The sequence below is a fragment of the Lissotriton vulgaris genome, chromosome 10 (assembly GCF_964263255.1).
Source record: "Lissotriton vulgaris chromosome 10, aLisVul1.2, whole genome shotgun sequence".
In the NCBI taxonomy this organism is placed as follows: Eukaryota; Metazoa; Chordata; class Amphibia; order Caudata; family Salamandridae; genus Lissotriton; species Lissotriton vulgaris.
Window position 1 is genome coordinate 499,041,447 of NC_141698.1, and position 72,089 is coordinate 499,113,535.

General features: G+C 43.1%; 1 pseudogene; it reads right to left on the reverse strand.

Moving 5' to 3' along the window:
- Positions 1-24,982: 24,982 nt before the first annotated feature.
- Positions 24,983-40,911, reverse strand: LOC147685449 (uncharacterized; annotated as a pseudogene).
- Positions 40,912-72,089: the final 31,178 nt, after the last annotated feature.

Sequence of the window (72,089 nt, forward strand, 5' to 3'; positions counted from 1 at the left end):
AACTGAATACTATAACCAATATTATTCCTAGGAATGACAACAACTTCCATCCCCAGGCAGATACTACACTCCAGAACCAACCGGACCAAGTCCAGGAGCCTGGATTCTGGTGTATCAGGTGAGCTATTTCATGAAGCCGAGTTATGGCCTTATACACGGATGGCGCGTTATTTGGAATAAACACGCAACAACTGGATCCGATGACTCTACAAGCCCCGCCTCTATCGGCCAGGATGACGTCAAGGACAAGGCGATTTTGAAGAACAACAAGTCTCATAGCAGACTGTTCCTCGGTCAGGTTTCCTAAAGCAGATGCAGTCTCGTTCACTACTGCTTCCAAGGTTCTAGTTAACTTGCGTATCAGTTTACTATTTGAGACAGTACCTATGAATGGAAAAAATCCTTTATTGAAATCTATATATTGTTCTAATGTAGTTTCAGTTTGATCGACAAGTGGGATCTTGATCTCCCTTCTATGTCTTACATGTACAAGATGTGGATTTCTGTGATAATCAGGCAGGGCTAGAAAAACAGGTGGCAATAGGAACGCAATATAGCACGTCCCATCCCAATCCAAAGGCAGACGTACATAGGCTGTCTGACCACATATGAAATAAGAATGGCGGGAAGCTTTGAAAGTAGACTTTCCTTTATCACTGAATTCGTCAACAGTATTATAATCACTGTGTCCTAGATGTACTGAACCATTCTTTCTGACACATAATTCACCTCTTACTGGTAAAACTGTAATAGACGGCAAATCCGAATTAGTCTCAGACTGCACGTTCAAGATCATGAGGTTAAGCGTAAAATTACCTAATCCATACACTTCATTTTCTAGATCGGTCCCTGTCCTTTGGGGAAGACCTTCTTGGTCTGGGAAACATATTTTATTCATGACTGTATTCAGGTTCCCCCATATCCAATTACCTTGGGAAACCTTGGACTTACTAACTAGGGAAGACATGAAAGTAAACCATGCACCACACGAACCATTATGTGTAAACGGATAAGGAAAGAGGGGCAGAACTCCCTTGTATTTCTGATAGGGAGGGAGTCGGCCACATACCCAGCAATTTGTGACATTGCTGGTCTGGTGTGAATGATGTAACATACGGATGAATGTATTGTTGCGCATGGCTAAACGATAGGATAACTCATGTGGGGGCAGGTCACTAAAAGTGTGCTCCACAGTGTCATTAGAAGAAGCATGTGCAAGTGAATCAAGAGGAAAGAAAATGTGTAACATTAGACTAATGCATATAATCGTAAGACTCAGAAGAAACATTGAGATCAAGGCAATTATGCATCTACTGTGCAAGACTTTACAGTACTGTTGTCTTTTCTTGATAAGCCTATCTCTCTGACTACTGGGGTCTATTCTATACATGTCAGAATCTGTCTAACCGCTTCACCCGAGGGGGACTTAAACAATTAAACTGTCTGACTTACTAGACCTCAACCTCAACTTTAATTTATACTCCTCTTGCGGAGTTTTCTCTAACAGGGGGAGTTTAGTATCAGTGTCTGGAATGCGGCAGTCCTGGGAAACAGTTTTTGGCGGAAGTCCATAAAATTTCTTCACGTGGCTCGAATGGAGCCAGCCCTTCCTTCCTTCGACTTTTATAGCGGTCCTTGTGGTCATCAGAACGATTTTGGGCTCCTTCCAGCGGGGCTCCAAAGGGCTTGATCTGTCGAAATTGCGGACCACGACGATGTCACCGGGAACAAGTTCATGCGGTTTCACCTCGGTGTTGTCTGGGAAGGCTGCCGCGACCTGTGAACGACAAGATTGTAGTGCAGACATCAATGCGGCCAAGTAATCTGTCAGCATAGAACTGTCAATATCTGTGATTTTACGGGGCATAGGCGTCCCCCACATACTAGGAGGCCTACCGAAGACTACCTTATACGGGGATAGCCCTGTCCTAGAATGAGCTACCATTCGCATGTAAAAGAGGGCAACTGGCAAAGCTACCATCCAATCTACACCTTTATCTGCACACACTTTAGCAAGACGGGTTTTCAGAGTCTGATTGTGTCTCTCCACGAGACCAGCTGCCTCGGGATGTCGGACACAGTGGAACTTCCATTGGTAACCTAACAGGAGTGATACCTGCTTCATGAGCTCGGACGAGAATGGCTGGCCATTATCGGAGTACACGACACGGGGCAAACCGTACCGCGGGAAAAACTCACGTACCAGCTGTTTGGCAGTGGTTACAGCAGTGTAATCGGGAACTGGATATGCTTCTGTCCATCGGGAAAGAGCACATACGACTACGAGGACATACTTAAATCCTCGGCATCTGTCCATCTGAATATAATACATCTGGAGGACTTCAAAAGGATGGTCAGGAGGATGAAATCCACCCTGTTCCACGGGGACACCTTTTCCTGGATTGAACTGACAACAGATCATGCAAGTACGCACTTTCTGTTTTGCGGCTGCTCGTAAATGTTTGTTATACCAGAGATTCTGTAAACTGTCTAACATAGCTTTCTCTCCTAAGTGTGCTGGACTATGTGCTGTGTTAATAATGACTTGAACCATAGAGTCGGGGAGGAACCATGTGGCTCGTCCCTTCGTCATCCATCCCTGATCTGTCTGGATCCCTCCTTGTTCAGTCCATTTCTTGATTTCGTCTGGTGTTGCATGTGTCTGTATGTCGAGTACATCTAGAATGGGATCCTTAACTGTCAGGCAATGTGTCGGTGTAGGTGTGTCAACCTTTGTAATGTCAGTCGGAATGTCTGTCTGAGCTGTGAATTTGGCTGTACGATCTGCCAGGTCGTTACCCTGGGAAATACTGTCAGTGACTTTGGTATGTGCTTTGCACTTCATGATGGCTATGGCTGTAGGCAAGTGTATTGCTTCTAACAGGGCTTGAATAAGGGGGCCATGCTGGATCTTGGTACCGTGAGAAGTTAAGAAACATAAGCACAAGGCTTATGGTGTCCTGCTTGATCTTGTGTGAGAACAGATAATGCTGTGCCATCACATTCTGTGACGAAAAGTGTAAAAGATTTGCTGTAACATGGTGTCGCTAAAACTGGTGCTTGACATAATGCTTTCTTCAAGTCATTAAAAGCCTGTGTATGTTCCTGAGTCCAAGGGAGGACAGTCGAAGTCGCTGCCTCCTGTGTTGTTAACTGTATGAGTGGCTTGGCTAGAAATGCATACTGGGGAATTCATTGTCTGCAGTACGAAGTGAGGCCAATGAAGGCCCGTACTTCCTTTTGTGTCTTGGGTTGTGGCAGATGAGCAATTAACTGGATACGATCTGGTGTCAACTGTCTACCCCTCTTGGACAGCAAGTGCCCAAGGTATACCACTTGCTGGGCACAGAATTGGAGCTTCGAAGGGGACACTTTGTGCCCTTTCTCGGCTAGGAAATACAAGACTGTCAGTGACGCGCGCTCGCAGTCACGTTCGGTCCGTGCTGTGATTAGTAGATCATCAACATACTGGAGCAGAGCAGTGTCAGTAGGCATGTGAATACTGTCTAGTTGTCTTTTCAGTGCTTGGCTGTAAATACTAGGACTTTCCGTGAACCCTTGAGGTGCACGTGCAAATTTGAAGCTTCGGCCATTTAAACAGAAACCGAAAAGGTATTGGCTATCAGGATGAATGGGGACGCTAAAGAAGGCGTTCTTAAGATCAATTACAGTAAAGAACGCAGCTTCGGAATCAATGGCAGTCAATAGGGATGAAATGTCTGGGACCACTGGGTACTGTGGTACAATGCATTTGTTCAGCTCTCGAAGATCGATCACCAAACGATAAACTGGAGGGACATTTGGGTCAGTTCGTTTAAGAATTGGAATGATAGGAGAATTACATACATTGGAGTCAGTTTCTACAACCACTCCCTGGGCAATGAGTTCGTCAATAATTTTCAGTAAGGCTGCTACAGCCTCGGGGGGCAATTTGTATTGTCGGATTCGGGGTAGTACAACACCTTGCTTGAGTGTGACACGATAGGGAGTAATGTGCATACAACCTACATCAGTTGGACCTTGCGCCCATAAATGCTGTGGAACATTTTTCAATCTGACATCAAAATCTCTCAACACATAATGACCCTTAAAGTCACGAAGGAATAATCTCACTCCTTCAGGAGAACAACATATAACAGCTCCTAGAGCTTTCAGTGTTTTGATACCAAGCAAGTTTTCAGGACATGATTTCGTAAGCAATAAATCTGTAGTACGGGATAATGGACCAACTGCAAGGGGAACTGGCTTTGATACTTCGTTAACAATAGGCTTTCCTGAAAATCCAAGGGAAACATTCTGTGAGCCTGAGAGGGGTGCCCCTGGGACCTCGTCATGACTAATGGTAGTTCTGCTCGCCCCCGTGTCAATCAAAAATTTTCTGTCTTTCCCTAATACCTGACTATGTACATAGGGACCATCTTGATCTACAGGAACCTCGATAAGGGGCAAGCCAACCTCCCTCTCTAGGCTGTTTCATGTGTACTGCTGATAATCGGAATAATCAGACTGTGCATACTGGTACATTTGCTGAGTAACGTGTTGTGTTGCGGCAATGGGTTGGGGTTGGGGTACAGCTACTGTCTGTTGCTGTGCATGCTGTGGAGGAGGTTGCGGATTCTGTGGAATATTCTGTTGAACATGTTCTGGCCTAGGCGGACGTGGTCTTTCTTTCGTTTTGCCTGTAGCAATATTGTGTCTGAGAACGGCACATTCATTTATAAAGTGACCTGGCTGCTTGCAGTAATTGCAATTCCCTTTAACAGGAGCTGCAGAATGACTAGTCTGTGATTTCTGTGTGTTACCCTCTTCTGACCATCTGCTGGAACAGACTGGGCAACTAGTACTTTCATTTTTGTGTCTTTCATACGTCTCTGTTCATGATCGTGTTCCTCTCTAATTCTGTTCTGGTGGTACTGTAACATCTGTAACATTTGGGAAGGCGTATTAGCTTGCCATGTACTTTCGACTTTCAATACTCTATTCTTAACCTGTGGTAAGGAATTCTCAACTAATTTAGTCACAAAAAGATGTGGGTATGATTCACTACTTGTTTTCAGGCCACTATTAATTATAAAACATTTCTCAAATCGGGAATAAAAATCACTAGTGTCTTCGTCTTGTTTCTGTTTGCAGGCTGAGATTGCATCCCAGTCTTCCTTTTTAACTGTCAATAATCTGGGCAAAACCTGTACTAATAATCCTGGTAATGCTTTAGTTTTCTCCCCAAGACCTATACCTGGGGTACGTCTATTTTCCTCGTCTTCTAATTCAGTCCAAATAATCTTTTTATCTCCCACCTCCCATTCTTTTTCTTTCAGTTTTTCGTAAATCCCTGCTGGCAACATTACTTTTAGCATTTTAAGAATGTCTGAATACGTGTAATCGCCCATGAGTAACATGTCTTTTAATTCACGGTGGAACCCTGCAGGATCTTTATCGTGACAAGGTACAATTTTCTTCATTTCCAATAATTCCATTTTAGTCAAAGAAGTGTATACGAATACGCGTTCAAGCGTACCTCCTGTACCCATAACTGGGTGAACTTCTCGTAAGGGATTCTGTCTGTCTAGGTGATATGGCTGTCTCACTGGGGGTGGAACGGAAACAAGATGTGGAGTTAGGAAGGTTCTGTATTTGTGACGTTGTTCCAGAATGATGTCAATTAAGTCGGTACCTAGGCCTCTCCATCTTCTCAGGAGTAAGTCTTGCAATAAATTATACAATGGACCTGGATCGGATTGCTGGTTTTCATATAATGTAATGAGATGTTGGGTCATGTATATACCAGCTAGTCGCTGTTCTTCTGGAGTAAGGCTCAAAAATGTTTGCACTACTAAATCATCTTTATATATATTGTCATCCCCGGCCCATTGGACTGCTGACCGGGCTAGTTCTTGATCACGTAAGGTATTAAGTTCATGATAACCTATTCTTTCTTTCAGTATTTTATCAGTGACTTGGAATATATGTTCAAGAGAACATAACTCTGGTATCGGGGAAAGGAAACGTTTCTTGTTTTCCAGACGAATGGGTCTGTCAAAAGGTCTATCAAGAGAATACTGTTTAGGGAGTTTCACTCTTCCTACGTACGCTATTTTATCCTCTGGCTCGGCTGAAGTTTCTACTTCTTCCTCCTCCTCCGAGGAGTCATTCTTGTCTGACTCTGCTTCTTTTTCGGCTTTCCGTCTGTTATGTATCGCTACTATTTCTTTACGGATCTTTCTGGACATGGCATCTATACAATTCTGTTTATCATGTTTGCCATCTGCAATATTTTGACCCCATTTGATCAGGACATCCATCTCCTCTTGAACAACACCTGGCTGATCTTGTTCCCTTATCAAACAATTAATTAAGAATCGTAATAGTAGACCCTGTGTCTCCACTTTCTGATATGCCATGGCTTCACGAACACATTCAGGTTTTTCCCCTGTCATAACAAAATGATATATTCTGTCTAGATAGTCTGTCATTCCTGGTAACATCACCAAATAATCTGTAACACGTCGTAGACGTAACGAGGCTAACATCATGTCTCCTCTCTTACCGGGTACTGGATCATATCTACAATCTGTAAGATACTGTTTAAGCGTTTCATATGTCATTGCTTTCGGAGTACGCTGTGTTGCTAATTCTCTCATTGTCACTCTATGTAACTGTGGCGGGGTGTGAAAGTGACCTCCTGAAGCACCTCCTGAAGCGGAAGCTTGGGCTTGACCTGACGTCATGGCGGGTGGGAAAGGTGCATGTAACGGGGACTGACTCTGGGTTGTAACTGACGCAAAAGGATTGTGAGGACCAATAATAGGGGGACCAGTAGCAGCATCAGTAGGGGAAGTGACAACAGGTGCGGGAAGCGAGTCTTGGCGTGGAGGGGTCGTGGCTTGATCAGCCGGAACATGCTGTGGTACATTATTAACGGGTACTACGGGTACATTGGTGTATGCTGGAGCTACGTCATCTAAATAGGAAGAAAGGAAAATGTCTGCTGCGGTCTGTTTGTGACGGAGTTTAGTCGGAACCAATGGTGGTGGCAAGTTACGGGGTACTTCCGGGGTCGCTTTGGGCAGGCCCTCGGCAAGAACAGGATACATGCCTGTAATGAGTGCATTTCTTTGACGGTCTAATTGTTCTAATCTGACCTGTTCTCCTTCTTCTAGTAACTCTTTTTCTTTAGCTTTTTCGGATTCTTCTCTACTCTTCTCTGCTTTTCTGATTGCTTTTTCTGTTCTTCTATGCGATTCTTTACGCCACAATTCTATGGCATCTTTCTGAGATTGTCTGGCTTTCTTTTTCCATAACGCTTCTTCTACTCTCATGATGCATTCTGCATCCCATGTCCCTGAGACAGGCCATCTAAACTTCTCTTCCAGATTCTTAGTGTAATCCACCCATAAATCTAAATACAACACAGCATCTAAGCCATGTTTGTGGTACATAAAATATCCTGGAGTGTCCCTAGGCGGGACAGGAACTGCTTCTTCGAGTATCCCTTTCCTAGTACCTATCTGACGTAATTTTGAAAACAGCGGCATGACTAGAGTGATTCGGACGTGGACACAATAAACACAGTAATAAACAGTAAACAATCATTCACCCCACAACATTGAAACACATTAAAACATGTCGGACTGTAATTACCAGGAACATAAAAAACACATAATTTGGAAAACTCTCGGTATTAAGACTGAAATAACTGGATGCACTGCTAAAACAGTACAGACCGGTCTCATAAAGAGACACGTCGGACCGTATCCACCTAAGTGAACACGTCAGGACCAGATCTGTGTACCCAAATCTGTCTTTACCGGGCACAAAGTAATGAACCCGTCTAGATGCGTTCCCAACAACGGTACTCACCGGGAAGCAAGAAACTGAAGGCCTCGGAAACTGGACTGGTCTGCTACGACATCTGGCTGACACGCATCACGCTACCACGCATGCGCTTCGGAACAGGTGGGCCTCCGGACACCTCGGACCTTTGGCACCGTATGCCTAGAAGTCTAATTAACGGGACTTCTTTGCATGACTGGATAGCTAACATGTTAAGGATGGACGCAAATGTATTTGCGTCTGTCTAGCATGTACAGAACAGAAGTTACACGACATACATGGAACATGGGTGCATGGATAGGGTGCGAGTGGGGGACATATTGGCTACCTGAAATTTCTATTTCCTCAAGTGGACAGGGATGAAGGGACACCATTATTTTCCATGGAGGAGAGAAGGGTGCCATTAGCATGCTATTTGGCTCCATTCCATGGGCATCATATCCATGTTCTGGTGGTAAGGCCCAGGAGAGCCCTCCCCACCCAATCCTCACAGTCATGGCTGAGCACTGCGACGCACATGTGAAGGTGCCTCTCTTAGGGATATTGCTGTGAATAGTGCAGTAGCTGTAGTGGCACAAGTTCTCATGAACCAACTCTATGGTTGTATTTTACTGTCCAGCAAGTCGACAGAGGTGCTATTTAGTTTGCATGCACCAGGGACCATGGCTCCATTGCTGTTCAATTGGACAATTTACCATGTGCCACATAACCTTGATCCAGAGAGTCATCCTCCTCTGGGCCTCATCAGCCATGGTCCAATGCTGTGAAACCCAAGGGCTAGAGGCCTATTTGAGGGCCATAGCTATGAATAGTGTAAAAAGTGCAATGGCTATGTGGCCCTGTGGGGTTATGTTTTCAATGCTTCCAAATTATGACTGAATTTTACAGTCCAGCCAGTGGCAGGGTGGGTGGTGCACCCTTGACACATCACTGGCTCCCCTCCGTTGGGCTTCTCAACAATGATCCTCTGCTGCGAGACCTAAGGGAAGGTGGCACTTCCCTGGGTCTTGCAACAAAACACCAAGGCTGTTAAGCCAAGTGGGTGAGACCTTACTCAAGAGGAAAACTACAATAAATGCAGCAGATGCAGTCACACCAAAGGTTAGGGGTTTTAGGGGGCAATTGTAGCCAAACTATGGCAGCCTTTTACATAACCATGACTGGCAGCCCCAGAAGAAGAGGCCACTTTTGCCTACAAATCATTAATTTCAGGAGTATTAGTCTAATCAGTTCAATGTAAGTTTAAAAAAATACTGCAACACCCAGGATGCATTAGAATATTGCACAAACGTTTAGGACTGGAAACTCTTTCCTTAATAACCTGGATGGAAATGGTCACATGATTAAGCAAAGGTAGTTTCAAAGAACATCATGAAATCCATAGTGTGGCACAAATGTTGAAACAAAGTTATTGAAGGTGTCTAAGGAAAGTGTTGTCAGCATTTGCATAAGCAGGAGGGACCTTTCAGAGGGCCATGACATTCAGGGAGCATGCAGGGGTTACGAACCCTAACATGAGGGTTAAGGCCTTGCACTCTTACCATTTCGACTCCAGACCTACTGTGGACCCTGAGCAACTGGGTCAAGTACCCCTTTCGCACTTGACTCTCAGGATAGCATGGTCCGAGCAGTCCAAGTCTCACTCAAGGGGGAGGTGGATACAGGATAGCGAACACAAGCTCATAACTCAAAATGCTCACAGGAGCAATACATCATTCTCTAGCCAAATACTCACTCTTGTTAAAAAAGAGAAGTGTTTTATTTCTACAGCTAACCACACAAAGGAAAAATATGTCACTCACAATTATACAGTCCTCCCTTGAGATCAGGGCTCTAGTGTTTCTTTGGTGGTTTCCTGTCCCACTCACTCCCCAAGTTAGTGATAGTGGTTAGTCCCCATTCATTATTGGTAAAATTGAGGGAGTCCACCTCTAGTAGTCCAAGACTCCAAAGTCCAATATGACACTAACTTAAAGTCAATAGTATTCAGCACTACTGGGCTAATTTTGCTGCCAGTTCCCTTGAGGCCGCAGGTCCAAAACCAGTCATACCCTCACCAGCAGGTGTGAAGCGTTTGAAGTTCCTGAGTCCGCCCTGTCTGTGGGCATTTGCAGCAGCTGAGCTCAGTTTCCTGAAAGTTGGGAGGTCCACAGTGGCTCTCAGCATAGCCAGCAGATGGTTCCATGCTTGTTCATCCAGGAACCCAAAAGATCTGCCTCCCATATGAGCCAGGCAAATTTTGGGGGTGTGGACGACATCGGCATTGGAAGATCTTAAGGTCCTTTTTGTATTGTAGCGATTAACATGCTTGCTAAGGTAGTTAGTGCCTATGCCATGAAGTGCTTTGAAAAGGATCACCATTGCTTTGAATTTGATCTTTTCCTTCATACACAACCAATGCAGGGACTTCAGGATGGGAGTCATATGGGATCTGGGCTTCGATCTCAGGATTGCCCTAGCCGCAGCTTGCACCATTTGCAGGTGCTGAATAAGGTAGTCAGGCAAGCCTAGGTACAGGCTATTGGTGTAATCTAGTTTTGAAGTCACCAAGACTTGTACCACAATCTTCCTACTGTCCAATGACAGCAATGGCAGGAATTCTTTTAGCATAGTGAGTGTACTGAAACTGGAGCCGATCAGTGCTTAACCTGTGGACCCAGAGAAAAGGCGTAGTCAATGAAAAATGCCTAGATTATCTACCTTCTCCTGGGCTGAAAGGGGAGGGGACAACTCATCCGCCCACCAGGTATTCCAATTACACACTGCAGGTTGGCCAAAAACATGACGTCAGTTTTATCTGGATTGCACTTCAGCTGAGTTATATCGAGCCAGTTAAATACCTTTATGAGACAAGATCTAATATTGTCTCCATCAAAGCTGGCTCCTTTTTCACATGTTAAAATCGCACCTGGATGTCAGCCATAGTGATATGTGCATCAAAAGGTTAGCCCAAGCCCACCATCCCTATTCGTTATGATTCCCTTATCAGCTCCATCTCCTTCCTGAGATGTGCCCAGGACTCTTTCTTGTGACATCTCACTGAATCTAAGGGCACCAATTGAAATTTACAGGGAAGACTGGAACTCCCCTCCCCAGTTTGTCCCACCCATTTTACAGGTATGCAGCAACACACAAATCTGTCTTGAAGTGGAGTGGTGTGGCTCACTGGTTAGAGGCGGCAGACCCGAGAGCAGAGGACGGCCCGGGACCAGGGTTCAATTCCCGACGCGCCAGGGTCAGCGGACTCAAAAATTCTCACCTCAGTGCCTACTCTAACCAGGGATCACACTCGGCAACTCTGGGCATTAGCTTGCCTCATCTCCACAATGGCATACGCTGGGGATGCCTGGTTTCACCTTGGAGATACCCAGTAGGGACCATCTCACAGGGAAAGCCAGGACATGTTCCCCAGCGGTCTACTGCGCAGAGATACTCCTTCGGGAGTCGATTCTAGCGCATTACAAAAACCCACAATTAAAGTATTACTCTACCTCCTCATGTTTCATCAAGCAAGCCTGGGTTTCCCATTTACAGGCACACTTACACCCAGTGTATGTATACAACATGCACAAACTGTACAGTTTTGTACCTTCAATGTACTGTATCACTCATAGGCACACACATCCAGCACATACATTTACCATGCACGCAATGGGCAGCACTGTATCTTTCATGTATTGTGAAACTCTCAGGCACACATACATCAAGCAAATAAATTTAACATTCACACCCTGACTTCTTTTGTATATTGTATCAAAAACATTTATTCGGCTATGTAGCCATAAAGCACATGAAACAAATACAATCAATAAAATATATACAATCAGTTCATAGAATCAGTGTACATTCAATAGGCGTGGGCGGAAAATCCGTTCCGCTCGCGGATTTTGCGGATTTTCGGGAAATCCGCAATCCGCGAGATTTGCGAATTTCCCGCAAAATCCGCAAATCCGCGAGCAGCGGATTTTGCTCGCACTGCTCGCACTGTTCGCGTGAGTTCGCGCCCCGCGAATAAGTGCAAAATTGCAGAAATACGATCTTAGCAAAACTGAAAGTAACTACTTACCAGGTTCAAAAGTTCAGGCTCATCATTAGTAGCCATTTCCTGGAGTGCTTCCTGAGGGGCCCCTCCAGAGTTCAGTTGCCAGTTGAAACTATTATGTGACCCTGCTCTGAACCTCAGAATAGTTACACATATGCCACAAAGGTCCTGAATTACAGCTAAGGGAGACAAGCAGGAGCCAGGCTGGAAGTTAAAATCCATTAATCAGCCCCTAATTCATTATTGTCAGTTGGGGCAGGGCAGGTGTTGTAACTAATTTTGCAACAATGAAAGCACTTAGCAAGTGCAAAAGATCACTAATCAGGGCGCACTAAGGAAGCAGGTGCCAGCTAAAAAAATATTCTGTGACACATGAATCAGCCCCAAATTAATTCAGGTCACTTGAGGCAGGGAAGGTGTGCTTTGCTTTGCCGAAAATAATGTACACTGGACAACCAGAGGGTGTGGTGATGAAACAGAGGGTGGCATGGGTGGGCCAGAGGGTGGCATGAGTAGTCAGAGAGTGGCAGTGGTGACAGAGAGTGGCAGTGATGAAGAAGAGTGTCCCAAACAGGCTGGACACGTAGAAACAACAAGTTCGCGAAACTTGCGACCCGACAGGTAAGTTCGCAATTTGCGAAAGTGTACAAAACCCTCGCGAACTGGCAGAAACACGGGCGAACACAAAAAAAAAAAAAATCCGCAAATTAGCGGGAATTCGCGGATTTTGCGGATTGCGAATCCGCAAATCCGCAAAATTCGCGAACGCGAGATCCGCAAAATTCGCTCATGCTTAACATTCAATCAATCTGTTCGCCATTCCATTTCATTTTGATGAGTAAAAATGGAAATGATGAAATATGCATAGTCCAGTTAACAAATCTGTTTACATTATTTGAACTGAGGATCAATTCATCAGAATCCTTTTTGATCAGAAGTCTACATTAATAATCAAATTATTGAAAATCTAAACATTTTAAAACATGTGCTAGCAGGGTCCCGTCCCCAGGGTACCCTAATTATTGATTCTTCAGGTGTTACTCTGCTCTCATGAGGTGGGAAATGAATTGCTGAAGCAAAGAAAAGTGATGAAAATGAAACCTCAGTTGTGACAAGCAACCTTCACCCACATGCAAGTTGCTAAGAAGCAGAGTAGTACATAATAGGTGGGATCATTCTTTAGTGTCCTACCCTCATATGATAACTCTATCCTACCGATGTAGGCCTAGTGTGTGTGAAGTGCACTAAACGCCAGAGTCGACTCTAGGACAGCAAGAATATTTACCTATAATTGCTCATAGGAGGGCAACTATGCGTGTACTCGTGTTTGCCTTACTCTCCATATACATAACACAAAGCAAGAGACCGCAAAAACAATAAGCAGTCTAGTATCACCTCTTATCAACGCTCTATAATCCCGTATACCCAATGTACGGCGCAGCAGGAGAATCCATTTCCTCCTACTTCCTGAGTAAACTGTACATAAGAATAATATGTGCTCCACTGTTTCAGTGACCTCACAGCAACAGGGACATCGCTAATCGACCTCCTTGGGATATTGTCGAAATTTAGCCATTGAAGAATGGAGCGTAATTTTCACTAAATGAAATCTCAGAAAGATTCGCTCTGCTTCTGTAGGTTCGATCTTGTTCAGAAAGTCTTCCACAATATACTTATCTGTGAAGTCAAGGGAGGATACTGTAAGAGTACCTAAGTTTGACTGCCCATCAGGGTCCATGTTTGTATTGCCGGTAACTGATCTAAATGGTTGTTTACTGGTCTAAATGGTTGTTTTTGGTATCAAACTGTCCTCCTCTCTCTCACCCAATACGAATAAGGCACATTTTGATGTACCTTATCCAGGGTACATTACTTGATCCAGAAATACCTAGTATTTATGCTAGATCCTGTCGATAGGGAGTAAATTCTGGAGTCGCCCATATCCTTTTCCAGTATAAATAGGCCTCAACCCTGTCTTATCAGAAATTGAACTTAACCCAAGGACTAATCTAAGGGGAACTAGTGGAGTATTAACAGGAAGGCTAGTCATTGATCATATGAACCTATTTTCAACCACCTCTAGGGACTTTGTATATTGTACAATTCACAGGCACACATACATCCAGCATATGCAACCCAGTATGCACGCACTACACAGCTCTACATTCTTTATATATATTGTGCCTGACAGTTTGGGCTGTATTGTTCCAGATGAAGTAGGGTCAAGACTGATTTGAACATAGGTGGGTCCAAAGTGATATGGCATAGTGGGCAAAAGAATGATGGATTGGAAATTGACTGTTAGCCTGAGCGACTGCCAGTGGTTGTAATGAAATTAAATTAAATTAAAAGATGGATTCATAGAGTGCAGCATTTGCTTAGAAAATAGACTCAAGGCGCTAACAAATCTTACCCTTCGGACACAAAAACCTCCAACAGACCACAGAGAACATGCTTAGGGAAGCAAAACTCAAATCATGTGTAAAAAGTCAGGTTTTTTATTATTTCAGAAATAAAACTCAATTAGAGGAAGGCTGTAGCAACTGAGGTAGGCTGTTCCACAGCTTGGTCCCTATGACTGCCAAAAATAACCCAACGCATCTCTTGCGGAACCTAGGCGTTTGTATGAGACAAGAAGCAGATCACAAATTTCTCCTAGGAGGATAGAAGGAAAATATCCTCTGCAAACTCATAGAGCCATGCTTAAAAACTGCTCTGTGAATATGCGATTGAGTTTTAAATTAAATCTACTTTTCTATTGGCAATCAATGCAAATATTTTAGCCTGTTAGCTATAAAACAATGTCTGGGAATATTCATTAGAAACCTGGCCACAGCATTTTTAATATTTTTTTATCTGCTGGCATACTTTTTTGCAAACCCCAGGTACAGCACATTGGAGTAATCAATTCTGGAGAGGCAAGATGGCGGCCGCCTAGGACGGCTGGGAGCATTGAAGCAATGGAGATGGGGTTGGAGCCCGAGCGAGGGTGTTGAAACGCCACGGAAGTCCCATTTAAAGTTTGGATGTAAAACCGGCAAAATCGCTGTAAAGTTTAGAAGTGGTTAAGTTTGGAACCAGGGGTCTATGTTTCTGCCTCTTACCTGCCACGGACCGCTGGAACGGCTGCTGCGGAAACTGACGCTGGCTGTGAGCACTCTCAGGAGCAGAGCTCGACGAAGAACGGAGGGGCGGGGCGTGGAGCTGCCGAGCCCGCGAAGAGCACGGAATCAGGCGAAACTCTCTGCAGAGCCAGTTCGAGTGGAGCGAGGGTCACAGAATTGGTGGCACAGTGGAAAAGAGAGAAGGAGGGGGTACATGGTGCCCATGGTGAACGCAAATGCCAAAGCGTCAGCACTTAAGAGGAAAGTAGCTGCTGAGGCGGCAGCAAAAGCGGAGGAGACAGACAACCGGCAAAAAAAGCAGACTCCCCCGGTAAGGAAGCAGCAACAGTCGGCGGTCAAGGCAAAGCTGGCTAATACCCCAATTGCTGAAATTTTTTCTAAAATGGGCAAAGAGAAAGGATCAAAAGCTAACATGCTACCTAATGAGGGGGTCCAGGCTGAGGTCCAGGCTGAGGTGATTGAAGAGATAGAAGGAGGGAGAGAACATGATAAAGTGCCTATCACCATTACCATTCTGGATGTAACAACTGTCCCCCCTCAGAGCACAGAAGAGGCAAATGGTCAGGGTGCAGAGGAACAGTGTGAGGGTACAACCAAAATGAGTATAGCACCAGAACTTGCCATAGGTACTGGAGATATTATCAGGGGGCAGACGCAACAGATACAAGGAAAGGCAGCATTAAGTACAGATGTAGGTAATCCTGGAGGCACGGCAACCGATGACCCCGGCAATACAGCTAGGCTTGATCTGGATATCGCCCAGGCTATCGCCCAGGCAGGAGGGCAAGAGAGTGATTTGGTAAACAATGCTGTCCCCCTTGAAGCTGATAAATTGAAGGATAAGACCCCGAGTGAATGTTTCTTCTCGGTCTCAGAAGGCGTCGAATGGTCGGAAAACGATGATGAGGACAACAGCTCCGTGCAGGGAGACAGTAATCTAGAGTCAGAAAGCAAACCGGAGCATGAATTACCGGCAACGGCGGTGAAACTACCAGCAGGGATGAAAGAGCAGGAACTCAGCTGGGATCAATCTTCAGCTATGCTGCTTCTGGGGAGCACTTGTGGGGAAGCTGCACAGATGTCACTTCTCGAGATTATCCACCAGGAGATTATTGCACACAGAGAAGGGACCCGCCAGGACAGTCGTAAGGCACAAGCCACCATGAAAAAGATGCAGGGCGCGCTGTGAGGAAATTGTCCAAAGCTTGTGTCAACCTGGGTGATCGGATGTCAAATCTCAAGGAGAGAGTGGTCTCAACAGAGATGGAGGCAGCAGCCGCAAATAGTAAGGTGGACGCTCAAAGCTCGCAAATAATCGATATCCAGTGGAAACTGGAGGACATGGAGAACCGGTTGAGGCGCAACAACCTTTGGATCTTAGGTATACCGGAGGGAGCTGAAGGACTCGACGTAAGACCATATGTTATTAAGCTCTTTGAGCAAGCATTTCCAGAACTCGTAGGTTGGAACTGGGCAACCGAAATCCAGCGGGCACATCGTACCCCATTCAGAATGAACAGGAATGCAAAGGAAGGGGATAAACCTAGAGCAATATTAATATTCCTGGGCAACTTTGTACTGAGGCAGGCGATTGCGGAAAAAGCAAGACCGGATGCGAAGAAAGTTATCGAAGGAGTGGCTTTTTTTGTTCGCCCTGACTTCTGCCACGCAACTGTTGAGAGACGATGGAGGTTGAGGCAACTGTTAAAGCCGTTTCAAGATAAAAAGATGCAGGCATATTTGATCAACCCGGCTCAATTAAAAATAATCAACGGAGGGAGAACATTATACTTTGCCTCTGAAATTAAAGCTAAAGAGTATTTGGATTCGCAAGGGAATTAACATTCATATTGATTAATGAACTCTTTGTCCTATGTGAAATTTAAGATCGACTTGAATGTCATAGTCAGATGAAGGATTACAGACAATGCCGGAAACTGTAGTGAATTGGTGGTGTAGGGGTATTCAGTGGGCTATAAGGTGTATGTAGGGTGTTGTTATTGAATTATTTTCTTTTTCTATTTTTCTCCATTGCTTCAACTGTCATCCACCAGGTCTGAGCGCCTCATGTGAATTGGTGCTGGGGTGGGTAGGGAGGGGGGGTGGTACAGGCTGGGAGGGGTGGGTCTGGGAGGGGGGTCCCAAGGAAAAGGGGGGAGGGGGGGAGAGCTGGGGGATAAGGGGGAAAAATCAAAAAATGAGATGATTCGGTGCTTTGAGGTTTTTTGTCCTGATCAGTTGGTTTCATCAATAGCAATGGATAATGCCAGTGAGGTTGTTTCTTTTTGTTGGGGAAGCTCAGCTTCTTATTATGCCAAACATTAGAATCTGTACAATCAATGTGGGTGGTTTGAACAGTTGGAGGAAGCGCCAAAGGCTGGGTCATTTCGTCAAATATAATAATATTGATATTTTATGTCTCCAAGAGACCCACCTCCCCTTGGCAAAATGGAACCTAATGAACTTCAGGGGTCTCGAGTTACTTGCCTGCTCCTCGCAAACTTCCACAGTTAGGGGGGTTGCCATACTGGCCAAACAAACTTAAGGGGGGATCAAGAGATCTAAAGTTGATAGCTCGGAGAGATGGGTAATAGCCGAGCTTACCTTGGGTTATATGATGTGCGTAGTGTATGGCTCCAATCAGGATGACCCTGAGGTTTATGATGTCTTAGAGGAAGAGCTAGCCAGCTGGCCAACACCTATTATATTGTGTGGTGACTTGAATATTTCGGTTGATTGGAACAGGTTAGGTGGGTATTTAGGACGAAAACCTCGAGTGTATTGGGCTCTGGATTCACTTATGAAATCACACGGGCTGAAGGATGTCTGGGGTGTTAAGGAGCCTATAAATCCAGGTTTTACATATTTTTTGTACCCATGTCAGAAATATTCCAGGTTGGATTATTTTCTGATCTCTTCTTTAGAACTTAATAAGGTGCACATTATGAAGCGACCAAAATCAATTTCAGACCACAACCCATTGATCTTATCTCTTGAAGCAGATAAGGCTGAGAGGAAACACACAAGCTGGACGTTCGAGAGGAAGCTCTTATCTGATAATAGGTTTGTAGAACATCTCAGACAGTGGACAAAATAATTTTATGATATAAATCGTTATAGTACATACGAAATGGAAGCATTTAAGGCCTCCCTAAGGGGAGAATCGATAAGTTGCTCAGCTAGGCTAAGGAGAGAGGATAAGAGGGAGGTTGAGAATTTGATCAGGGAGCTGGCGGCAGCAGAAGAACTGCATATTAAGGATATTGTGCAGGGGGCAGATGGTCAGGCGAGCCTAAATAGAATTGTTACTATTAAAGCGGATCTTCAGGGAATATTCACTCAAAAAGAGGCTAGAGAATACCAGTCTTCCAGGGCAAAGCGCTATGAAACGGGTGAGGCACTGGCACTCCGGATCAGGCAGGAAAGGAAATAAAATACACATTCGAGTATACATGAGGATGGTATTGATTATACGGTGCCGAAGGATATATTAGGAGTCTTTAACACCTTTTATAAAAAACTGTATGATGAGGAAGATAGGGCGCACGATCAGAGCCCAGATTGCAATGATTTTGGTCCTGTGTTAGACAAACATAGTAGTGATTTATTGGACAAAGACCTGAACCTGACTGAAGTAAGGATGGCTTTACGGGAGTTAGCAGCTGGTAAAGCCGCAGGTTCAGACGGGACCCCCCTGGAAGTCTGCAAATGCCTAGAAAAAGAGATCGCTCCAATCCTTCTAGATTTATTTAATGGCATAGTCTACACAGGTGTAATCCCAGACTCTTGGAAAGTGACTAATATTGTTATATTTCATAAAAAAAGCAAACCCAAAGGTAACCCAGGGTCATATCGACCAATTTCGCTTATCAACACGGACACCAAATTATATTCTAAAATCTGGGCAAAGAGACTGGGGGGGATCATTGGCCGACTCGTCTCTCCATGGCAGCATGGGTTTGTGCCGGGCAGGGGCACAACGGATAATACCAGATGGGCCATTGCATTATTTGATGCCCACGCTGCCATGGGGGGATGGCCATGATCCTCCTCAACGTGGAGAAAGCGTACGATCGCGTGGTCTGGGAGTTTCTGTGGGGCATCCTAGCTGGCAGGGGTTTTGGGAATAAAAGCATAAGAGCCATTAAGGCGATGTGTAGTGACCCGCTGGCGAGGGTCACGGTCATGGGCCAGCGATCTGACGAAATATTAATTAGAAGGGGCACTCGCCAAGGATGCTCGTGCTCTCCAATTTAGTTTTCTTTATACATCGACCCGCTCATCCAGAAAATCTCAACCTCCAAACAGATTATCCCAGTGATGCTTAATGACCATTCCACTAAATTGTTAGCATATGCAGACGACTTGGCAATAATAACCACAGATCCTCATCAATCTGTGATAGAGTTGTGTCACCTGGCCAAGGATTTTGGGGGGCGATCTGGGTATCGCTTGAACGAAGAAAAAACTCAGATAATCTGCACGAATAATATCAATAAGACAGATCAAAGGTTTGTAGACTCAGCCGTGTATCTGGGGGTAAGGGTGAATGCCAATGTGGATGTGATTGTTAAAGATAACTATTTACCCTTGATAGATTCTATTAAAATCGAGCTTAAAAGAGTCGATGTGTTATCACTGTGTGATCTATCACTGATTGGGAGGGTGAATGTTCTAAAAATGACCATGTTTCCAAAGGTTATGTATTTATTTCGGGCCATTACACTGCTGTTAGAAGAAAGGGTGATCAGAAAAATAGAATCAGTGTTCTCGCAGTTCATTTGGCAGTATGGCAAAACCAGACGATCGATTACCCGTATGTCTTTGCCATTGGCGAGGGGAGGCTTGGCTATGCCGAACCTTAGGTTGTATCATTGGACATGCTTATTGGTACAAATGAATATATTGTTTCAAATTGATCCTGTAGCACTAGAAAGCCAGCTGGATAATCAGGCAATCCCTTCCATCTTTGAGCTCCTATTGGGAAGAAAGGCTACTGGGTTACTAAGGTGTGAAGTGGACCGCAGGTTTTATAAGAGAGCTAGATATAAAATTCTAGAAGGAGTGTGGGGGACATGGAAGGCAGTCTGGAAATTTTTGAATATCCCAAAAATAAATGGCAATATCGATCTTTGGAACTCTAATATCTTTCCCCATCTAGGCCAAAATAGGGACAGTCGACTTTGGAAGGAGCGGGGGGATTAAGTGCTTGGGGGACATTATGGTAGGTGATGATATCCTTGGCTTTGACATTTTGCAGCAGAAATTTGGTATTCCATCTAGCCAGTGGCTGTTATACAGTCAAATTGTCCAGACATTGCGGGCAATCAGGCCAAGGATCTCTCTCCCTGCGGAGAACCCAATGGTCGAATTTCTGAGAAAAGGGGGTAGGAAAATAAGAATAGGGTATAATTATTTACAACAAGGTCTCAAGGATGATCTGGGAAAAATAGAAGCCACTTTGTCCCAGAAGATAGGGGATCCAGATGTTGACCTAGATCTTGCCCTACTCATGAATAAGAAAATCTTCCGATCCTCAAATCTGAAGGCCCAGCATTACAAGACTCTGTATAATATATACTACACCCCGCAAAATTATTTGCTTGGGGTGTAAGGGAAGATGACAGATGCCCCAGATGTAATATGGGTCCCGCAGATTTACTCCATATATTTTATCACTGCCCCAATTTGGCTCCAACTCTAAGGGAAATACAGTTGTTTTTGGAGGGGCTGCTAGATCAAAACATCGATCTATCCCCTATGGTGGTTTTATTAGGTACTGATGGTAAACTGAAGGCGGCAAGGGATGCTGAAGCCCTGGTTTTCATCTCAGTGGCAGTGTTATGCATACTTATTTCTGCTGGATGGAAAGATACCACCGCCCCCACTTTCCAGATGTGGCTCACAAGGCTATTAGGAATGCATAATATAGAGACGTGTTTATATGAATTTAAGGGAAAGAAATTGCAGGAAATGGGAAGAAATATCTGGGCTTCCCTCAGAAGATGGAGGGAACCTAGGCGTTGAACTTTTAAGAACTTTTTAGAAGAAATTTTCTAATAAGAAAAACTGTTCCTTTTATCCTGCCCGAGCTGTGCTGGCATGCATTTTAATTTAGTGAAGTCTTGAGTCGTTTTATTAATGCTATTAACTGATGCTTTTATCTTGTCCGAGCTATTCTGGTATGAATTCTATTAGACTGGTCTCCTCTTATTAATGTTATTGATTGATGCTCATGTATTTATTCTTAACCTGTCACTTCTTCTTTTTTGTACCTCAAATTGCACCTTAACATCTCAATAAATATATATTTTTTTTAAAAAGGAGTAATCAATTCTGGAGGTAATCGTCGAGTGTATAACAGTCATTCTAGCCTTCATGGGTAATTAAGGAAGGATCTTATATAGCATTTTCAACAGTCGAAAACAGATTGTCATCACAGTTTGGATTTGTGGCCCAAAAAGACAGTTGAGAGGCAAACTTTATCCCTAAATTACGAATAGCCTGAACTGGCACCGGAGAAGACCAAGGCTCTTGTGGCCACCGGGCATTAGTTCAAATCTGTGGGTTGGGTCACAATATAAGAAGCTCGGTTTTATCAGAATCTATCTTCAGGTGATTTTGCTTCACCCAGGAGGTGACAGCCTTCAGGCACTGTCTAAAATTAGATCTGGTGAGTTCATCATCCTAAACCAAGGGGATCATTAAGTGAGTGTCTTCCATGTAGGACAGTACCTCAAAGCTGAAACCCCGGCTAAGTATGGCCAGCAGAGATAGATAGATGTTATGCAACATACGGCTCAACGCTGCACCCTGCGGCACTCTGCAGTTCGTAAGGCATTTGTCTATGGTGTTTTCATTTCAGGTTTGGCACAGGTGTTGTGCAAACGTGGTTGGAAATAGATAGAGAAGAGGAGTGGAGCTGTATATGCGCACTTTTGTGCTTTGCATGTTTACTTTATGTCAGGTATATTTATTGTGATGTATGTTCATACCTGAAGGTTGTAATATGTTGCCATGCCAACGTTCCGACTTGTAATTGTTATTCTGTGTCCTGAAGAAGGTGAACCGGTAGTCGGTGATTCACTGAAACGCGTGTCGCCATGGAATCAATACAGAAAATTGATTGAGCAACGATAACTGTGTTTATCACAGAATTTGAATAAAGAAGGATATCAAGAAATAATCGCAAAAGGAATAATGTAAATGTATGCAACCCATAAAATATTTCATGTATTTTTTCGATGCACTACTCTAAAGATTAACTTTTCTGTGGCGTACCATGGCTGAAATTATACAGATATTTTCTTCTTTTTAATATGGTTTGAGTGGACTATATGTTTTATGAATGTTGTTGGCAGGGTATGAAACAATAGGAAAAAAATGAAACATGAATAATGAAATTATTTGTTTGTTTTAAGATGCTGCACACATTTTAATTGGCTCAAGGTAAACCAGCTGAAATGCAATCCGGACAAGACGGAAGTGATTTTCTTTGGTGGTCACGAAACATTTGACTGAAGCTCCTGGTGGCCTAAGTAGCTGCCACCTTGGACCGTTGAAAAAGAGAATGTAAAACATCTAGGAATAATCATTGACAAATCATTGTCGATGCGTCCTCAGATTCAACACATTTCAGGTGTTTGGTTCGTTTACTTTGAATGCTGAAAAAATGTGTGCCGCTCTTACTGCTGGAGAGCAGAAGGATCATTGTGCAGGCTATTGTGACATCTAAGCTCGACTATGTCAATTGTCTGTACCTTGGTATCCCTAAATCTCTGACCCGGCATCTGCAAGTGGTCCAAAATGCGGGTGCCAGAGCAATTACGCGATCTAGTCTTAGAACCTGCATGACCCTGGTTCTTAAATCTTTGCACTGGCTTCGCATTAGAGAGCGGATTGCCTTTAAGGCCTTGACCATCTTTTTAAAAGTTTTCACAAGGTTGGTGCTGTGTACCTTAATAAACGTGTCAACCGCTATTCAATGTCCAGACCCTTACGGTCCTTCAATACTAATTTGGCCACTCTACCCAAAATAAGTCTTACTCATACAGGCGGCAGATACTTTGGTTTTCTGGGTGCAAAATTTTGGAACACCCTGCAGGAATCTTTGAGGCTTGACCCTAACTTACTAAAGACATGGCTGTTTCAATAAAATACTGGCCCTTTCACTCCTCTCTCATCGCTGTGCAAGTGCCAGAACACTCTTGTTTGAGTAGATGTGCGCTCTACTAAATACCCGTTTTGATTTCATTATTTGAAATGTATTATGTGTAATATGGCATGAAGGAAATACAAAAATTAACTAAATATGTAGAAAATGTTTTGATTTATTGTCTAAGGTATCCTGTAGGGAAGGTGGGCTTCCATTCATTTGCTTGTTACGTCACAGTTCAGTACATTTGTTGAGATGAAGAAGGAGGACGTGAAATAGATAAAGTTCTGTCTGAAAGAAAGTTTAAAGCTTAAAGTTTTAAAGCAGGCATTCCTCCTGTCACCTTTTGTGCTTTCGATGTTAATGCTCCAAACATTTCTCTTGCCATGAAACTAGGGATTCCTCCCACTTTTGAATACTTTAGAGAACTGGCTTGGAGAATGTTTAATAAGCTCTTTCTAGGCATGGCTTAAAAATGACTGCCCAAGCTCCAAAAAGAAGCGTCTGGGTGTGCCAGGCCAATGCAATGGCCTCAGAGGTGAACCTTTGTCACAAAAGCTAAACATGCATTCCATTGGCTATCAGTCGATGCCGGAAGTCAATTTAAAATTTTAATAGCTTCTTCATAAATGTTCCATGAGTAAAACAAACTTACCTGGATATCCGGCAAACTGTCTACTAAGACTCATATCAGGGTTTAAAGTTGAATCTCTCAGTGCCATGCGGATAGAATACCTTTCTGCATAACTTCATCAGGTAATACTGACCTACTTTGTTCCTTTAGGGGCAGATTTACAAGGACCTGACGCATCTGCATTGATGCGTCAGGTTCCTTGCGCCAGCGCCAAATGTCCTTGCGCCACCATGGAGAAGCTGTATTTACAATACAGTGTTCCATGGCGCAAGGATTAACAGATGTGTCAGAAATTCTGATGCATCTGTTGGCTCATAAGTGACACATTGCTGGAGTTGCTCGTGAAAGTGACAGAAATCCAGAAATGTGCCACAAAAGATAGGTGAGTCCCATTCAAAGAGCCCTGTGTCATTCCTTACGCCTGGTCTGAGCTGGCGTAGGGATTTTGACGCAGTGAAGGAGTAGAGTGACGCAGTGAAATGTTGTAAATTTCCCTGCATCAGTTCTACATGGCTTTTTGTATGGGAACGCCCACCCTGCATACATTATACCTGACGCAGGTATAATGTGACGCACGGCTTTACAACTTGACACATCTCAGTTGATAAGTCACCTTGTGAACTGGCCGCATTGTTTGCGCCGCCGTTACGTCAAAAAAAGTGACGCAATGGCGGAGCAAGGATGCACAAGGGGCTTGTGAATCTGCCCCACAGTTCCCCACTTCTAATCCCCGCACCTCAAAACAACCTTTTATTTTACAGCATGCTATTTGTCTTAATTTGGAGTCTGCATTAAAAAAAAATCACTGTCAGCATCATTAGATCGTCAGTCATTTGCAGATATTGCACAACTTAATCATTAGTATATTTTACTACTGCAAAAATCACTGTCAGCATCATTAGATCGTCAGTCATTTGCAGATATTGCACAACTTAATCATTAGTATATTTTACTACTGCTGCTAAAAAGCACAATCTGTGAGGTCCTTTTTCAAATGGGTCCAATGAATTTAGTTTTGTAAATCATTAAACTTATTATTGTTTTTATAAAATAGGTATAGTGGCATTTTATTCTCTGTATTGGTTTCTAGGACACTATGGTGGAGATGATTGTGAAGTTCACTGTTTTGTCCTTCTGTGGATCACAAGTGTGGAAATAACCTACATAGCAAACATTTCTTTTTTATGAGCAATCTAACTTCTCAAATGAAGAGACTGGTAAAGCACCCTCTTTACTTCTGCTTTCAGTTTACAGTGTACTTTTGTCATGAGTTCCCTCGCATTGGAGACATTGGAAATGAGCACAGCCCGTTGCTTCACAGCCAACAGTGACTGGATGCGCTCCATGTACCCTGGCTTGACTTCCTCCTACTCCGAGATAATCAGCTGATCGATGTGGTATGGCACTGAGAGCAGGTTAGGTTTCAGGGCAATTTCCCCCTTATCTCTGGAGGCAATCGGTTAACTACCCAATGAGATCAACAGCAGTTTCTTCAACACCAGCAAGATCCTTATTCAGCTGTTTGAATATTTCTTAGCGGTCATGACCTCTTCCTCTTTTATGGTAGTTTTCCTTTGATTCTTGGTAAGTTCCCCTTTCAATCTGAGTTTCATAAACCTATATGTGTTTCTGATCAAAGTGAACATTCCAAGTCCATCTACCATGACAGACCCGGCATTGGAGAAACATATCCATCACTTAATATTTGCGCTTTTAATTATCTTCTGCAATTCGTGGCAAGTATGATGACACATTTGACAGCTGTTCATGAAACGAGTTACAAAGGCATTTTTTGCTACGGTTATAGACACCTCATACTCACAATTCTCATTGGATTTCAATGTATCCATGGTCGGCTCCAATTTCACCTTTATTTACTGATCTTCTACTGCTTTGTTAAGCCAGCTCTTAGTTGTGAATGTAGACCATCCACAACAACCTCAAGAGGCATACGTCCATCCAGAAAATCTTTTCTTAAGAATAAACTTTTGGTTGTTATCCAGTTATAGTTACAACAAAATGTTTAGGCTCTTAACACCCATATACCTAGACATCTTCTCAACATTATCATCCTCTTCTGCACTCTCAAAACGTCCACCTGCTTCATTAGGAGCAAACAATGGGGAATAGATAAATTTAAAAAGAATGGGAATGCCACTGTCTCTGGGACAAGGCATCTTTGCCTCTCTATTTGGTTTCTGCCCCGGTGATTTTGACCATCTGCAAGGGTAACTAGTATGAGGATGTTGTCTACGACATCCCTTTAAAAAATAAAGAGAATTGCATCAAAGATATATCTCTGTGAAAAGGTGAGGTCAACAAATAATGACTAAACACCCTTCATTTTGTACTTTTATGTTCATTTTATCGAAATCCTAGGCGTATAATTTTGGTTGACATCCTCAGAAAGCCGAAATTTCGTCATGCAAGAGCTGCACTGATTTTCTTACAGAAAGCTAGTGATATGCACACCTTATGCTCTATTATAAGCTCTTTAAAAGTAGCAGTAAGACTGAGAAAAACAAGAAATTAATCATACCTTTGCATAAAATTATTATTCCTCTCCATGAATTGTACCTTCTACTTTCTATAGTTTTAATTTGTCAAAAGTTCAGAAATGTAATTTTATGAAATTTTTATTGTGTAATGTATTTTTATGATGGTTTTTAATCGTCAAAATAAACATTTACTGAACTTTACTGAACTGAACTGACTAAACTACAAAGCAAACTGCGTTTAGATGTTCCACCCCACTCGGTGTTGAAAATAACTCTCTAATCTGTTCAATGAAGAATCGGTCTCTGTCAATGCCTCTGGTGTCTGTAAATCCTGGAGTGTCTACAAGAGTTAGGCCTTATGGTGTCTGAAAACCCTCTTGATAGATGCACCTCTCCACTGCACCCAAACAATCGAGTTTACCATCCCATTGAAGACATTTTTCCTCAACCTGTTACTTTGACCAGCATGATGAGAAAGATTTGCAAACTGAAAAAAAAACATGTCATCATGGGTGGAGAAGGCCGGGCTTTGGAGGGGAGGGGGACTTGTTCTGAGAAGTACCTAAGAGGCACCTTTGCCCCCACTTCTATTAAACCCCTGTCTCTCAAAATAAAAAGAGCTTCTTGAGGCTGATGGTAATGTCCTGGAGTGTTTTCACACAACTTACTCACATTTTGAATGCTTTACTCACTCAATATATCTTCCCAGAAGCTTTCAAGGCAGGTCATACCTTCCCATTCCTAAAGAAATTTACACTAGTCCCTGATGACTTTGCTAGCTATCTGACCATCACTCACATATACTTCATCAAACTGATCGAACAAGAAATCTGCTGGGGACGTGGCCTAGCGATCCATCATGGTGGATGCACGTTGGGCAAGCTCCACTTAGCCTGAGCCAATTATCCTCTTCATGTCCTGCTTTCCTGGACATATTTTGTCACAAAAGCGTTTTCTATTAGCAGCTTTACAGTGTGACCGACAACGAAGTGCATGGAGGAGCTGAGGCGGCAGCGTTGGTGGCAGCAGCGGCCTATTGTCCGGGCGACGTGGCGCGTGGAGCAGTGACGGGGTCTCCTGGGCGACGGCTGCAGTCGTAATCTGCACCCGCGGTGGCACTAGAGTGCTCCGCTTGAAGAAGGGCTGCCTAAAGACCAGCCGGTCTCTCGGCAGCCATTTGTGGGCAGAGGCGGCAGTGGAGTGACTTTAGGTGAGACCGTAGCGCCATTAGTTGTCTACCGATGAGTGATTCTCATGCTCCAGATCTACCCCCTCTCTTGGAGACACCCATTTCGTCAGCTAGAACAGCCGCGCGGGGGGGGGGGTTAGTGGCTACATAGCGGACCTCGGCCGACTGCAGGGTGGCTGGATCCCGGGCTGGTGGTCGTGATGGGGCCTGGAATCACGCAATACTCTGGCGGGAGATCTACGGGGCTTGGTGCTCACACGTGCCCCGTGGACTGCCACATGCATGGGCAGGGGGTGTAGGGCATGAGGAAGCAGCAATTTTGTCCGGTGAAGCTGCAACCCTAGCCTGGTGGGAAGAGGCCCTAGGCAGCGGCGCAGAACGGATCCATTGAGGGGCGGTGGGGTCTCGCAGTGGAGCTGCCTTGCTTTTTGGTCACCTGCGAGCTGTGAGTGTCGGGGCTGGCGTGTTGCCGCTGTTAACTGCTGACACTTTATAAACACTTTGCTATCCCCCTAGAGGATTGCACATTGCGGATTACGGATTAGTGGCGAGGGAGATGATTTGGTGAGGGCTGGTCCCCGTCGTAGATGGTTGCTTAGAGGAAAGCTGCACCTGCTACATCCTTCTGGTATTGGTCATCAGAGTGGGCCTGACAGCATACTACTCCTGGCTGGAGGGAGTGACAGCTAAGTGGACAGTGGGGCACCGATTAGGGGGGACACATATGTCTCTGGAGGAGACCAGGTTAGTGCTCGGTGCAGCTTGTGGACAGGGGGTCTCCGCCCGAGCCCGGGATGCTTGAGTGATCCTGCTCAGAGACGACACTGGTCCATAGACCAGGCAGGGTACGAAGCTCTTCACAACTCAATCTACATAAGCGGGAATCATCAGCCAGATTCAATCAATCAATCAATCATGGACATTTATATAGCGCACTACTTACCCGGAGGGTCTCAAGGCGCTAGGGGGAGGGGGAGTGCTGCTACTGCTCGAATAGCCAGGTCTTGAGCTTCTTCCTGAAGGAGAGGTGGTCTTGGGTCAGGCGCAGGTCGGTCGGGAGGGAGTTCCAGGTCTTGGCGGCCAGGTAAGAGAAGGACCTTCCTCCTGTTGTCGTTCTTTGGATGCGGGGGACGGTGGCGATGGCGTGGCTGGCTGAACGGAGATGTCGTTTGGGAGCGTAGAAGTTGATGCGGTTGTTGAGGTAGCTCGGGCCTTGATCGTGTAGGGCTTTGTGTGCGTGGGTGAGGAGGCGGAAGGTGATTCTTTTGTTGACGGGGAGCCAATGCAGGTCTCTCAGATGTCCGGAGATGTGGCTGTGTCGTGGGATGTCGAGGATGAGTCTGGCTGAGGCATTCTGGATCCACTGGAGTCTCTTCTGGAGCTTGGCGGTGGTTCCGGCGTAGAGGGCGTTGCCGTAGTCCAGTCGGCTGGTGACGAGGGCCTGGGTGACCGTCTTCCTGGTCTCGGTGGGGATCCACCGGAAGATCTTCCGTAGCATGCGCAGGATGTTGAAGCATGACGAGGAGACGGCGTTGACTTGTCTGGTCATGGTGAGGGAGGAGTCCAAGATGAAGCCCAGGTTGCGTGCGTGGTCTGTCGGTTTGGGTGCGCTGCCCAGGGCAGGGGGCCACCAGGAGTCGTCCCAGGCGGAGGGCGAGGAACCCAGGATGAGGACTTCCGTCTTGTCTGAGTTCAGTTTCAGGCGGCTGGTCGTCATCCACTGGGCTACGTCTTTCATCCCTTTGTGAAGGTTGGCTCTGGCGGTGGCTGGGTCGTTGGTCAGGGAGAGGATCAGCTGGGTGTCGTCAGCGTAGGAGATGATGTTGAGGTTGTGTTGGCGTGCGATGGCCGCGATGGGGCTCATGTAGACGTTGAAGAGGGTGGGGCTCAGCGAGGATCCTTGAGGGACGCCGCAGATGACTTCGGTGGCCTCTGACTTGTACGTTGGTAGACGGGCTCTCTGTGTTCTTCCGTCAAGGAAGGAGATGATCCATTCCAGTGCCTTCTCCTGGATTCCGACGTTGCTGAGGCGCTGCACTAGGGTGCGGTGGCAGACAGTGTTGAATGCCGCAGAGAGGTCTAGGAGGATGAGGGCTCCTGTTTCTCCGTTGTCCTTCAGGGCTCGGATGTCGTCGGTGGCAGCGATGAGGGCGGTCTCGCTGCTGTGGTTGGCTCGGAAGCCAGACTGTGAGGGGTCGAGGGATTCATTCATCTCGAGGAAGGCGGCCAGCTGCTTGTTGACGGTCTTCTCGATGACTTTGGCTGGGAACGGGAGGAGCGAGATGGGGCGGTAATTCTTGAGTTCGGTGGGGTCCGCTGTAGGTTTCTTCAGTAGGGCTCTGAGTTCGGCGTGCTTCCAGCTCTCCGGGAAGGTGGCGGTGTCAAAGGAGGTGTTGATGATGTCCCGCAGGTGTGGTGCGATGACCGCGTCGGCCTTGTTGAAGACGTGGTGAGGGCAGGGGTCGGTCGGAGATCCAGAGTGGATGGAGTTCATCATGCGGATGGTGTCATCTGTGCTGATCGGAGTCCAGGCGCAGAGGGTGGTGGTGGGGGGCGGTGGTTCGGTTGTGGCGTGCGTCGGTTGAGTGCTGAAGCTGTTGTGTATGTCTGCGATCTTGTTGTGGAAGTAGGAGGCGAGGGAGTCGCAGAGGTCTTGCGATGGGGTGATGTCATTGTTTCCGGTGTTGGGGTTGGAGAGCTCTTTGACGATGTTGAAGAGTTCCTTGCAATTGTGCGCGTTGTTGTCCAGCTGGTCCTTGAATGCAGTCTTCTTAGTGGCGCGGATCAGTTGGTGGTGCTTCCGGGTGGCAAGCTTGAGGGCGGTCATGTTGTCCGGTGATTGTGATAGGACTAGTGGTGCAGCCATTTTGAAAGAGCACAAATTGCATGACAAGGGATAAAACTGCAGCACGCTCCGCCAAGCAGAGCACGCTGGACTAATTCACCGGGCCGGGGAGGCAAAGTGGCCGAACAGGGGGCATGCCAGACAATGCTGCCATTATGGCGGCCATAACGCAGTCTAGGGATGTCCTGAATGCAAAAATTGGGGCAGTGGGCTCAGATGTCATGCTCCTGCTGCAGGATTTATGGAACGCAGTGGAGCACATCACGGCGACGGAGACCAGAATCTTGGAGGTGGAAGACTCCATCCCTACTCTACATATCGTCCTATTTCACTATTGAATTTTGAGGCCAAAATCCTGGCGAAAGAGTTGGCCAATCTACTCCAACCCCATATCACAACCCTGGTTCACCCCGACCAGGATGGTTTTATGCCCCAGAGAGCCACACACCATAATATTCGCTGCGCACATTGCCATAGCCACCATCCAGGGAATGGGCAAACAAGCTGCACTCTTACTGGCAGATATGGATAGGGCATTCGATTCCCTTAGCTGGGTATATCTATTTCCACTTTTAGACCATTAAAACATGGGCCCAGGCTTTCACTACAAAAAAATAGACATAAATGAAATGGGTGACCTCTTTAAGGAGGGGTTGATGCAGGACTGGGAAGAAATATCCGCTGATGTCACTGAAATTTTTACTCTAACCCGATTTCAATACTACAGGGATAGGCATGATTTACAGACTCACTTAGGGAAAGACTTGCAGGAGCCTTTAGAGGTGCCAGTGCTCTCTTATATAATTCGTAACACCATGCCATTCCAGATAAATTGGTGTCCAAGATATATAGGGCAGCGCAAGAAAATCAAAGGCCCCAATTGACTAAAGCCAGATTAGAGTGACACCACGACTCAGGACAGGCGCTAGATGATAAGTGCTGGCAGACATGCTGTGACATGATCAGGCAGGTATAGTTAAATAGCAGACATTGATAAATCCATTTAAATACATTAACAGAGTATACTACACCCCAGAGAGACTTCACCGTTACGGCCTCCATGACACAGCAAAATGGATCTCTTTGCAGAACAGAATGCCAGATTCCTACATGGGGCTGCCCAGACAACCTAGAGTTCTCGAAGAAGATATTTTAGGTTTTGAGCGAGATCCCAGGGTCTGCACTCACACCCGATCCACTCATGGCATTACTGGGCTATGTTGCCAAGCTAGGAAAAAGTACCAGCAAACTGGTAGCTATAGGCTTATTATTGTGAAAGCAGCGATTTGCTATGCGGTGGGCTAAAGGACCACCTCAACCATGATGAGTGGCGTAAAGATATGCTATACTGTAACACTCAATCCGATATACATAACAAATTACCCCCCCCTAGAGCCGGCCTAAAAACATTTGGGGCCTATATCAACAATACCCAGTTGACAAAGACACTGGCGAACCAAAGGGACAAACGGAAAATGTGGAATAGACTTACACTGTGTTACATATCGCAGAAAGAATGATGTGGACTAATATCTGAAATAATGATGGGATTTAGGGGTGTAGGAAATGTCCCATTGCAGCTCTATGACAAAAATTGATTATACTGTCACCTATGTATCAACATGTATTGTGACTGTATCGGGTGCCGGTTTAGCTGAACTGGAACCTGTTGTATTACTATGTCTATTAACAAAATAACAATAATTAAATAGCAAAAAAATTACGCATCGCTTTGGAAATGGCTGGAGACCAGTCTGAGGACATGGGAGTGACCACGTGGACATCGCACAGCTACACTCCTTGGTGCACATCTGATAAAATTGTCATATGAATACATTAAAAAGTCTTGCATATGATCCACCGTTCCGAAAAATAATGGATGCAGGATGCAGGAGAACATATAATCATTCAGGTACCAGTCGTACTGCCAACATCACCAGAAGATATGTAAAAATGATGCCAGATCCTTTCATGAACTACAGAGGTTACGTTACCAGAATATTGCAACCAAAATATTGTCTCTCAGCAAAATAGTGCCCCTAAAAATTGTTCACAAAAATATCCTCCCTTTTGAGTCGGTATTAAGAAATCTAGGGGCAGATGTATCAAGATTCCGATTTGCGAGTTATAAATAGCGATCTTTTGCGAATCGCTATTCAGAATTCTCAAAATGGAATGTATGTACAAAATCGCTATTTCTTAGCGATTCCTTAATATTCTTTATTTGCGAATTCGCATTTTGCGAATTCGCAAATAAGGAATAATTTCCAATGCATTCCTATGGGCCAGGAGGCCCATAGGAATGATAGTGCAATAATTCTCAAATTGCAAATTCGCAATTTGCTAATCGCAATTTGAGAATTATTTCAAGGGTGCAGGGGTGTCTCAAAGACACCCTGCTGCACCTCTGAAATTTACATGTGTGTGTGCATGTGGCACACATTCATGCCATATGGGCATGTATATGTGTCACATGCCACCCTCACAAATGCCAAATAGGGCATTTTTACAAGAAATCGCAAATTACCACCAACTACAAGTTGGTGGTAATTTGTGATTTCTTAACACAAATTCGCTATTTCAAAAAGTTACATACATATCATTTAAGGAATCGCAAAATTTGCGATTCCTTAAATGCTTAAGCAAAATAAGGAATCGCAAATCATTGCGATTCCTTATTTTGCGATTTTTTGATGCATGAAAAAATGCAAAAATGCCTTTTGCGAGTCGCAAAGGCCGAAATTCTGCCAATTTCGGCCTTTGCGAGTCGCAAAAGGCATGATACATCTGCCCCCTATTTTCTTTAAATGTTTTCTAAAAAAGTGTTGCAAACCACAACACATTCTGGCAAACGATATTTTTACTAATGGTATTCTGACTTGCTGGCTGCTTCACTGTGCTTTTCTGTTTGCTTGTTAGAAAACGAATACAAAAAAACAATTAAAAACATGCCCCCCATCAATTTTCCAACACAAATGAAATGCTACAATAATGCAGTGTTAAGTTGCGCAGGGGTGTAGCTTCAACAGGTGCAGCGCGCGCAGTGGCACCAGGGTTCAGATGCCAGAGAAGCGCACTCATTCCTGATTATTGCTGGATTCAACAATTCGAACAGCACCCGGGGCCATTTCCTTCTCTGCACTAGGGCCCATGCCACACTGGCTAGCCACTGAGCGCCCCTCTGTGAAAAACAGCTCTTGCAGTGGACGCACTAAAGAAGATCAACATTACCCAGCTTGGGTGATAGCCAGCAATTAATGTCTTCCATTAATAAGAATTCATGCTATATGTGGTGAAAAACTAGTTTTATTTCCCCGGTGTGTATAATTGCTTCGATAACGTCATATGGGATAATGACATGATCTAATCTACAAAAGAGGCATGGCAGGTAGCTGATGTTTTTAGTAGGATGTATTTATGGCAGGCATGTTCGGACAAAGATTGTGCATGTAATTATCAACCATTAATGATCATTTTGAAGCAGCCGCTGGGAAGTTGAATTGCAACAGCCACCGAATGTTTGGACATGAAATATGGAAATCACCCTTATTAATGGCGCAAGTCCTCGCTTCTTATCAGTCGAACGACTTAATTACAGAAGCACAGTTTGCGCGTTTATTTAAAAAATCTTAAGTAAGGATGGCGCCAATGACTAGGAAAGTGGCATGCTAACTATATTAACAGTTCATGTTCGCAAACCAGCCCTGGCAATTTGTTCCGCCCGGTCCCTGAGAGAGAGGAGGGGGGCTTGCGGGAACACTGCTGCTGCATGCGCTTTTGTTACAAGGGGCCGATTTTGTTTGCAGCACTGCTGCAAAACTGGCCCCCAGTAACAAAACGGACCCCGCCCTTTCAGCTCACCTGGGAAACGCCCAGGCGCCCGCTACGGCCAGCCCTTCCCTGTTTATATTTGTGGAAAAGAGTTCCTGCAGACTCCGAGTAGGTGGACTCCAGCAGAAGTTTGTGGAGAAAAGATGAGGCCAGGAGATGGCTTGCCATCATAGCCCGGTGGCAAAAAGCAAACACTGAGGCATGGATGGTAGCGTGGGAGCTCCCAGTGCCACCCATTGAATGCTACTTGAGGAAAAGAAGCTCAAAGCAAAGCCACATATAGCGCTATTTGCACTACTTTAAGGGCAACTTAACAGCACGCTAAAAAGTAAGGGGTTTATTCTCAAGGCCCTTGCGCCACTTTTGCGTCATTTTTAACATGGGAATAGGGACGCAAAAAATTGGTGCTAGGGCCTTGTAAATCTGTCCCTAAGTATGTTATCAAGACTTTACACCTCTTTGCGTGACTTTGCGGTGGCACAAATTCTTGATAAAAGTGTCCCTCAGTGTTTGCTATTTGCCACGCGAGCACTGTGTACTTCTCATGGCCTCGTGGACGAGTTGAGGATCCATAACATAACCCCACCAGTAAGGACTTCACCCTCTTTTCTCCCCCACTCAGTACTTCAAGAACCGATTACATTTGGGTTGACAATTCCCTCCTACAAGACACTTCAGCCTCCTCGATTGAGCCAATTATCATTTCTGATCATGCTGCTGTCTCAAGTTCTCTTAAGATTTTGCCCTCTCAGCCCAAATATAGGACAATGCCTTCATAGTCTTCTCCTCGGTCATCCTTTGGGACACATTGAAATGTTTTTTAAGAGGCCAAATGATTAATTGTATGTTAAAAAACAAAAATCAAATCAAATCTGCCTTGGACAAATTGTTGACTGATATAAAATCCCAGGAAATAATAGTCAAACGTTCAATAGACCTCTTGGCACTTACCATACTAAGAAAACTTAAATTATGCATATAACAAAATAATCAGCAAGCGCTCCCCCATGGGTTCAATAAATAAAAGGTAAAAAACTGCTTTACCTGAACAAAGTGGGAAAATCTTTAGCCGCCTACTTAGAATTTAAAATAATCTCCTCCATAATTTCTAACATTTAAAGACCCCCGTGGCTCAACTAATACCAAGAAGAATGATATTCTGAACAATTTTCAGAAATTCTATACCCAATTATACTCCCCCTTAGTTTCCACTACAAAAGATATTTGTCTCAATTTTCTTCAGACTCTGCCAATAAAATACATTTCTGACAAGGACAGCATGAAACTAAACAAACCAGCGAGATCCAGAAAGCAATTAAACTCTTCGCATCCTGGAAGGCCCCCAGTCTGGATGGCTTTTCCATAACTTTTTTAGAAAACTTTTGAATCCACAATTATGGACCATTTAGAGACCATACTAAACCACTCTGCTTCCTCAGGAGAGGTCTCGGGCACCACCACAGAAGCCACTATTGTAGTAATCCCCAAAGAGAGGAAGTATCCTTCTAATCCAAAGAATTTCCGACCAATCCCATTAATAAACATGGATGCCAAAATCTATGCAAAAATCCTGGCATCTCGGCTCACCCGCATGATTACCCAGTTAATCCATCCCACTCAGACCGGTTTCATCAAAGGCAGATTAGCATGCAACAATATTTGGATGTCTTGCCACATTATAGAAAAATCATCCTTACCACAAGCTTCCGCTGCAACTGCTATAGCCCTGGATGCAGAGAAAGTCTTTGATAAGGTGTCATGGCCGTTTCTGGAGGGAGCCTTACATAGGTTTAACCTGGAGGATTCTTACATCAAAATGGCCATGTCTTTGAATGCAAACCCTTCCGTGACAATTAGAGTCAATGGGGGGATATCAGCTTCGGTACCCTCATCAGGGCTGTCTGCTCTCACCGCTGCTTTTTTCACTAGCCATGGACCACCTGATACTGATGTTGAATGAATCTTCTGACATTTCTTTATTAAAATTTGAGAATTTGGTCTTTAAAATGGATTACATTTTAATATTTACAGAAGCCCTGATGCTGCTATACCTGCCATTTTGGACATCATTAGTACAATTTCTCTTTTTTTCAGGATACTCTTTGAATAAGGACAAAACAGAGGGCTTGCCCCTCATTGCCCATTGTAATCGATCCTGTCTGAGAAACTCACAATTCCAAAGGTAATCAAAATGTATCAAATCGTTGGAAATTTGATTCGGAAAGAATTTATCTGAATCTATATCCCAGAATGAGCATAATACAGTCAAAAAAATGAAAGTCCTTGTAATGGCTTGGTCTCCCAAAAATATTTCATGGTGGGGTATATTAGAAACTTTGAAAATGATGATGAGTTAATTTTCTGTCCAGCTTGTCCCCAATCTGCTTAACCAAATCCTTTTTTCAACAGCGGGAGGGTGTGGAGTAACAAACAGAGTTGCTAACTTTGGAACAGGGGAACTGGGTTTGAGTCTTAGCATTGGCTCAACATCCTACGATTCTGGGCAAATCACTTAATATCCCATTGCCTACAAAAAATGAATGTGCCCTTGTGTAATGTAACTGGTGCTCAATACCTTTGGGACGGATTCGCTCTATATAAAACTGTTTAAAAAAAATGCAAAACAAAAACAGTTGTCAAATTATGCGCTGAATTCCTGTGGACTAAGAGGAAACCTAGAATGAGTTTCAAGAAACTCAAGCCTCCAAGTAAGACAGGGGGCTGGAACCTCCCAGACTGGTTTAATTATCAGACGTCGTGCCTAGCAGTTCAAGGTATCCAGCAGCTGGAATTCTAACCCCCCAATGTGTCTCCGTGGCTCAATATTGAAAGATATATTAGCTACCCATTCCCTTTATTGGCAAATCTGACTTTGTCACTCCACAATGTTGTCCACTTCAATAACATCCTTAAAAATACAATTAAAATCCTATTAATGGTGGACAAAATTCAGGCTTCCAACATTAACAAATCCACACCAATCTCTTTATGGAATAGTAAGAAGTTTCTTACATCTAGCCTCCAGGCTTTGTGTTTAGATTGGGCTGCTACGTGGATCGCCCTAGTTTAAGATTTATATGCAGGTAACATGTCCTTATCATTTGCTGCACTACAAGAGAAGTGTACACTTGTCAACTTAGATTTCTATGACTCCCTAAATATTAAAGCAATAATCTCGAAATTGGGCCCATTGGGCAGTACCCTTTTTCTCACAGCCCTCAAGAATATTTATTAAGGAGGTCATGCAGCCTCCAAAGTAGATAAAGTATTGTCCACGGTATCAATCCCTCCAACTTTACTTTAAATAGTAAATGGGCCACCTACTTCCTTTTTAAAGGTAAAGCCCCAACCTCAGAAGAGTCTTAGTTTAAAATCTGTTCCCATCTACTCCAGGGTAAACTCATTCCCTCAGTATAACAAACAAGCTTTTCCCCCATCCACTCTCTCTACAGGACCCAGAGTAGACTATTTAAATCAAATCTGGCAAAATGAGTAAGGTAGTCAACCAGGTAGATACATATATCCTTCTTTTTGTTTGAACTACCCCTGAGTGGTGCAAACACAAGAAGATGACGGACGGAGCGCTGAAACTTTTCAGACACTCACCCCCAGTCACAGATCTGGGTTGAATCCAACATAGTTCTTTAGCTCACTTCACCACCTCACTTCAGACCCAGCTATATGCAAATCAGTCTTGAATCTGTGCCTAATTGGAACAGGCCATCCTGAACTGACAAGCCAGTTCTTCCCTGTAACGGAAACAAGTATCCTGGGACCGGTTTCCGGGTAACAACCCTTATCAGCCAGGCTAGCTTGAATCCAGTGGCAAAGTGAGCAAGGGACCAACGTCTGGGCATACCCTGCCAACTTAGGGCGAACAAAGCAAACACAATGAGATGATGGAGGGAGTGCTGAAAATTTTCAGGCATTCACCCCCAGTATCACAGAGAAGGAATCCTTTAGGCAAACCACACATCCATGGTAGCACAATAATAAACGCTAGAACCCGATACTGTAGAAGTAATTAGTGATCTATAGTTCCAGCCTTTCCACGGATTATGTCATGAAGCGTCAACGTGTTTTGATGAAAATAGTTATTACTAATGTTCGTCTGTGACAACGCTAACACAAAATCTGTGACAAGACTAACACAAAATCTGTAAGTAGTTAATGAAAATATGGTACAATACACAGACAATACAGCCTAACAAGAGAGAGTAAACACAAGAGACAATACACTTTGTCATAGACAAGCCACACAGCCGTGGTAACACAATAATAAACGCTAGAACCCGGTAATGTAGAATTAATTAGTGATCTGTAGTTCCAGCCTTTCCACAGGTTATGTCATGAAGCGTCAACGCGTTTGGATGGAATAAGTTATTACACCATCTTGTCACAGATTTTGTGTTAGCCTTGTCACAGACGAACATTAGTAATAACGTTTGTGAATCCATCTACCAAGTGCTACGATTAACAAAGTGTGGGGCATATTACCAACAACTAGCGATAATTATCGCTATGTTGGCTTAGCGGCAATATTTCTATCGCTGAGCTGCGGCGATTTTTATCGCTTAGGAACCTTGCTATTATCAAGGTTTATCTCCTAAGCGATAAAAATCGGCCAAAATGCATGAATATCGCTGAAAAGTCAGCGATATTCATGCATTACCGAGCTAATGCTCTTAGCCCTGTTATCCACCTACCATTGGATAACATGGCTAAGAACTGCTATGGGGCAGGTGTTAGCTTTTGGAGATATTCGCGCTTAGGGCGAATATCTCCAAAAGTTGGTAATAGGAGATAGCGATGTTAGCGACTGTTTCCAGTCGCTAACATCTTGGCATGCCCACTTTGCATGTCATTAGTGATAAATTACACTGACATGCAAAGCGGGGCCCAAGATGGTCGTTATCTCCTACTAGCTGTCGCTAACTGGTGTTAGCGACAGCTAGGTAATAGGGAGATAATTTTATCTCCGCTTTCTTGGCTTTTAAAGCCAAAAAAGCGGAGATAAACCCCCTTGATAATATGCCCCTGTGTTTTTAAATTAAGTACATTAGATTGTTTTTAACTCATGAAGTGATTCATGTTTTTTTATGTATTCCTTTTGCTACCATGATCAATAAATAGATCTATTTTTTATAATTTTGTATTGAAACCTTGGGCTTACTATTACAAACCCCTCATGTGCATAGTGATTGATAAGTGGTTTGAGTTTGTGAGATCATTGGGAGCAGTGGAGGATGTGGTAAGTAGTATTGGTTTGGCTTAGAGTTTAGTCCAAAGGATATCTTCTCTGTGATACTGTTGTATGGAACTCTATTCCTTTGGCTTTAAGGGGTTCCTCTCATTTTCCATTATAACTCACCCCCCCAGTCACATATCTGGGTTGAATTCACCATCGCTCTTTAGCTCACTTCGCCCCTGACATGTTTGGAAAAAGACAGGTTACTACGCTCTGGATGGAATTCAAGGTGGTTGTGATTTATTTATTATTTGAAATTAAGAGATTTCTTTAGTGCAACTTTAATGCAGGGTAATTCAAGGCAGCTAATTACAACTAGTGCAATAGTCGCTTGTAGATCAAAAGTCGAGAGAAGAAAGGTAGTGAAATTTAGTTTTTAAAAAAAGTAGCAACTAACAGTTATATCATGCAAGAGGGGCGTGGCTACGGCTGCAATGGAAGTAGATGTGTCCAAATGAAGCTCAGCCGGAGGCTCCAATTCACAGGCCCTGATCTTTGAATGTATCCGACTGTGGGGGCCCGTGCTGGGCGAAACTCAGTTAGGATTGCCGCCCGAACCTCCACTGTGAGTTACATCTTGCCCGCGCCCTGATCCGCGGACTTTGTTCAGGTGGGCCGCCCTACACACGAACCCTACGGCTGGCATGGGCTATGCGAACCCGGGGCTTAACTCCGCCCATAGGGCCGCAAAACATGGCGCAGTTGTGCTGATCCGGTGGAGGTGGGCTATGGCCGCTTGCCCTGCTGCCGCCTGGCTGGACACTGACTGCTGGATGGCGAGGTTCCTACAACGTCACCTACCTGCCTCAGACACATGAGACTCCTGGAGTGGCTGCTGCAGTGAGAGGGGACTGATCGATTGTGGGTGGTGGCGCTGCCCGGACTGCCCGAGTAGCCGTTTCCCTCACGGCACCGCTGTGGTGTGAAATCCCCAGCGGGAGGAAGATGCCTGTGGCCGTGCACCCTGCCTCCGAGTGCTTGGCCATTGGCGGGTGGCTGGGCGGGACTGGAGCCCCGGCCGGATGGTCTGCGTAAACTCAATACGTGGCACCTCCCCCCCCCCCGGTCCACTATTGACTGCCGCAACGAATATGGCAGATGTGGCTGCCACCTGGGCCCTTTACACTGCTGTGGCTGTTACAGCGAGATCGGGGTGAGTCCATCCCCCGCATGCAGGAGATCTCTGTGACTGCCTGCCCTGTTGTCATTTTAACGGGCATCCATCGTTGTGCAGCGTAGCATGGCTGAGACCCCCGGTTGCACCGCTCGCAAATAACCGCCGAGTACGCCCTGCAAACCAACTGCTGGCCGTCACGGAGTTGCCAGACGACTGCTGGGCGATACCTCTTCCCAGTGAGCTGATGCTGCCATTGCTCGATCTAATACGGTGAGCCCCTGTCGAGTAGCTGCCTGCTTGCGAGACACTGGTCCCTACCTGTAGGGCCGCTATCCCCTTTGATACTGCTCATGGCACTGCTGACTGCGGCGTGGGAATACTGAAGCCCACTCATGGCTGAGTGCTAAAGAGCACACTGCTGGCACCCCCGAGTGAGCCTGGTGAAGACACTCATGTGAGGATTGCAACTGTCCCGCCCTACAGCTGAATACAACGGTGCCTGTGTTCCCCTAAGTTGGCGCTGCGTGGGTGCTGGACCGCCATCTTGTCACGTGGTGCCCCGCAGTCTCTGGCGGTGAAGAGGCACACATTGGTATGCTAGCGGGTGCTGGACTGCTGGCACAGGCACGTTTCTGATTTGGTGTGCTGTGACTGAGACTCCCCGTGAAGGTTGTCTAGAAGGTCACCTGTGGTGGGTTTTGCTGACACCCACAGATAGACATATTACTAATGTGGATTGTACCTGACCCATCACTGAGGCGTGAATGTGAACCACTACCTGGCGAGCCCTGCATAGCTGTGAGGTGTGGAAGGGGGTTGCGCCACGGAAGAGACACCTGTATGAGGCAGAGGCGCCCTCACGGCTGGCATCTTGGGCTGTAAAGTAGATGCTAGGTGCGGCCCACTGACATCAACACGACCTGGCGACCTGGCGACACTGGACTGGGGTCCTGCTGTACATGAGGCAGTGCAGGTGCGTGACCTCTGCAACTCATGTTGGGTGGCACCCGTGCATGGACTGGGACGGGAGTGCTTAGGCCCCACCACTGCCGCCCAAGCCTAAATCGGACAAAATGTCAAAACAGGGACACGAGGATCAAGCCACAAATAAACTGGATGCGGTTCTTGCCGCAATGGAACGACTGGAAGAAACAGTTCATCAGACTCGCACATCGCTGGAATCTAAAATAGATAAGGTGGCCATCGACCTCACTCACCTACATGCGGACCACCGAAAACTAACAGACCGCACCACTGTACTGGAAACTGCGCTTGCTGATATTAAACCACAGGTGACCCAGACGGACAAGCATGTACAGGATCTACTAAATCCAGTCGAGTTCTTGGAGGGCAGAGCCGAGGACGCGAAGGGCGTGCACGGAAAAATAGTGTGTGCATAGTGGGAGTGCCGGAACGCTGGGAGGGGAGAGAGTCCGCCTTGCATATGGAGGACTGGCTCAGAGATCTGCTGCAGGAGGGGACCCTCTCACCTCACTTTGTCATTGAACGTGCACATAGAGTTCCAGTGAGGCCCCCTCCCACAGGATCGAACCCAAGGCCCATGCTCCTCCGCCTCCTCAACTATCGAGACCGTGACTCGATCCTCCAGGAAACTAGGAAGCTAACAGAAGTTCACATAGACAACCATAAAATAATGTTTTTCCGGACTATACTATCCAGGTACAGAGGCAGAGATTATCCTTCATGGCATTGAAAAAACGCCTTCGGCAAAACAACCTGAAATACTCACTGCTATTTCCGGCGCAATTGCGGGTGGTTGCAAGTGATAAGACTCACTTCTTTGCCACACCGGAAGAGGCAGGGGACTGGCTGGACACCTTTGCTGCTGCCGTACCTCGGGACGCTGCCGCGACGACGACCCTACCGAAGCTAAGATGCCCTTTCCGCAGTCGCTTGAGAGAACGTAGATCGACGGGGGCACGGACTCTGCCTTCACTGACTGTGGATCCGGGCTCAGATTTGATTCTCAGTGAGCAGCGGGGTGCCCTGCAAGCGGTTGCAGAAATCAGCAGCTCACTGGTGGCTGAGGATGCATCCAACTCCAGCCAACGTGACCTCCCCCGCGATGACGAGCAGATTTATGGCCTACAAAACTCCCAGGACTCCACTAACCTGCCAGATGTCACACCGCAGTCTGCTGACATGATAATGTGAACATTGCGAGACCCTATTCTTGATTGGACTGCAGCTTGAGGTATTGTAGCTGATATGTGAGGGTAGGAAATCGTAGACAATATAATCATATGTGATAGAAACTGCTGTGATTCTGAACATCTATATGTGGACGTGGGTCGCATCATGATATGGGGAGAGAGGGCGGGTCTTACTCACATACTTTGTTACTGCTGCGTACCCACCAGTACATATGGATAGCCTGGTGGGGTCTCCCTGGGCTGGTGTGCACGGGCTGCTTGTATTCTGCCTGAAGTAGGTGAGCCTCTAAGACATTATAACACATATTGTAAGTTACCTATACGCTGCATGCAGCTCAACCCCCCGATTGTTTCTTGACCGTTATCTCTATTAAGAGTTTAGACAATTGCTGGTTGCACTATCGCCCTTTTGGAACTGTTTATGCTTCTGTTTTTGTTTTGGTTATATTGTGAGATATCCTCTATTGTATATTGTTTCACTCAACACCACACGCCTTGAGTAAGCATGCTAGGGAAGTTGTGCATTTCAAGGTCATTCACATTGCATGGGTTAGTAGGACTGCTACAGATGCATGGCCGCTAAACGCATTGTATTGGATATGTCTGCGCTTAAAATAGGTACGTGCAATGTGAGGTGCATGCATACACAGTCGCGTAGGAATCAGATATACTCATACTTTAAACGGCACCACATACAAATAGCTCTTCTGCAGGAGACACATCTAGTCAAACCGGAAATCCAATGCTTGCACCGCCGATGGCGTGGCCAATTGTATGCCACAGGATATTCAGCTTTTGCCCCTGGCGCGCTAATATGGGTGAGACCAGGGGTCCCACTTAACATCACACAATCGCCGATAGGCACTGAGGGCAGGTATGAAGTAGTTAAGGGCACATTTGGATGGCCTGCAGATCGTCATTTCATCATTATACGCTCCCAACACAGAACAGGCTGCTTACTTTGACAGCATGTTGCGTGTTTTAGCGCCATGGCATGATGTGCCTATGCTATTGGGGGGGTCTATAACAGTGTACTTGATGTATCATTAGATCATGCCTTCCCAACCCTTCCGGGCAGAGCACACACAATGCCATGAAGGCGTTAACCAACTGGGCAACACAATGGCGCCTCAGAGACACCTGGAGACGTTGCAACCCCCATGTTAAGGTGTATTCTTACTACTCAAGTGCTCATGATTTACATGTGCGGCTGGACCGCTACATGATTTCAGAGGAGCTACTACCACATATATCCGCTGGCCATTATTTAGGCAGGACACATTCTGATCACAATCCACATGTATTGGAGGTGTCATGGGAACGCCCCCGGCCGCCAATTCCAACCTGGCGGTTGCAACCGGATATGCTACTGGATGCACCCTTCCGAAACCTGTTAGCCACTAATATCATGTAATACTTTGAAGAAAATACTGGCACCGCCACAACGCCTCAAATAGAATGGGATGCGTTTAAATTAGTGGTCAGAGGCGATTGCCTCTGTGCGCAAGGGGGTATGCAGCGACAGCTAGAGGCTGAACTTACACGCCTTGAAAATGTCCTGCTCCGCAAGGAAGGTGAAGCTTTGGAGGGTGACGATGACCGGTCCTTGGCACGAGATAGAGAGGAACATTCCAGATTGCAAGATCTGCTCCACAATTTGAATTATGCAGCACACTCGGCGCGCACCCACCACATGGGAGACAAGCCTGGCAAGTTTCTGACGTGGCTGATACAGCAGGATGCAGTCACCACGCCAGTGACATCCATACGGAATGCACAAGGCATCACGGTGCATACCCAGAGTGAAATACACAATGCCTTTGTAGGTCACTATCCCATGCTGTACAGGTCCCACCTATTAGCAACAGACGCGATCATGCGAGAGTATCTTTTTTCCCTGAAGCTGCCACAACTGACGGAGCATCAGCAGGAGGAACTAGATGCTCCTCTGCAACCTGAGGAAATAAGGGACAGTATTTTCTCCCTCTCGAATGGTAAATGCCCGGGTCCGGATGGACTACCGGCCTAATTTTATAAACCCTACTCAGACATATTGATCCCGCTGCTCTGGATGACTCAGTCCTCACACCCTCGCAGTATGAGGTGAATCTGATCCCCTTCTTAAAGCTGGGTAGAAACCCTGAACTCCTTGGTTCTTATCGCCCACTGGCTTTGTTGAACACAGACTATAAAATACTCGCCTCTGCTTTAGCTAAACGATTGGCCCCATTTGTACCGGCCCTGGTGCATGAAGATCAAAATGGGGTTGTTCCAGCCAGGAACACTTCACTTAATATAAATCATCTATTTAGGGTCCAAAAGTACACGACGAAGAACTGGCCATGGTCTGGATGTTTAGTGTTGGACCCAGAGAAGGCCTTTGATTCGTTGGAGTGGCCCTATCTCGCTGAGGCCCTGTGTAAATACAATTTGGGTGACGGGTACCTGCAGCTGGTGCAATTATTGTACCAGCACCCCTCAGTATGGATCCGTACGGGCAGGCTCATCTCCGATATGATTAGAGTCAGGTGTGTAACCAGGCAGGGATGCCCTCTATCTCTATTGCTCTTCTCCCATGCCATGGAGCCTCTAAAGGCCCTGCTCTGGGGGAGTGGCGTCAACTGGGGTATCCCCTTGGATGATGGTCTCCACACAGTGTCCCTGTATGCAGATGACCTACTGCTGTACATAAGAGACATCCATGCAGTGCAATATCGTGCTATTTAGTGGTTTCGAGGAAGTGTCAGGCCTTAAGGTGAATTGGGCTAAATCAGGCGTTTATTTGTTCCATGAAGATGTGGCCGCAACTTATATAGTTAATAACGGGACTGCACTTGCTTGGTATCCGACCACGTTCAGATATCTGGGCATCTATGTCTATAGATTCCCAGCAGACATCTTGGAGGGTAACCTAGTGCGTGCCATTTCCTCCATAAGGGCCCAGATACAATTTTGGAAGACTTTACCACTCCCTGTGATGAGCTGTATTACTTTAGCAAAGATGATAGTACTGCTGAGACTGTTATATTATTTTGCAAACCTTCTGGTATATGTTCCGGTGCGACTGTTTCAGGAGTTGGAGGGATTAATCAGAGGTTTAATCTGGAATGCGGGGCGACCCAGTATAGCACTACAGAAATAATGCGGGGCGACCCAGTATAGCACTACAGAAATTGTACTCATCACCGGAGAGTGAAGGCTTGGCAGTTCCACATTTGGAACTATGGGGCACATTAGCAAGAACCTCGTTAAAATTATCGCCTTTTTAGCAGCAGGAAACTGCCACTAAAACGATGATAATGGGCTTCCTAATATGCGGTATAGAATTCCAATAGAAGCCCAGGTTAGATGTCCTGCACATCTAACCTGGGCTACTATTAGAATTCTATAACGCATATTAGCAAGTCAATTATTTTAACGAGGTTCTTGCTAATATGCCACCTATATTACTTAGCTGCGCAACTGCAGTGGGTCACAAGGTGGCTTAGGACCCAGCGAACAGAGTCATCGACATGGACTCAGACTCAAATCTATAGCTTGTTTCATCCACTAGCGAAACTCCCCTGCCCGCCGCAGATACACATAGAATTAGCCCATAGGTGGTACTGGAGGAGCCTTCAGCTCACAAAAGACACGATCCCTTATGCCTCAACGCTGCAGCTTATCGGGACACCCAGAGGCAGAGACTCTGTGACAGGCGTAGTGCTGGCACCCTGGACTGCAGCGGGAGTGGAGACGTTAGGAGACCTATATGCAGACGGTGCCCTTATGCCTTTCGCAACCCTAATGGCAGACAGCGGCTTACCGGTAGGCCAGTTCCTATAACGCATATTAGCAAGTCAATTATTTTAACGAGGTTCTTGCTAATATGCCCCCTATATTACTTAGCTGCGCAACTACATGTGGGTCACAAGGTGGCTTAGAACCCGGCAAACAGAGTCATCGACATGGACGCAGACTCAAATCTATAGCTTGTTTCATCCAATAGCGAAACTCCCCTGCCCGCCGCAGATACATATTGAATTAGCCCATAGATGGTACCGGAGGAGCCTTCAGCTCACAAAAGACACAATCCTTTATGCCTCGACGCTGCCGCTTATCGGGACACCCAGAGGCAGAGACTCTGTGACAGGCGTAGTGCTGACACCCTGGACTGCAGCGGGAGTGGAGACGTTAGGAGACCTATATGCAGATGGTGCCCTTAAGCCTTTCGCAACCCTAATGGCAGACAGCGGCGTACCGGTAGGCCAGTTCCTTCTACATGCAGCCATCATACGGACGCTGACATTGGCATGGGGTGACTTGACAAATGAACCACCGACCCATCAGCTGTTGCAGTATCTGCATGTGATGGGGGAGGTGTCACACGTGATCCACTGGCTGGTGCAGGCCTTACTTCCTCATGTACTGAAATTGCCACAGAGTCTCCATGCATGTTGGACTGAGGACAGAGGCCGACCATGGACTGACAAGGAATGGGAATGTGTTTTAGCCGGTGCCACACATATACCACGCAATTCACGGTTTAAACTTGTACAAACATATATATTACATAGAGCGCACCTCTCACCAGATAAGATCAACAAATACTTTAACATTAACACCTCCGATTGTCTGTGGTGCCGTCTACTAGGCACTGACCTTCTACATATGCTGTGGTTTTGCCCCTCACTTCTATCCTACTAGCGCGCGGTAACAGAGACACTTACGAACAGCACTATCACCGAGGTACCCAACACATGGGAGGTCTGTATTCTGGGGTTTTATAAACGAGCAAAAACTAATAAAGTAAGCTCTAGATTCCGTGACCTAGACCTTATAACTGCAAAACGATTGATAACCAAGAGGTGGAAACACAAGGACCCACCGGAGCAACCTCACTGGTTAAAATCCCTAGAGATCTGGGCGCAGGCAGAGAGCACTATTTTACATAGGGAAAAAACAGCAGGGTTACATAAGTATCCCATTGCACAGGCCTGGGATGATATCTTCAAAGCCCTTACACTCTCTAATGCCACCCCACATACATCCCCTACGTAACAAACAAGAGATAGGGATTAACATGTCGTCTGTGTGCAATAGACACTTGGAAACTACGAGGCACTGCGGCCAGCCTGTCGGGGTGGGCAATGACCACACATTCCATCATGGCACTTCATACACATGACTTCAGATACAGGGTGCCCTGGTGGCCATTCGACTATATATGGTTCAGGAAAAGCAGCTCGTATCCAATACAAACCCACAAGCCTAGACATGACTAAACTCGAAAGGCACATAATACACTTGACTAGATACACATTCCTCTCAGAATTGGATATCTCCCTTTTCTTTTTGATTTTATTTTATTTTGTTAATTGTGGTTCAAATGTTTAAAATATGGATATCTTGCAGTTGGTAATGATACTCGCTTCTTCTGCCCAAGCAATATTGTGTTTTGTGATCCTACAGCTGAACCACACATGGGCTACACACTTCTGTTCCTATTGATATACTTACATATTGACAATCACAGTTGGGAAGAGGAACGCATGACGGACAAGTCCCGCTCTTCAATCAGAGGTGACGGTATGCGTGGGCTATTGATACCCATGCTGATCTGCAAATGCAAGTCAACTACTAAGATGCCGAAGTACACCAAGCTATAACTGTAAGATTTAAATGCTCTGAACTGTGTAAAATATGACATTGTACTACTGATCTTGTTATAATTGCGACTTGTACCAATGTTTGGATTATGTGGAGTAAGGAAAGATAAAATGCAATAAAGATATTTTAAAAATAAGTTATAGCTTGCAATAAGCGGCATACATTTTTACATTGGAAGTCAAAACTCCCCTGACATGTGCAAGCCATCAATCCTTATGTACTCCATCTTGTGATTCCCACATTTTGGGTGGCTCAAGTAAACTCCTATCACTTTAGATATCCAGAGGGGAGTAGGATGCGGAGGGATTCACAATTCTTTTCTAGTCTGTGAGGCCTCTGGAAATGCCACGGTCACTTGTCCATTGGGATTTCTTTGTTGTAGCCAGAAGTTCAGAGTGGGAGGAATCTGTTACACAAGATCTGTTTGGCTTACTTCTTGAATGTGTTAGCAAATAGGATTGTGTAAATCTGAGAAGGGGGAATTCCACCTTCAGAGCTGTGCCAGAGAAAGGTCATGTGTGTCCTTCAAGCTCCTCACCCATACACACAAAGCACTCCACAACGCCGGACCAGCCTACCTGAACAGCAGACTCAGCTTCTACACCCCCACCCGCCAGCTCCACTCCGCCAGCCTCCTCCTCGCCGCTGTCCCCCGCATCCAACGAACGACCTCCGGTGGCATATCCTTCTCCTACCTTGCCGCCAAGACCTGGAACACCCTCACTACCCACATACGGCAGACCCAAGACCTACTCGCCTTCAGAAGACTCCTCAAGACCTGGCTCTTCGAGCCGTAGCAGCACCCCACCCCATAGCGCCTTGAGACCCTCACGGGTAAGTAGCGCGCCTTACAAGTACTCTGATTGATTGATTGATTGTGTAGTGAGCGTCTTCCTCCGGAAATAGTGAAACTTCATACTAGGCGTTGGGGAGTACTTGTGTGTAAAACGGTAGACAGTCAAAATATCGAGTTGTTAATGTCGATGTACCATATTATCGAGTCCAAAATATCGATGGTAAGAAATTTCGAAAACCAAAATATCGTCGTAGAAAATATCGATTTATGTGTGTGTCAGAAATATCGAAGACATGAATTTCGAAATCAGTAATATCGATGCTGAAAATATCGATTGTCAAAAATATCGATATGTAAAAGTGATGTTTTAAAGTATGTTAAGTAATGATCTAGTTAAATGTTGTTTATATATAAGGTAATTTTTACATATAATTTTATTATTTTTAGTTAGAAGTGTAGGAGCGGGATGTAGAGTTTATAGGGGATAAGGGTGGGTAGTGTATTAAAAAAGTATAGTGTAAATATGGAATAATAAATTTCGCATTTGAAGTAAAATTTTAAATTTGCGAAATTTAATTCAAATTATTTAAAAAAGCGAATTTTTATATAAATTTATTGAGTATTGTTAAATTATTTGTTCTTTGCTTTTGGATATATATTATTAAATTGTGTAAATATATCTAAATATTTCATTTTTTACTAAATAATTGTATATTAATGTTAGGAGCGGGATGTAGAGTTTATAGGGGATAAGGGTGGGTAGTGTTTTAAAAAAGTATAGTGAAATTGTACAATTTTAAATTTCGCATTTCCTTTAGATTTCAAAATTTCGATATTTAAAATTTTTTTTTGTAGTAGTCGAAATTTGATCGAAATTTAGGGAGTACATAAAACATTATGATTAATTTTTGTGTATGTACAAAAAAGTATTATAAATATTAAAATATTACATTATATTTTTATAATATTTGTACAATAAATGTAGGAGCGGGATGTAGAGTTTATAGGGGATAAGGGTGGGTAGTGTTTTAAAAATATATAGGGTAATTATATAAATTAAAATTTTGCAATTTCATATAAATTTGCGAAATTTCTAAAATTTAAATTAATATTTCGAATTATGCGAAATGATATCGATTTTAATCGAATATAGTACTTATTTTTTAAGTTTGCTGTTGTGTATCTACTAAAATAGATTTGTAATTATAATATTTTTATATATTTTCTAAAAATATTTGTGTAATTATTTTATGAGTGGGATGTATAGTTTCAAGGGGATAAGGGTGGGTAGTGTATAAACAAAGTATACTCTAATCATAGAAGTAAAAATTTCGCCTTGTATTTAATTTTTGTTTCGATTCGAAATTTTATATACATATTATTTAAATACGAAATTATGAACACTATTATTTTGTTGTTCTAAATTGAGGTATTTTGTGTATGTAGTAAAAAGAATAAAAAATATATAATGTAGTAGATATTAAGTAAATAAATGTATCATATTTTTAGGAGCGGGATGTAGACTTTATAGTGGATCAGGGTGGGTAGTTTTATCAAAGGTACATTTTGTGCGTTTAGGGTCTGTTTTTTGTGTATGTGCGAAGGGGTATTTTAAGTGTTCAGGGTCAGTTTTTGGTTTGTGGGTGAAGGGGTTTTGTAAGGTTTAAGGTTCAGTTTTTAGTTTGTGGGTAAAGGGGTATTTTTAGGTTTCAGGGTCAGTTTTTAGTTTGTGGGTGAAGGTGTTTTGTAAGGTTTCAGGGTCAGTTTTTAGTTTGTGGGTAAAGGAGTTTTGTAAGGTTTCAGGGTCAGTTTTTAGTTTGTGGGTAAAGGGGTATTTTTAGGTTTCAGGGTCAGTTTTTAGTTTGTGGGTGAAGGAGTTTTGTAATGTTTCAGTGTTAGTTTTTAGTTTGTGGGTGAAGGAGTTTTGTAAGGTTTCTGGGTCAGTTTTTAGTTTGTGGGTAAAGGTGTTTTGTAAGGTTTCAAGGTCAGTTTTTAGTTTGTGGGTGAAGGGATTTTGTGAGGTTTCAGAGTCAGTTTTTAGTTTGTGGGTAAAGGGGTATTTTTAGGTTTCTGGGTCAGTTTTTAGTTTGTGGGTAAAGGGGTATTTTTAGGTTTCAGGGTCAGTTTTTGGTTTGTGTGTAAAGGGGTATTTTTAGGTTTCTGGGTCAGTTTTTAGTTTGTGGGTGAAGGGTTTTGTAAGGTTTCAGGGTCAGTTTTTAGTTTGTGGGTAAAGGGGTATTTTTAGGTTTCAGGGTCAGTTTTTTGTTTGTGTGTAGAGGGGTATTTTTAGGTTTCAGGGTCAGTTTTTAGTTTGTGGGTGAAGGGTTTTGTAAGGTTTCAGGGTCAGTTTTTAGTTTGTGGGTAAAGGGGTATTTTTAGGTTTCAGGGTCAGTTTTTAGTTTGTGGGTAAAGGTGTTTTGTAAGGTTTCAGGGTCAGTTTTTAGTTTGTGGGTAAAGGGGTTTTGTGAGGTTTCAGAGTCAGTTTTCAGTTTGTGGGTAAAGGGGTATTTTTAGGTTTCTGGGTCAGTTTTTAGTTTGTGGGTAAAGGAGTTTTGTGAGGTTTCAGAGTCAGTTTTCAGTTTGTGGGTAAAGGGGTATTTTTAGGTTTCTGGGTCAGTTTTTAGTTTGTTGGTGAAGGGGTTTTGTCAGGTTTCAGGGTCAGTTTTTAGTTTGTGGGTGAAGGGGTATTTTTAGGTTTCAGGGTCAGTTTTTAGTTATAGGGGTACAGGGAAAACATAAATTAAGATTCTATTTAAATTAAATTTATTATATTAAATTAAATTTAATGATATTACATTATTCATTTTTTAACATTTGATTTTTTATAGTAATTAATTATTATTTAATGTCCTGCAGTTACTTAAATTAATTGTTAATTGGAGTTGGAAGAGTAAATTTAATATGTTCTGTGTCCTGCACTTACTCTAATTAAATGGTGATTGCAGTTCTAATAGTAAATTAATCACGGTTTTTGAGAAGCAATTACCTAAAGTAAATGGTTATTGGAGTCGGAATATTTAAAAATTTAATTATGTGTCTTTCAAATATTGATATTATATGTATATAGGTGTATGAATAATAATTGTTATAACTTCAGTGTATAGTATGTTATTTATTTACATGTGGTATATAGAAATAGATAGAACATTACAGTTATAATACATTTGCAAAAATACATAAAAATGATTTTGTCATAGGTAATACAAAATAATGACACCAGTTTTCTTTCCTGTAAATTTTTTTATTCAACACTTGAAATATACGATCACATATACATTTTATTAAGCTATCTTTGGTATACATATAAACAAAAATGGAGGACAATGTTCTTTTAATAATCACATTTTACAGTAATTTTCTTGACAAGTACTTTTAATTTGTAGAGAAAAAATGGTTAGTTCACATAATGCAATGTATGATATTATACATACATAATACAATTATTGTTTCTTAATAAAACATCAAACATGTGTAATGAAAAACATAAGTCACAAATTTTTAATACATATAGTGATATACTGATGATGATATTAACATATGAACACTTTTAAATTTATAATATAATATAAATATCCTAATTAGAACATGTACATCATCATCAATGATTCTTTTAACATTACAATATTCTTATGTATGATTATTATTATTAATAAATACGTTTTAATAATAACAATTTTCACATATTAGTCATATTGTAAACAATTAAATCTGATAAACAAATACAATATTACACATTTAGTTATATAATAATTTTAATAAATATTACATTAAATATTTTTATATTTTCATACTTAATGTAATAAATATTAAAAGTATGTTATATATAATTAATATACAGGCAAAAACATTTTCTATTCACAATATACTATACAATTTTTTTAACATGACACATAATTTCGAGCCATATATATAACAATAATGGACATTTATAGTAGTACTTTTCACAGTTACATATAATTTGGATCGTTTATTTTGTAACCACTCTTTGTCTTTTTGCGTTATTTTGGTAAAGGGAAAGTCACGGTTGGAAGCAGGTTCACTTTTGAGTAGGTACGAATCTACTTTTATATTTTTAAAGTATTGTAAATTAAAATTAAAGGTTATATTTTGTTATTTTGGGGTTGGTAATTAAAGTATGACTATTTACATATAATGGAGTGGAATCAATACGTATTTTCGTTCACGACTTTTTAAGCCATTTAAAATAGTTGGAGTTAATGAGTATGTGGTATAATTTAATTAAATTAAAAATAAATAGGAATGTTATGTTTATATATTATGGGATACTCGTTAGTGTTATGTCGGTGGGATTGTTTAGCTGGTTTTTTTTCTCGTATTTTGAAACAGCTATTTCCGTTTCCGATTATTTTTTTTTTTGGGAAAGGAAGTGTGTTTCAGTTGTTAGAACGGAGATGATTTACATTCTTCCTTTATATTTTGAGTTCTGTGAATTATTTTTCACACTTTAAGATAACAGTCGTTATTTTAAATGGCATTTAAATAGTCGTTTAATTTGGATGATGGATAGTTTTAGCAGAGTTAAAGAAAACATAATTAATGATTTGTTGGAATAAGTCTTTGATATTTACACATTGTATTGTCGGTAAAGGATTATCTTTATGATGTTCTATTTAAAGGTAAGTTATAAATTTATGTTATTTTATTTGGATGGAAGCAGTTTTTAAAAACAAATATTGTGATATAATAATATATTTATTTAGTCTTTTTAGAATAGTGTTAAAAAATAAATTAGACTAAATAAATATTTTTTTATTATATTAAAATATGTGTTTTTTTAGATTAAGGATATTGTTTGATCTCTATCAATTAATTTAGTTATAGCAATTAGTTCAATGTTTTGGCTATCATTTTTAAATATTCCAGTCTTCTTGTTGTAGGATATAGTTGGACTTGCTGTTGAAGATATAAATACATTTGAGCAGTTTGTCTAGAGAGTTTTGGTTTCAGTTGTATGACAGATTGCTGCATACGTAGTTCCTGAAAGCTTTGCTCTTTTTGTATAGCTGTGACTAGCTTGTGTAATGTGGGTGTTGTACGTCCAGTAGAAGAGAGGAAGGCATTGTGCCAACCTTCAACAGCATTGTTCGTTTTTGCCTCTTGGTTGAGTGTTGGTAGATAGACATTCCACCAGGGAATTGCAAATTTTGGCTGGCGTCTGTGGCCTGACCTATGTAGTCTTCCTACCCAGTTGTCCTCAAAGTAATCTAAAAGTGGGGCGAGTCTTTGCTCATTTTGGGTGTAGAAAGGACTTTCAATTAACAAATTGTAATGTTCGGCCACATCAGTTACTGGTACATATGCCAGAGCAATGAGATGTTTGATTTGGCATGCAAAAGTTATATTTGTTGCATACTCAACACTAAGGGCAGATTTTTGTAAATGTCTCCAGAGACATTGATTGAAATGAAAATAACATCCTTGAATGGATGTGTGTGGGTATGTTTTCAAAATAGAATTAATCATAGCTTGCTCGAAGTCTATGATGATTTTCATTGGGAAGTAGTCAGAAGTTTGTTCCTTTATTTTTTGTAAGATTTCTGAGTAAGTTGTGGCTTGTTTGTTTGGTAATAAACAATATATGAAGGGGATACAGGTATTATGATATTGCCCATGAATTGTGTATAACTGGTAGAAAGGTTTTGGGCATATAGAAAAAGCAATTCTTTTGTCCTTGCTATGATTATCATAAAAAATAAATGGCTCGTCATTATGAGTAATTACAAGCTCTGGCGGAATTATGACTTCTTCAAAAGTTTTAGGAGTTGGTATATTGGGTCTATTTGCTTTTTTTGTTCTTGCTATTGTTCTTTTAATGGTAGCAATAGATGGTAGCTGACCTCTTGCTTCTTTGGGAACTTTAGGTAGTAATTCTTTCAGAATTACGTTGGTAGGTGGTTCTGATCTGGTACTTAATTCCTTGATATTTTCAAGAGTGGATCTCACTTCTATTTCCGAGATGTTTGGTGGGTGATTATGTTCAGTGGTATTTATAACACTAGTTTCCCTTGTTGTAGCACGGCCATAGCATTTATTGGAGTAATATTTTGTACACTTCCAATTCACTTTAAGGTCTTTTTGTTTCTCCTGAGTATAAATGTAGCCCATATAGCATAACAAAAATTTGCCTTTCTGAGATGTAATAAATGTTGCATCATCAGTCATTCTTGAGTTCTGGTATCTAGAAAAGTTAATATACAAATATTAATACAATCAGAAATGTATAAAAGATTTTAAATAAAGCTAGTATTCTTCTAGTAATTTACTTACCACCAGTAATGTTCTATTTATCGAAAGTAGATGCTTGTTCAGTTAGATGTTGTTCTTCTATTGCCACGGTCTGTTGAGAAATAATTAAGTATGTTATAGGAAAAGTTACAATTTGTTTTTTGGTAACTTTTGTTTTACGTTATAACGTCTCTAAAAATAGTTTTGTTTATTTGAATTTAAAAAGAGAAATTTCCAGATGCATAAAAAGAGTCATTTTTATTTGTAGCAAATTCTATAGAGTTTATAAAGACTACTTATGTTTTATTTATGAACTTACCAAGATAATTATAGTAGTAGCAGAATGTTTGTTCTTTGATGTGAATTATCTCTTTTCTGTATCTTTGAGTTTTGTTTAGAGAGAAAGTTGATGAAAATTACTAATGCGTTTATATGTGATATAAATAATACACATTTGTTATAAAGCATTGTTACTTATTTGCTAAAAAGAACCGGGGATGATACATGTATTATGAGTAAAAGCACAAAAAAAAATATTTAAGAACAGGAAGATTATACTAACAGATGCATAAATAGAGTCATTTTTATTTCTAGTACATTCTATAGAGTTTATAAAGACTAGTTATGTTTTATTTATGAACTTACCAAGAGAATTATAGTAGTAGCAGAATGTTTGTTCTTTGATGTGAATTATCTCTTTTCTGTACCTTTGAGTTCTGTTTAGAGAGAAAGTTGATGAAAATTACTAATGCGTTTATATGTGATATAAATAATACACATTTGTTATAAAGCATTGTTACTTAATTGCTAAAAAGAACCGGGGATGATACATGTATTATGAGTAAAAGCACAAAAAAACATATTTAAGAACAGGAAGATTATACTAACAGATGCATAAAAAGAGTCATTTTATTTCTAGTACATTCCATAGAGTTTATAAAGACTAGTTATGTTTTATTTATGAACTTACCAAGAGAATTATAGTAGTAGCAGAATGTGTGTTCTTTGATGTGAATTATCTCTTTTCTGTACCTTTGAGTTCTGTTTAGAGAGAAAGTTGATGAAAATTACTAATGCGTTTATATGTTATATAAAAAATACACATTTGTTATAAAGCATTGTTACTTCATTGCTAAAAAGAACCGAGGATGACACATGTATTATGAGTAAAAGCACATAAAAACATATTTAAGAACAGGAAGAAAACATTTTTTACACAGCACTGTAACGTTTTTTCCTCAAAAAATTCTGGCTTCACACTATGTATTAAGATTTACAGGCTAAGAAACAAAGTATAGAGTTTTAAATTAGGCCAATAATTGGCAAATAACGTTAAGTAAATGTTAAACATATGTAGATACCTTTTTTAAATTTAAAGTGTCCTGTATCTTGAAGTTGAAGTATAACTTGATTTGTTTGTAGAGTCTGTTTAAAGGTAAAGTACATAAAGAAATAACAAATTAGGTTACAAATCTTGTCCTATAATTAATAGACAAAAAACATTAGAATTTATTAACAGAGCTATATGATTACTTACTTGTAGTTTCAGGACGAATTTTCTTGCAGAGAAGAATATAGATGGTGCTCCCAAAATTGGCAGTATGTGGTCACGAAGAATATTTCCTGCAACTTGTATGGCTGTTTGTGATTGGTTTATATAGTCTATGTGTAATTAAGTTTGCCATCTGATTGGTCAGATATGTAAAGACGAGTTACTATTGGTTAGTTTGAATTTTTTTTAAGTTAAACATTTAAGATATATCTTCTTATATAGTTTATGTTGAGGAATTGAAATGATATATTTATATTAAAAAAAACTCTTGTAATAAATAAAGATTATGTAAAATGAGTACTAAGTATTAAATAAGTATGTTTACAAAGAGTTTATATACAAATTTCGTCAGTTTGCGAAAACACAATTTTGTACACTAAATGTTACTTAATAATTTGAAAATACATTAGTGAAGTCATTAGAAATGTGTGTATTACTTAGAGAATAGATTTATTGGTGTTATATATAAAAAATGGAGTATAATTTAGCTATCGATATTTTGATATAGACGAAAATAGTGCTATCGAAATTTTTGTATTCGATATTATTGTAGTGTGTTATATGTAGTATTGAGTGTCGATATTATGGTATTCGAAAATAATGCTAACGATATTTCTGTAGACGATATTTTTGTGCATCGATATAGTTTGCTCGATATTATTGTAGTTTTCATGTTAAGTATAGGGTGTCGATATTAGTGCTATCGATATTAGAGACTCGATGTTATAGTAGGTCGATTTTTTAGAAATCGATAATCTGTCAGTGATTCGTGTAAAACCTCATGAGTTAGATAAGGTATATTGAGCATGTTACCTGCTTCATGAGGGAGCCACTTGAGAGATTTTTATTCTCACCAGAGACTGGCTTAGAAATACCACCAGTGTGATTAATGTGCAGATCGGGCCCTTAAAGAGAGCAAAGTTGGACAACAACAATAGTGCTGGGCAGTAAAAATCTGCGATCCATTTCATACAGTTAGGCTTGTTAACGCCAGTTATCTTCCAAAAAACTGTCTACTTACATCCAGTTATTTCGGAGTATAGCAACAAATGTCAAATAACGTCCTTGATATAAAGTGTTCTTTGCAACTCACTGTACAGTGATATCACATAACAACTATTTAATGAAAATGTGATTTATTATAGTTCTGTTATGTTCTATAGTCGTGCCTGCTATACATTGCGTATATTTTCTTAACTAACCTGACACTGCTGTTAAGCAACATGTGGGCAATATGCTAGGAACACACAATCAACACGTATATAATGCAAGCTCTTACGTCCCCCAAAGCTATACTAGTGGCATTTATTTGTATTTTGTATCACGTTCAGTGGCATTCATTTGTATTTTATATCAATTTCCGTTTTCAGGCTTTGCCTGCACAGCGCTTGCTCTGTGCTTGCAACATCATTTGTATTAGAAAAAATCATAAAATAGGTTTAGAACCCTCCCAATACTTACCTAAACTTACCACTCGTTTATTCACACGTCGCTGTAATTTACATGCTTCTGATTGGCCAGCATGTCATCTGCTTTCACTTCCTGCTCTGCTTTGCCATCCATGCGGTGACGTGGAGCCCAAGTACAGCCCTCATTCCCTGGCTACTGGGCAGTATCTTTCCACTGGCTACTCAATCTGACTGTACTTTTTTCTTTCATTTCTGAACAAGCACGCCATACAACTGTATCCACAGGCCGTCTTCTCTCCTCCCAGCTTCTGGGCATTCTTAAATTTTTGCTGTATTGTGATTGCTTTATGATGGCATTTTTATGCAGATATGGTGTGGGGAAAAGAAACCACACCTCCACAAAGCACACTCACACTTCCCCGCCGTTCTTGCGTGGCTCATCCCACCTGCACCCTACCTCCTGTGGTTTTTCAGTCATTATTTGCCCCGCCCCTTCTTGACCTCTGTTGTCTTTCTGCCCCCCTCCAATGTTGTACATTATCCTGTCCGTGTATGGCTGTTTTTTGCTCCCCTAACCGCCTATTGCTTGCCCAATGCCAACTAGCCCACTCCTTGTGTTATTACTTGCCTCGCCCCACTCACACCCTCCCACATGTAGCCAATATCCTGCGGAAAAAAACTACATCAATCAATTAATAATTCAAAAAATTATACTTCCAATATTTATCCTCAGATAATTTTCCCCCAAGGTCATGCTTCTTTATGTCAAATATGAAAACTGATAACAGTTGTACTATCACTCTCTCTGTATCACAGTGACAGTCTCCTGCCTTGCCTCTTACATGTACTCAATGTAAGCTTACTTTGTGCAGCTGAACTGGGGAATCGGGCTCGCGTCTGGGTGTGTGCATTATTCTGTGCTCCTGGGCGAATCACATAATCTCCCCGTGCCTATAAATAATGAATGTGTCCTTTTGTAATGCAACTGGTTCTCATGTAATGCACTCCAATACCTTTGGATGGAATTTGCGCTACAAAAAACAACAAGCGTTGGCAAAGCCAGTAGCTTTCGCCACTGCAAAATATATAGGTATTGTCAATGGTTTTTAGACGTTACATAGCAGCACTAGCTGCCATGCAACATGCCTTAAAGTAAAAAAAAAAATACTACAATGCAGCCAACGCTGTCCATATCATCGCTCTTTGTTAAAAGTAACTTTAATCCATGTTGTACAGGGACTAGCGCCGCTGTGCAACATATCTTAAAAAACAAAACACGTTGGCAAAACCAATAGATCAACAAAGGCGAAACCTATTGGCTTTGCTGGTACTTGTTATATAGAGCAATCATGCTCCCAAGAGGATATGAAAATATCAGTAAGATTTGGAGGGTCACTTGTCTTTCGGGATGTCTTTTTTGGAGCCAGAGGTTCAGAGTGGGAGACAAGTGGAACAAACCTCTAAGTATAATTCTTTTTATAGTTGTTGCTTAAGAGAAGGAAGGCTGGTAGTAAGTGCACCTCTTTTACTGCCAGAGTTGCTTCCGTAAGCAAGAACTATAAGTACAAAGTGAATGTTTACGCACCACTTGCAGGTTTTCAAAACACAAATAAACTCATTGTCATTTACAATGCCAATAGTTCAAACTCGCAAATGTGAGACCTATTGCATTTCAAATGCTTGTTCACAATTGAAACGCTACCTGTCCTTTGGGATACAATGGTAGTTTATTTTTAACATCTTAATGGCATTCCTTTCCATTGGGACAAGATTAAAAGAAGAAGTTTAGTATGCCTGAACTCAGAATATAAAAATGCACCTTTTAGTAAAGATAATTTTTATATTGTGTGTTTGAAAATATCACTTCAAGAAAGTCAGTATTTTTTTGCTTAGCCATCCTGTGTGCTGCTGCTGGTTTGCGGCTTGACGGCTTGGCTTTGGAGTGACAGGGGCTGGGGATGTGCATTCATCTTAGACAGCCACTGGGTGGGGGGGTTGAGGTCTGAGTCCTGCCTCTCCAGGATGAGTCAGGGCTGGGCTGAATAAACTTGGGCTGCATGTAGAGTAGGATGAGGAGATTTACTTTCACCTGAATGGGCCTTGTCTGTCTTAAACAATGCTGTCTCCACCTCCTGACGGGAAGCTGGACCAGAGAGGACAGAACTGGTTTTGACTGAGAACAGAGCCTCTATACCACAAGAGAACAAAGATAATTGGAATATAAATATTGGGTCCCAGACCCCAGAACATTAGAATTCTGGACTCAAGAGGAACCTCTGCCAAGGAGAAGAGCTGGGAAAAATGAAGGAGAAGTACTTCCCCTTTGCTATGTGCTGTCTTGGGTTGGCCTGCAGGGGCTGTTTCTGCCAAGAAGAGGACAAAGACTTTGCTGTGTGCTGTATATCCTGCTTGAAAAAGATTGCAAAGGGCTTGAAGTAGAGCTTGTCCCCTGTTCTGAAGTCTCAGGGACACAAAGTTTTCATCCCCTCTGACTTCTTACATCTGGAACTGCTGTTTCAACTGCCACAGAGGGAAATTGCGAAACCGACACCGGTGATTGATGCTGTAACCTACTCGGAAGCCATGGGCACAGCTCGTGAAGTGCACAACACATCACCCCAACTTGCACCGCAGCCCCGACGCCTGCCAATGCTGCACCATATTGACTCCGAAGCCATCACCGAGGCGGCTGCCTGCACCGGAGTCAAAGACACCGCTCGCGAAGCTCACGACACACCGCCCCAACTCGCACATAGCCCTGACTTCACCGACGCTGGTGCCTCATCATCACAGAGCAAATACCCTACGTGGGTGACTACCTAAATCCATCAACACCGCACTGTCATAAGGAACGGACGCCTCGCTGCCACAGCGGGCAAATCAATTTTTTTATGTCTCTTGTAAATTTGTCCCACTTATCAGATCTTTCTGAAACCAGAAATCATTGCAATGGACTTAACTTTCTAAAAGCCTACCAGATTTAATTCACATTAATTAAACAGCACCTATGTTATTTGCAAATGAACGCTTTTTTGTCCTCAACCCCCTAAACCATGCTCACACTTGATTGAATTGCGTGAATTTCAAAATATCGGGAGTAAGTTCGACATGCTTATGCCTTCATTAAAAATGACTTAGTGCTCAGTGTGATAATTATCACACCTGTGAAATCTAACACCAATGTCTTTGGTATTTATTGGGTGCAATATTTATCATTTATTACACATTTTGCAGTCAAATGCCGCACAAGTGGATTTTGATGCTTTGCAACAAAATCTGCATGGCAAAGTATTTACCAGACATTTTCCCCTTTTTAAATTCTGGCAAGTTTATGTGCCAAATTTAACCAAGGGTGCAATTTTTAATATAGCCTGGTAATTATTAGGTTTGATAAACATTGTAATGTATATTTGTTTACGGAGGGATAACAAATTATCCGCTAATTGTCTGCCCAGTGTCATGCAGATCTGTCACACTGCCCAAAGGATATAAGTAAATTGATAATATTTTTACATCTCCACCATTCATTTTATTCTCCACTTCCTCCTATGTTCCCTATGTTCAAGCACAGCTTTTTAACTGGTTGCAAGTGTCTTGTGGAAATCTAATGAGAGTAAAAAAAAAGTGCCCCTTTCAGTTTGCTATGAAATAATGTTTTTTTCTTTAGTTCGACCCTAGAGCTTTTATATAAAAGATACTTAATGAAGCTCTATAAAGTATTTTTGTGTTGCAATTTCATAATTATTTACTTTTACCATCCTGTGGGTGACTCACTCAAGACCGGCCAATGAAAAGCCCGGCAGGAAATCGAGTAGTTTCTACTTTCTGTTCCAACTTTTGTGGAACACATTTGCAGTCCTTACATTACTGCAGTAGAGTCAGTGAGTCTCAGGCCGACTGTCCGACTGTAGCCAAACATTGACTTGTTCTACATCCTGTTCAGAAGCTCCCTTTTAGAAATTGGGTTACTGGTTGAGGGTGTGCAACCCTACTCAAGCAGCAGCCAAATTTCTGTCAGGGTGAATTCAAAAGTAACCCCCAAATTAACCTGTGCTTAACCCTCTTATTACTTGGCACAAACTAGTCAGGCCTAATTCATAGACAAAGTGTAAAGTATGTATAAAGCACTTCAATCATTTATAACGTGAATCACAACACTAAAAAAATACCTCAAAAATTTAGTAAAATGTAATAAATTATTTGAGATCAAAACTACAAAAATCTAATCAGTACAACAGGAGATGCAGTTTTACATTCTTTAGTAAAAACAGAGCCTAAAAGCATAAAGCGCCAAATATTGTTTACTGGTCGCGTTGGACCAGGACAAAGTCACAAATTAATTTTGAGCACTATGAAGCATGGGCCGGATACGGTGACCAAGTTAGGCCATCTGAACAAAAGTACTTTAAATCTTGGTTTGCAGAGCGATGCGAGGTCCGATGTCGAGGATGCGTTGCACAGATGTGGTTCTGGAGAGCAGCAGGGCTGTGATGTGGAGTTTTGTGTTGTTGTCAAGAATGCTGTCAAGGAAGGACTTGCTATGCGAAGACCTGCATCAAGGATGCACCACACACCAGCGGTTCCAAAAAGCTACGGGATGCGATGAGTCCTAAGTAGGCCTGGGCAGAGTTTACGTAGTTGTGCTATGCGGAACTCCGCAAAGTCGCAATAAAAACTCTGCAGCGCTACGCGAAGTTCAGCTGGTGGGCGGAGTTTTCCGGGACGTCCGTTCATGTTACAATGAAAACACTGAGTGCGTTCTTGCATGCCAAATTGTGCTTGAACGGCAAAATGCGTTTCTCATGTGGGTTCTTGCATTCCAAATCACACGCGAACTGCACCAAGCGGTGTGCATGGGGCGGCCCTCTCGTTTTTCTGCTCACTGTTATGGTCCAGGGCCAACAATGTAATCTCCCTTTCATCTGTGTAATCCTCCCCCTTTAAAACTAATATAACCCTCATTTTTATTTTTATATTAGTGTGTGTTTTTGTGTTTGTGTATTTTACATTTTTGGGAAATTTGCGTTTTTTGTGACTTTTTGTTTATTTTCCCTTACTTTCATATTTCTTTTTTCTTTCCTTTCCTTTCCCTTCCCTTTCCTTTTTTTTTCTTTCAACCCCACCCAGCACCTTGGTGGCTACGTTACAGACGGCGCCGCCACACCAGTGTGCAGGTTCAGGCGATGTTTGGTGAGGAGGAGGTGGGACACCTCCCCTCCACTCCGGCAGCAGGCAGCAGGCATCAGGCAGCAGGCCAGGTAGCGGATACCCCCTGTGGGAGCATCAGCGGCGCAGGAGGCGAGTGCACCGGTGCATGCAGTTTAACCTGCCAGGTTTGGTGCACCATCCCGCAGCTGATGCACTGCTGGGCAGATATACTGGACAGGGAACAGGACCTGCTCAACCTGCTAGGCATGAGATTCCTGGGCTCAGTGAGTATTAATAATTTATTTCTAGTGTTTGTGTTGAGCAATGCTATTTTTTTTCCGAAAAGCATGTTGTTTACACTCAGAGAAAAGTTACATTTAGTTTACATTGGAATATTATTGTGTGATCCAGTTTCTAGTTTCTGCTAGGCAGGTGCTCAGCGCTAAATATGGTACTCATCATTGGCACTCGCTTTGTCTGATTAATTAAGAAGCCATTGCAGACTGTTCTCCTATCACTATAGTGAATCAGTGATATCAGTGATTAGCACATTCTCTCTTTGAGCTCGTACAGTTCTAAGTTATTTTACAGCGATGTGTAGTATGCATCTATGCATTGCAAAAAAGGTAGCCTGAGTTGGTCCATGAAGAAATGGCAATAGAATCAAAGATCATTCACTACAATGCATTAGTTCCAAATGTAGTTTTTGTTAAGGAAATATGGAATAGTGATTTCAGGATTAGTATGGGAAGTCAACGATAGTTGATCGACTCGAAACTAGTACTATAGGTGATCTGTTTTAGAGTAGTACAATGGGACTGCATTTGCTTGTCATAAAAATGTTGTGGAGATTAACTGAATCACTAATCAATTTTTTTGTGTTTTCTTAATTTCTTACATCAGCACAAAGGGGCAAGAAGAGGGACATTGTCGAGGGTCCAGGAGAAGCTGGTCAGGAGGCGCTGACCACCAGCGCCGCTGCCACGGCCTCTTCTGACCCCAGTAAGTCATATTATTCATTATTATTTCCCTAATGTTGGGTTTTATGAATGTTGTGGGTTTAGGGTAGAATCTTGGGGTATTGGAATGTTGGTGTTGGGCTCCAGGATGGAAGTTGCTGCCTGGAGGCTGATGTTGCTGGTGAGAAATAAAGTTTCTTCGACACTCTGACACATGAGGACGGGATAGGAACCCACTCTTGAAAAGCACAATAGATTACATTTTTGTTTCATTCCTGTTATCCCTGCATTGTCTTTTTTTCCTTATATCATGTGGTTTTCTTTTTTGGTAGCTGACTTTTTCCAGTCTCTACTATAGTCTCTAGTTTACTTATCTTCTGCTTTGCTGGTAATCTTTAACTCTCTCCTATATATTTTATGGTACTGTAAGATTAAGAATAACACATTTTGGTATCTACTATCTAGAGTGAAGATTGCAGGCCCAAGGAAGCATGTATTATAAATAATAGTCACCAAGTATGTTTGTTGAGAGAAGGCTTTCTTTTTCCTGCTCATGCTCCAACAATTGAGTTCAACATACTTTACCCATGTTTTCTCCGTAACAGATTTCGCACACAGTACCATACCCACATTTGAATGGGCAAACGTGAGTACAAGCAGAACAAACAGGTAATTGTTGGGTAAAGTTAAACTGTGGTGCACCTTGCACATTTTAATATAACAACATACTTTACCCATGTTTTCTTCTGTTGCAGGTTTAGCAGACAGTACCACACAGACATTTGAATGGGCGTATATGAGTACAAACAGAACAAACAGGTTATTGTCTGCAAGAGTTAAACTGTGGTGCACCACGCGAAGTGAGCTAAAGAATGATGATTGATTCAACCCAGATCTGTGACTGGGGTTGAGTGTTTGAAAAGTTTCAACACTCCATCCATCATCTCCTTGTGTTTGCATTGAAATATCACAACATACTTCTCCCAGGTTTTCTTCAGTTGCAGACATTGCAGCCAGTACCACAAACACATTTGAATGGGCATATGTGAGTAGAAGCACAACAGCAGATTATTGTTTTGCTAGAATTCCCTTTTAGTGCACATGGTATATTGCTACATCACAATGTGCCGTAACAATCTTTACTTCTATTGCAAACTGTACGGACAGTACTATATATAAGTTTTGAAGCGCAGGTCAGAGAACAGAAAAATCTACGTAAATACATTCTATGTTTTGCTGGTGAAGCCTCAGTACTGTGTCAGGTTGATTTCCTGAGCATAGGCACCAACTTTAGCCATGTTCCTTTATTTTGTAGGTTTTGTGGCATAGCAGTCTTAAATTGGTTATCACAAAAATGTTAAGTGCAAAGCTGTAACTTCTGAAGGGTACGGTGCTTCACCACAAAGAAAGTAATGTTGCCTTGTATTCATGGAAGAGTGGATGAAAATAATTGTGGAGGACGAGACACAGAAATCACAAAGCAAGGTTCTTGTGCAACTTGGGGAATTATTTATTTCAATACAGTCCAAACGTGGGCTTGATTTGTGAAGCATGTGTCGAAGTCAAGATTGTTGGGTACTTTTCTGCAGGGAAGAAATGGAGTGAAGGCTGGAAACTGGATTACATGAAACATCATCTAATCAGCAAAGTTCACAAGTTCGCTTTGGTGATACTGAGAAACAAAAGTACTGTTGCCAGGTTTGGTTATGGAGTGCAGGCAATGCTGACAGAAACTGCCATCGACAAAGTGAGCAGACTAGAAGTGGTTGAACGACAAAGATCCCTGCTTGAGGAGATAAAGATTCTCATAAATAGTATGTTGCTGGCAGTCAAGACGAACACTTCAATGTTGTCTGTTCAAGACATCCAAGACCACCTAGCTTTGTATGTGAAGACACCAGACAGCTGGAGAAGCAATAACTATGCCTTTGAGTTCCTTGAGGCCCTTAACAGTGTGTTATACTGTGAAGCTATAGCAGGACTTCACAACGCTCTGTATCACACATTGATAATGGATGAGACCACAGATATTTCTGTTACAAGAATTATCATCCTATACTTCAAGTTCCGACCTGTAACAGCAACATTGCACAAAACACTGTTTGGGTGCATAATTAAGCTAACTAGCTGTAATGCTGAGGCTATCACTACTGCTGTGAAAAAAAGTCTAAGCTGCCAATAATCTGGACCTTATGAAAATGGTCATGTTGACATTTGATGGTACGTTTGTGATGCTGAGGAAGAATAATGGTGTTTCTACTCTCCTTAAGCAATCCATCCCTCATCTAGTTGAGCAGTATTGTGTCGCCCATCGACAAGATTTGGGAGTTGATGATGCATGTAAAAGGGTTCCGACAATTAGAGAGATGATTAATGACATGGAGACATTATTGAGGACTGTCTACACTGTGTTCTCCAGAACTCCTGCAAGGAAGTCCAAGCTGGATTAAATCTCATTGGTCACTGAATGTGAAGTGGTCTCCTTTAGGCCATTAAATGAAGTCCGATGGCTTTCAAGGTATTTTGCAGTTGGTGCACTAATTTGTAATTAAAAGACTGTTCTTAAGTACTTTAAGCATGGGAAATTTGAGGAGAATGATACAGTTGCTAAATGTTGTTACAAAAACCTATTGGTCTTAAACTACCATATTTTCCTTGCAGTACTTAATGACATTCTGGGTGACTTTGCATCTATGTGCAAACTCTTCCAATAAGATCTTTGACTACTGTTTAAGCTGTACAGTATGCAAGAGCAAAGAGTGGACAATTTACAGAACAGTATTTTGGGGACACTGTCATTTACAGCATCATGATAAGAGATCTGATAGTGTTGTACAGAGAAGGGCAAAAGTTTGGCAATGTGCCTATTTTGTCTTTTGTTTCTCTTTTTTGTGAGCACATGCAAAAAAGATTCCTTCAAGATGAACTGAAAGAATGTGCAAGTTTGGAATTCCAGGCAAAAGCTACAAATCACATTTAGATGTTAGGACTGAGAATGTACAAAGACTTGTTGAAAAGAATAGAAATGTCTTGTTCCTGGGTGATTGTGAAACACCTAAAGATGTTGTTCGACAATACAGAAAATGTGGCAGAACACGTAATGGGTGGGTTATTTACCATCTTTCAAGACATGGTGAATTTCACTGTACACAATGCTGCTTAGTATAGTGCGGTGTCCCAGCTTGTTGATGTCTGCACAACATGTCAAACATCTAGTGCAGATTGTGAACAATGATTCAGCCTCATGAAGAATATCAAGAGTGAACTGGGAAATAGACTAGAGGAGAAGTATTTGGATACGCTTACGAGGACACGGCTACCTCCCGAATGAGAAAGTTGACCTGGTTAGAGTTTATCAGCACTGAAAAACGTTTAAGGATCAATGTGAAAAGCAACCATGTCACCCATCTAGTGATGGCACTTGGCTTGTCTGAACGGCCATGTTAGAAATGGGATTTCTGGTTGGCTATGGCTCCCGCCAAAGCCAGGCAGAAACCACCACTCTAGTCAGGGCAAGGGAGTTACACGGTGAAGATAACCCCTGCTCACCCCCTAGGTAGCTTGGCACGAGCAGTCAGGCTTATCTCAGAGGCAATGTGTAAAGCGTTTGCGCAACACACACACAGCAGCAACACACTAGGCACACCACAAAAGAAACTACACACAAGGTTATATCAAAAATAGCCTTTGTATTCTCATAAACACATTAGAAACATAATTATATATGTACACTGTGCCTAAAGCACTAGGCAATATTCACCAGGGATTATATTTACATGACAGGGCCAATTGGGCCACTGTCAGAACCACCAGGATTACACAAATCACAAGTAGCAAATAACGCAACCAGTAACTACTGGTACAATAATGACCTCAGCATTATTACATTAGGCATAAACCCAATAGGACTCCCTTATAAGCATAAGCACATTACGCCATAGGCACCATCCTACAATGACATTAGGCATCAGAATAAACACATTATGCAACATCACATTAGGCATAAACATATTATGCAATATCACATTAGGCCTAAATTAGCAGTGCACCACAGTACACTACTACCAGGAGCATACATCACCTTAGGGCCTTGCGGCCTGTCATCATCACATAGAGGACCCCAGGCCAACTGGCATTTCACTGGGGCTCAAATGTCCTAGGACCTTACACTGGCCCTCTTGCTGCCTATCCAGCCAAAGCAAAGTACGCACTGCGCTGGGGCTGGAGGTGCTTCCCAACCCCTTCATCATCCAAAAAGAAATGGCCCCCTCATGGCAGGTGCCCGCTACGGCAAGGCAACTGAAGAAATAAAGGGGTACTGGCACCTCGGTGCCCTCTGGGCCCCCACTGGGGCTCCTAAACACCAAATGCCCCAACGTTGCAGCTTCCCACTCTCAGGCGGGGCAGCTGTGATAAAGAATGAGCACTGACAATGTGCCCGATCGGCACTGGCACCTTCGGTGCCTTTGTGGCCCCACTCCAGGGCTCCTATCCATCAATTGCCCTCAAAAAGGATTTTAGCCTTGTCACTTCAATGCCCCGTGAGTCCCCTGCGTCAGGACTCTAGCAATCCAAGTGCCCCCTTCACCGGGGTACTTCTGGTGCAGTTCTGGCCCCCACAGAGATTGAGAGAGCCCCACGCACCTGCTCTCTGCTGCACAGGTCCCAGGCACCTGGGACCGGCTTGGACTCTTCTCCTTGATCGGGGAGACTCAGGTCAAGCCCCTCCTCTCACTTGTGAAACCTGCGAGGCTCAGTCCTTGTTTGCAAACCCTAAACGGGGCTCTCCTGACTTCCCCCAGGCCGAGCTCTCCTTCCTGCCTCCACTCACCACCGGGAACCAGATGGCCATGACACAGACCTCCGGCTCTCCTTCGTGCCGTGGGACCACTTCTCTTTCCTGTGGTGGTCGCGGAGGCGGGGTAGGCTCCCGTCCTCCTTTAGAGGCACAGCTCCGCCCCAGACCAGGCAACCTCTGCCTGTCTTCCGGGCCATGGCAGGGCCTTGCGGCAGCTTCTTCGCTTCTTGCAGTGAAGTGCGGGGGGCTCCCAATGCCAAATAAACAGAACAGCGGGGTGGGCACCCGTTCACTGAGGCAGGAAACAGCGGGGTGGGCTCCTGCTGAAAAATCCCAAAACTGGGGGTGGCCAACCGCTTTGGTCTAAAGGCACCCAGAAATGCTGGGTAGGTTCCCACTTCTGCAGGAATACCAATGCGGAGTGGGCACCTGCTACTCATGCAATGCGGGGTAATCTCCACATCAGGATTCCCTCTGTAACTATCACAGCTCCACGCTGCAAAGCCCATGCGCTTCTCAGTAGAGCATATAGCGCTTTCAGAGAAAAAAGGAAAGTGTACTTCCAACTGGGGACAGAGTGCCAAATAAGTAATCAGGTACCACAATACTTTGCCAGCACTTAAGTTGGGCTCCTCACAAGGGGTGCATCCAAAGAACTTCACCACAAGCTGGGAGCAGAGTCTCTTTCCAGTTTGAGGAGCCCAGGCAGACCAGCACACCAGGGGCTTTTCAGCATGCCAGCAGCTTCACTTCCATGAATTGGGAGCCCCCGATGGCGGTTCCTCCTGGGCCAAGAAGTTCCTCAAGTAAGCACACAGCAACCTCATGGGGTCACAGCCGCTATATGTATATTAGGAATTCCTTTGTCTGCGCCAGCACAGGGCTTAGGGGAACCAGATGCAACTGGTTCAGGGGGGATTTGGAGCACTCTGTTGTAAGGGCTCCTCTCCTCCATTGTTAGGTGAGGGCTCTTCATCAGACCCACCACAAGGGGGCGGAACCAACATTCACTAGGGCAGGCACAATCCTATTCAGGGAGCAGGGACTTCTCCTCCCACCACTCCAAATGCAGATGTCCCATTCAGCCAAGCTAGTGCTGACTCACCCTGTCCCTCCTGGAGCCACACGCACCTCACCAGCCCCTGTCACTCAAAAGCCAGACATGCAATTCACATCCGGCAGGCAGACATATAGCACACAGAAATGCCAACTTCTAAAAGGGGCATTTCTAAAATAGTTATAATACATCTGTGCACACCATTGCATAGCATTTATTGTCACTATTCCAAACATACCAAACTTGACCATGCTGCACCTCTCATATCAGGAATTACCTCTGAAACACTTATCAAGGAATCCCCAATGCATTCCTATGGGAGGGCAGCCCTACAGTAGTGAGAAACGAAAATGGCTGTTTGTCACTACCAGGACATGTCACACACTTAAGGTACATGTCCTTTTTTATCTACAATGCACCCTGCCTATAGGGCTAGCTACAGCTTCCTTGGGGGTCACTGACAGGTAGTAAAAGGGGGGTCACAGACATGGCACACACTTTAGGTGCCACGTCACAGCAGCAGTCACACTGCGCACACAGGCCCTGCAATGGCAGAGGCCAGAGATAGGTTTGAAAGGCTACTTTGGTGGGTGGCGCAATCAATGCTGCAAGCCCACCAGTAGCTTTTAATTTACCAGCCCTGAGTATATGAGATACCACTTTACAAGAGACTGACAGGTAAATTAAATATTCCAAACAGGTGTAGAATAATATTATCAAAGGCAACACAGAGGGTGCATGCACTTTACACTGGACAGCACTACTAAATTGCCTAGGGTCCTACAAGCACCAAAACCATGTCAGAAAAAAGGCTTGGAGAATGGCAAAAAGTTTAGGGATGACCCTGCAAAAAGTGTCAAGTCCAAAAGGCCATCTCCCACAGTCCATGTTTGCCTGGATGTCACACATTTCACAAACCATCTCTCAGACGGAGTATAAAGATGTTACACAGTAGCTTGCACATCAAATAATAAATATGTTATCCAAGTGTGTAACCTTTTTTGTATATGTGATCTTGTATAGGCTCCCAGCATTTTCCCGTCCTATGAACAGTGCTCCAGTTGGGAATCTTTAGTAAAATCTAATAAAGGTACCACTTTTGGAGTCTTGTGCTTTGCTAAACCCAAAGTATACTTGCCTGTGTAACCAATTCATGTCATGGCATGTGCATCTAAATTGCAAACCTGCCTTAAGCCCCGTCACATGGAACTGTATGTGTGGAAATGTATGGTTGGGATTCTGGCACATATAGCCTTGGCTGCAGACGCACAAAGACGTTACACTGCCACACACAGAGGAAAGGCATCATTGCTTTACTCACCAGCTAGTATCAGGACTCTATCAACACATGATCATGACCCCCCACCCCCTCAGCTTTACCAACTGCAGTGGTGGCTGAGTTATTGTGTCCTCTTCTATCTGCAACTCACTAAAAGCTCACGTAATGAATGTTGTTGGCTTGAGGGAAACATGAAAGAACAGAAAATTAAAAGAAAAGGAAGGTGTATGGTATATGAGTTAAATGGTGGGTGGGTGAAAGGGTGATTGGGTGGGTGAAAAAATGGATGGGTGAAAGGATGGTTAGAAAAAAGGGTAGATAATTGAATTGATGGATAACGGATTGGAAATGTTGGTGAAAGACTGGATGAAAGAAAGTAAAGCTTAATCATGGTGGCTATGGGCGAATTAGAATGAAAGTATGAATGAATATTTGGATTGTTTGGATGAATAAGCAAGGCAGCTCTTGTCATGAGGAGCATGCTACTCCCCTCCTTTGCTTACTG